This window comes from Nerophis lumbriciformis, linkage group LG06 (assembly GCF_033978685.3).
Source record: "Nerophis lumbriciformis linkage group LG06, RoL_Nlum_v2.1, whole genome shotgun sequence".
NCBI classification, from domain to species: Eukaryota; Metazoa; Chordata; class Actinopteri; order Syngnathiformes; family Syngnathidae; genus Nerophis; species Nerophis lumbriciformis.
The window spans coordinates 17,779,745-17,851,833 of NC_084553.2; the positions used below are offsets into that span (position 1 = coordinate 17,779,745).

The 72,089-nt window shown below is 40.7% G+C and overlaps 4 protein-coding genes across 7 annotated transcripts in view; 1 reads left to right on the forward strand and 3 right to left on the reverse strand.

Annotated features, from left to right (window-relative positions):
• Positions 1-2,968: 2,968 nt before the first annotated feature.
• On the reverse strand, positions 2,969-16,349 carry znf414 (zinc finger protein 414). The gene is made up of 4 exons (XM_061963501.2): positions 16,189-16,349; positions 15,955-16,062; positions 4,904-5,009; positions 2,969-3,436 (listed from the first exon to the last, which is right to left on the reverse strand). The coding sequence occupies exons 1-4, from the start codon at positions 16,226-16,228 to the stop codon at positions 3,109-3,111; spliced, it is 582 nt and encodes a 193-aa protein (XP_061819485.1). The 5' UTR covers positions 16,229-16,349; the 3' UTR covers positions 2,969-3,108.
• A 5,503-nt stretch (positions 16,350-21,852) lies between these two features.
• plekho2 (pleckstrin homology domain containing, family O member 2) lies at positions 21,853-53,362 on the reverse strand. 2 transcript variants are annotated; one of them, XM_061963828.2, is made up of 7 exons: positions 52,992-53,362; positions 36,139-36,279; positions 27,148-27,270; positions 25,481-25,585; positions 25,313-25,411; positions 23,257-23,409; positions 21,853-23,183 (listed from the first exon to the last, which is right to left on the reverse strand). In XM_061963828.2, exons 1-7 carry the CDS (start codon positions 52,998-53,000, stop codon positions 22,257-22,259), a joined length of 1,557 nt encoding a protein of 518 aa, XP_061819812.2. In that variant the 5' UTR covers positions 53,001-53,362; the 3' UTR covers positions 21,853-22,256. The 2 variants fall into 2 exon arrangements, with proteins under 2 accessions (XP_061819812.2, XP_061819813.2); XM_061963829.2 differs by having other exon boundaries at positions 23,263-23,409; positions 52,992-53,356.
• Positions 53,363-60,736: 7,374 nt separating this feature from the next.
• Positions 60,737-65,405, forward strand: LOC133610681 (uncharacterized). 2 transcript variants are annotated; one of them, XM_061968253.2, is made up of 8 exons: positions 60,737-60,796; positions 61,274-61,359; positions 61,453-61,673; positions 62,161-62,336; positions 62,725-62,799; positions 63,194-63,308; positions 64,058-64,248; positions 65,132-65,405. In XM_061968253.2, the coding sequence occupies exons 3-7, from the start codon at positions 61,502-61,504 to the stop codon at positions 64,168-64,170; spliced, it is 651 nt and encodes a 216-aa protein (XP_061824237.1). In that variant the 5' UTR covers positions 60,737-60,796; positions 61,274-61,359; positions 61,453-61,501; the 3' UTR covers positions 64,171-64,248; positions 65,132-65,405. The 2 variants fall into 2 exon arrangements, with proteins under 2 accessions (XP_061824237.1, XP_061823599.1); XM_061967615.2 differs by lacking the exon at positions 60,737-60,796 and having other exon boundaries at positions 60,951-61,359.
• A 6,006-nt stretch (positions 65,406-71,411) lies between these two features.
• pop4 (POP4 homolog, ribonuclease P/MRP subunit) overlaps positions 71,412-72,089 on the reverse strand; it is a 45,123-nt gene continuing 44,445 nt past the window's right edge. Inside the window, exons 7-8 of one of the 2 annotated variants that reach the window (XR_009815608.2) lie at positions 72,029-72,089; positions 71,413-71,958 (exon numbers count right to left, since the gene is read on the reverse strand). The exon at positions 72,029-72,089 is cut by the window's right edge and continues 225 nt beyond it. The gene's annotated coding sequence lies outside the window, so the exon portion shown is untranslated. The other variant, XM_061963833.2, reaches the window with a different exon arrangement.

Sequence of the window (72,089 nt, forward strand, 5' to 3'; positions counted from 1 at the left end):
TTTAGTAGCTATTTTTTTATCGGTACTTGCACTTCAACCGTTGTTGGTGGGTGTGTATACCACAACATATATAACACGACATATATAGTATATATGTTGTGTTATATATGTTGTGGTATATATTATATACCACAACATATATAACACGACATATATACCACAACATATATAACACAACATAGCGTGAATGTTGTCTTGTCTATCTGTGTTGGCCCTGCGATGAGGTGGCGACTTGTCCAGGGTGTACCCCGCCTTCCGCCCGTGTGCAACTGAGATAGGCTCCAGCACCCCCGCGACCCCGAACGGAACAAGCAGTAGAAAAAAATGGATGGATGGATGGTTGTATAACACAACTATATACCACAACATACAGGACTGTCTCAGAAAATTAGAATATTGTGATAAAGTTTTTTATTTTCAGTAATGCAATTAAAAAAATAAAAATGTCATACATTCTGGATTCATTACACATCAACTGAAATATTGCAAGCCAAGGATTCCCAACCAAGTATTGAGTGCATTAATTGACATTTTCAAATGTTTGATTTTGTTTTGCTGTTATAAATCTTTTTTTTTTACTTGGTCTGAGGAAATATTCTAATTTTTTGAGATAGGATTTTTGAGTTTTCTTAAGCTGTATGCCATAATCTGCAATATTAAAATAAAAGGCTTGCAATATTTCAGTTGATGTGTAATGAATCGAGAATGTATGACATTTTTGTTTTTTTAATTGCATTACAGAAAATAAAGAACTTTATCACAATATTCTAATTTTCTGAGACAGTCCTGTATATACCACACCATATATAACACAACATATATACCACAACATATATAACACAACATATATACCGCCTTCCGCCCGATTGTAGCTGAGATAGGCTCCAGCGCCCCCCGCGACCCCAAAGGGAATAAGCGGTAGAAAATGGATGGATGGATATATACCACAATATATATACCACCAAAGATGCATGTATGTCATAACAGGGCTAATGTTGTATGTGCAGCTAAAACATATACAATTTACCAGAGTGTTTTCTCTAGCTGTAAATCTTGTAGGCTGAAATGTGAACATGTCGGCGCATGACTGATGGAGGGTTTATTTTTTCGAGTTTGTAAGGTCAATATTGACATCGCCCGTCTGACATGTCACTTTTACAGTGTGTTTTGAATGCAGTCACGTGACTAGAACTGATGGGTGAAATAAAGTCAAGCATCACTAATTTTTATGTTGGCTTGGTAAAACTGAGTCACGTGACCGTGCTCGCTCCAAGTCTCTTTAACAAGCCAAGTAAAGACGTTTTGCAAGCAATACTAATGATGATATACAAATATAATCATGACATAAATAAATGTAGCGATCGGAATGAAACTCAATCTAACAAGTAAAAGTAGCGTTTCTGACAAGTACAATGTATCCAAAAAGTTAGTGATTAGTTTCCTAGTGAATGTAGCGGCACCTCTGCTTGAAGAGCAGTATTAATATTTCCAGTTGTAGTTCAACAATGCCAGCACTTGTCTGTTTGTTTACAACAGAGCTGTCCAGACTTTTTCCACCAAGGATCGCACCTGAAGATTTGATATTTATCTTTTTTAAAAGGATATAAAACTGGGAAGTTGGAGTTCTGTGTTGTTTGTGCCAATGTAGCTCCTGTAGGTGAGTTTTGACAGCATAGTAAGGGGGTAATGGTACGGGGGTTTCGGTTCGGTTCGGAGGTGTATAGAACGAGTTTCCACACGGACATATTAAGTAGCACACCGCACGTTGTGTAAACAATGCACACTGAGGCACAACACACGGCATGCTGGCAGCGACTGAGCTACGACAAAATATCAAAGCCAGAGCTGGAAGACCCTCTTGCCTCGTTAAGATCTCCCGTTTGGGAACACCTCGGCTTCGCGGTGCGATACAACAATGGAGGACGGAGGTTTGCCGACATTGTTCAGCAGCAGTAGAGTATGCTTCTGACAACACGTCAAACATGCTAACCCAGTTGAAGCATCACCACCCCCAAGTGAACATCGCTTCAACGAAGAAAAAGACGAGCGTGGTGCAAACACCGCATTCAAGCAGCCTCTCCTCTGAGTTAGGCAGGGTTAAAGCAATAACAAATGCAGTTGGTGTTTTCATAGCAGCAGATTTAAGACCATATTGCATTAAAAACTAGATTTTGACCCTCTTGTAACTGCAAGCAGGTCTGCTCTTTCTGTAGACAATGTGGATAAACTGATTTTTCTGGCAAAAAACATGAACATTTAGTGAAAGTCACCAGGGTTAAAGGCTGGGGGGGAAGAAAAGTTAATCTGAGGCTGAGTTGACTTGAAACTGTTTATTGTTGCACTTTTTATATGTAGAAGAAAAGTTTTGTCATTTTATTTAATCTGAGCAACAACTTGAAGCAGTTTAATGTTGCACTTTATATGTAGAAAGGTTTTGTTGAGAAACCAATTCTGAGCCTTATTTATTTAGTTTTTATTTTATATATGTTGACCACATTAACCCTGGCAATCGACCCTGTGTGTATATGTATGTTATTGTAATGCTTAGCATTCATAGTCATGAATGCTAAGCATGCTGTTGCACTGATCAGCCTAGTGGTGGCTCACATCCATCACACACAGAGCTATTTTAAAGCAATGTTAAAAGGATAAAGCCATTGTTTACACATTTTGAAAATGAACCGAACCGTGACCTCTAAACCGAGGTACGTACCGAACCGAAATTTTTGTGTACCGTTACACCCTATAGCATAGTATTGTCACGTGGTTTTTAAACTTACAGCACATGTTGATTGGAATATTTAGCTCTGTTCTTTTCTCATTATTTTTGTTAATTGGAACCACTTCATTAGCCTCTCCCCTTCTGCTCTTTCACTCGGACTTGTAAATGTTTTCAAGTACAGTAGACCGCAGAAAATTCCACTTTTACTCGGGTGAGCTTCCTGGAAAGTATGAACTTTTATTCAAGTGTGGCTTTTGTGTATTTTATTCAAAATACATTTAATGTTTTTGTTCACACAGTTTATAAATGGCCTCTCAAGAACAAATTATGTAAATAATAGAGTATTGTGTGGTCTGAGGTGGGTTTGCTTTGAGTGGACGAGAGGTTCACCTGGGTTCTTCTCCCAGACCACTAGAGACTCTGAAAGTGTCTTGGTTCAACGAGCATTGAGGAAGGAGGATAGGCGGAAGAGTGGTATCAGACAAAGAATTGTCAGGGATCTTAGAGGTGAGTTGGTGTGGCGTGGACATCGCCTCCAGCTGAGGTGGGTTTGGGTTAGTCGCTAAGGCGGTCGTGATTGGGTTTGTCGAAGCGACCGCTTGAAGGGATGTCGGCTCCATTGACTTGATTTTCCCCCGTGGAACTTTGGAGCAGGTGTTGAGGTGACTCAGGAGGCCACGGTAGGATTTTAGCTTTGTGCGGCAGTTCTCACACCTACACACATAGGGAGCCACAAGGTCAAAATAGGATTCACAGCTTCTTCTTTTTTTAAGTTTAGGTTCACAAAAACACTGCATGATATGTTCAAAAGAATACTGAATCTTTCCTACCAGACGTTTTCCCAAAAGCTCAGATTCGAACGGCAGTACACTAAAGGCCAAAACGTATCGAGGCATATTGTGATTACATTTTTTTGCCGGTGGAGTTGGTAAGGTTGGTAAGTGTTTTAAAGAATCTTAATTTCAGGACATTCAACTGGAAGTCTTAGTGTTGACTGTTCAGATGTCTAGGTTAGAAGACATCATCAGATTTATTGTAATATTGACATCATCATATTTGTTTCTTTTAAAACCCCTATGGCACTTATATCAATACACGCACACGCACACACACTACATCCACTTAACCACTTCAAAGCAAAAACATTTAAATATGTAAAAAAGGAAGCAAGCAGTCAGAGAAAAGCATATGTCGTGAATAATTTCATTAAACATTTATTAGTGTGGCACCATTTATCAACATTAAGTGAATTATATTTTATATAGCGTTTTTCTCTAGAGACTCAAAGCGCTTTACGTAGTAAAACCCAATATCTACATCTTTAAGCTACATTGTAAAATAAAAAGTGCGGGTGGCACTGGGAGCAGGTGGGTAAAATGTCTTGCCAACGATGGCGGGAGCAGAAATGGAAAACGGAACCCTCGAGTTGCTGGTACGGCCAATCTACCAACCGAGCCATGCTGCTCGTGGTTTTAATTACTGCAATAACCTAACCTACATAAATAAAGAATATCCCTGGGTGGATCAATAAAGTTTGTTTAAGTCTAAAAGGCTGAGGTTTTTATTTATATTTTTTTCTCTACTCCTTTGTGTGATAAACGTGTTGGACTATCAATACTGTCCAGCTGCTTGACCTTGACCTGCTGGCCAATCAAAAGTTAAAAAGGAATTAGCAAGTTTGTGTGTGCTGCAGCCGATGCAGTCAGTGTGCTAATAAACACCGTTCTACAGTATCTGCAAAATGTTTTCATGGTGACTGTGTAAATTGGCTGAATGTATAAAATTGCAAATTGAATTCTAATTGCAATTTTCTGCAAAAAAAATAAATCGCAATTAGGGTTCATGCTGCCCTAACACTAATTTAATGAATTTAGTAGTTATACACAAGTATCATTCTTCTGCCACTAAAACTCTTCTTACTCTCACCTTCTTGTAAATATACAGTATGTGCAGCTTGTACAGTACAATCATATTCTTTTTGTCTTTTTCAAAAGTCTTCAGGAGGTTAGCGTTGTATAAGTGTAGTGAATTGATTACCATGAATTGATTAACGTGGACCTTGACTTAAACAAGTTGAAAAACTTATTCGGGGGTTACCATTTACTGGTCAATTGTACGGAATATGTACTGTACTGTGCAAACTACTAATAAAAGTTTAAATCAATCAATCAAGTGACCTACTGGAAGAACAGGTTGGGTTTATGATGACGTCGGGTGTGTTCCATCAGTTTGTGCATGTTTGGGAAGGAGCAGCTGCATCCTGCAGTGCAGCAGTGGAACACTTTACCTGCAGAGAGATACATTTACATACATTTCAAAAACAAGATCTGGGAATTGTACACAACGTCAGGATTTTGAGGTTTATTGCCAATTGCTGATTAGTGAATTGAAATAAAGCAATAACTCTCCTATCATGCAAACATGTGTTTATTTACTGCATCTTTACCTTACATTAGAATGGCAAAAATGTTGGGGGGAAAATAATAAATATTTTTTGGATTCAACAATATTGTACACATTTAGAACAATGCATCCGTGAAGTGTTACACTTTTTTTTACATTTTCTAATGGATGAAAAAAATTGTTTTCCTCAACACATATAATGATCCATAATAAAATATCTCCTAATTTGATGTATAGAACATTACCTGGTAAAATTCTACCGCACTTGGGACACAACCTTGATAAAGACGGTGAGAAACAATATCGAATTCAAGAAAGAACTCAGGGGCAAGTATGAAGGTACCTCTTTGCTCATCGCTGTCTTCACCAAAAAGTCTTCAATAAGGTGATGTTAAAGGTTCATCTATTTTACAGTGTTCTTTTATCTTTATATTAGCCTGGTTTTATTGTGTATATATTCTCATTCTTTTAATGTGCAATCCGTACGTCTTACTGTGTGAGCTACGAGAAATACCTGAATTTACCCAAAGGGTTTATCAAAATATCTTGTACAGCAGGGGTCCCCAAACTTTTTGACTTAGGGGCCGCATTGGGTTAAAACAATCTGGCCGGGGGCTAAGCTGTATATATATATATATATATATATATATATATATATATATATATATATATATATGTATATATATATATATATATATATATTATATATATATAAATATCAGTGACGTGCGGTGAGGTTCATGGCTGGTGAGGCACTGACTTCATCAAAGTCAGATTTACAAACATATGAACCCTAAAGAGTATCTTATTCACCATTTGATTGGCAGCAGTTAACGGGTTATGTTTAAAAGCTCATACCAGCATTCTTCCCTGCTTGGCACTCAGCAACAAGGGTTGGAATTGGGGGTTAAATCACCAAAATTATTCCCGGGCACGGCGCTGCTGCTGCCCACTGCTCCCCTCACCTCCCAGGGGGTGATCAAGGGGATGGGTCAAATGCAGAGGACAAATTTCATTACACCTAGTGTGTGTGTGACAATCATTGGTACTTTAACTAAACTTTAACTTTACACATACAGACTGTAGCACACAAAAAAGCACATTTAATTAAAAAAAACGTAATTATGGTCTTAGGGACGGCGTGTCGCAGTGGAAGAGTGGCCGTGCGCGACCCGAGGCTCCCTGGTTCAATCCCCACCTAGTACCAACCTCGTCATGTCCGTTGTGTCCTGAGCAAGACACTTCACCCTTGCTCCTGATGGGTGCTGGTTAGCGCCTTGCATGGCAGCTCCCTCCATCAGTGTGTGAATGTGTGTGTGAATGGGTAAATGTGGAAGTAGTGTCAAAGCGCTTTGAGTACCTTGAAGGTAGAAAAGCGCTATACAAGTACAACCCATTTATCATTTATTTATTTACCTTTACTTATAAGTGCGGGAACAGTGGTGTTCGTGTTGGAGGAGTTGTGAATGAATGAAATATGAAATATGTGCTGCAGTCTGCAGGTATATCTAATGTTGTGTCCCTGTTGTTTTTGCACTTTTTGGCTTCTTGTTAAGTGACTTTTTTTGGGTGGATTCGGTCTTGCACGTGGAGGGTTTGGGTGTGGATTTTGGTTGTTGTGGCGCTCCCGTCGGGGGGTGCATTCTGCGGCGGGGGTACATTAACCGGCACCAGGAGGCGGGATTACTGCGAGCCTCACACAGTGCGTCTTCGCAGCAGTTTTATGATTGCTCAGCACAAGAAATACTTTACACACATACAGTTGTTGACAAAATACACTGTACATTATATACCTCAGCTAACTAAACTATGGAAATGTATAATATAGTTCATATAGCAATACGGTCTCACTGCACAGCAGGCCAGCAGTTAGCCGAGTCCGCAATCCATGTTGAGGCACAACTGAGTGACGTGCCTCAACTGGCTGCTGATCACCGCACAGTCTCTTCTCAGTATTTGAAGGGCAAATGTGAAAATTCAGCGATTTTGAATAAAAATAATCTAAAACTGGTGAAATTAAATGGAAAATAACTTTATAGTATAATCACTGAATACATATAACAATTTAATTATGTTTTTTTCTTTTTATATATTTTTTCTTTCCACCTCCTGCCTCACCTGGAGGCAGGTAAGGCGGGGCCTCACCTGCCTCCAGTGACCGCACGTCACTGATATATATATATATATATTTATATATATACACACACACACATATACCGTGTGTAATGTTCTATATTTTCAATGGAACATTTAAAATGTTGGTGTTTACTTGAGACCCATCATAGTGCACTTATCTCTTATGTTTGACTGCCATCTACTGGTCACACTTATCATTACACCATGTACCAAATAAAATAGCTTTGAGGTGGGGAGGCTCAACCAAACCTATTCCTTACATTAGGCGCACTGTCGAGTTTTGAGAAAAAAAAGGATTTTAGGTGCCAATATAGTCCGGAAAATACGAATATATATATCCATTTTCTAGCGCTTGTCCCTTTTGGGGTCGCGGGGGGTGCTGGAGCCGAACTTAGCTGCATTCGGGCGGAAGGCGGGGTACACCCTGGACAAGTCGCCACCTCATCACAGGGCCAACACAGATAGACAGACGTCATTCACACTCACATTCACACACTCGGGCCAATTTAGTGTTGCCAATCAACCCATCCCCACGTGCATGTCTTTGGAGGTGGGAGGAAGCCTATATCTATTCCTCGCGCACTAATTGACTGAAAGAGTGTGCACTTGCCGCTAATGATGTCATGTTATCACCGTGCGTGACTGCTCGCTGACTGCTCGCTGTTTCGAAAAAGCTAAGTATCGTTCTATTTGTGTGCTTTTAACTGTTCTGCAGCTTTCTTTATTACTTTCTTAACATATTAAGTAGTACTATTTAACTTCCAAATCACCCGATCTCTGTCTCACCACCCCTGCCGCAGCTAGCTAGCAGCTAGCTGCTAAGCTAACGAAGCTAGCGCGGAGAAAAGCGGCGCCGGTCGTCGGTTGGAAGGAAGCGGCTCCCCGCACACCGTGACCACGACTTCTCGGAAGACAGCAGAAACTTCACTCGGTGACAGAAAACGCCGTGAGTATGGCTTCCTGCGCGTCTTGCACCTTACTCACGGAGAGGCTGGCTCTGCTAGAGGGCCGTGTCCGCCAGTTAGAGCAGAGTAATCTCGTAACTTTAGATGTTGCGGACACATCTGCTAGCGTTAGCTGTAGCGAGCTAACAGACGTCATAGCAATACGGTCTCACTGATCACCGCACAGTCTCTTCTCAGTATTTGAAGGGCAAATGTGAAAATTCAGCGATTTTGAATAAAAATAATCTAAAACTGGTGAAATTAAATGGAAAATAACTTTATAGTATAATCACTGAATACATATAACAATTTAATTATGTTTTTTTCTTTTTATATTTTTTTGAAAATTCAGCGATTTTGAATAAAAATAATCTAAAACTGGTGAAATTAAATGGAAAATAACTTTATAGTATAATCAGTAGTCCTAAGCGGCCTACAAGCTACGGTGTACCGGTTGAGACGCATAATAGATTTAGCTCTTTAGCTAGTCCTACACCCCAGTCTACCGGGCACCACACCTTAGTCATAGGGGACTCCATCACCCGAAACATAAAGCTTAGCAAACCAGCCACAATTAAGTGTATCCCCGGTGCCAGAGCACCTGACATTGAAGCTAATCTTAGGGAGCTAACTCGCAACAGGCCTAGTAAACACGTACGACAGGCTAATCGCACCACTAGTTATGCGAATATAGTTGTACACGTTGGCTCTAAGACACTAGAATGAGACAGTCAGAGATTACAAAGAGAAACATAGCCAGGACTTGTGATCTCGCTAGAAAGATGTCCAGGCATCGAGTAATTGTCTCTGGCCCCCTGCCTGCGAGAGGCAATGATGAGAGATATAGCAGATTAGTCTCGCTTAACAAGTGGCTGGCTAGCTTCTGTAGACAACAGGGACTAACGTTTATTGATAATTGGCCCTCTTTCTGGGGCAAACCAGGCTTGCTGATGAGAGACGGCCTTCACCCTAACCAGGAAGGCGCCATCATCCTGGCTAAAAACATAGACTACTGTTTAAGTCACATTTGACTAACAACACGAGAGCAATTACAGAGCCTGCTAGTCAGGGTGAGGAGTCAGTTAAGCTAGAACTAGCCAGCGCCAGGCTGGATAATTCCTGTACGCATAGCAATTTTCTTAGAATAATACACAACTCACATAATGTGTTTTCTGTTGTGAATGTGTCAGAGGTAGATATGTATTCTAATGAGGTGGCAAATCATGATGCGTTAAGTCGATCGCAGCATCAAGCAAACAATCTGAAAATTCCCGTCGTATCAATTCCTAGATATGGTCGAAACTATTTAAAGTGCACTATGTATAATAAACGCAACATTATTAATATTGCTACTACGGATAATTTAAACAAAAACTCGTCAAAACAGCCCAATACTTATAATATGGGCTTTTTAAACATAAGATCATTGTCTACCAAAACATTATTAGTTAATGAGGTCATTAGAGACAACAATCTTAACGTCATTGGTCTTAGCGAAACCTGGTTCAAACCAGACGATTTTTTTGCGCTAAATGAGGCATCTCCTCCTAACTATACGAATGCGCATATTGCTCGTCCCCTCAAAAGGGGTGGGGGGGTCGCACTAATATACAATGAAAACTTTAACCTTACCCCTAACCTAAATAAAAAAATACAAATCGTTTGAGGTGCTTACTATGAGGTCTGTCGCACCGCTGCCTCTCGATATGGCTGTTATCTACCGCCCCCCAGGGCCCTACTCGGACTTTATCAATGAATTCTCAGAGTTCGTTGCTGATCTAGTGACGCATGCAGACAATATAATCATAATGGGGGACTTTAATATCCATATGAATACCCCATCGGACCCTCAGTGCGTGGCGCTCCAGACTATAATTGATAGCTGTGGTCTTACACAAATAATAAATGAACCTACGCATCGCAACGGTAATACGATAGATCTAGTGCTGGTCAGGGGTGTCACCACCTCCAAAGTTATGGTACTCCCGTATACTAAAGTAATGTCCGATCATTACCTTATAAAATTCGAAGTTCTGACTCATTGTCAACAAACTAATAATAATAATAACTGCTATAGCAGCCGCAACATTAATGCTGCCACAACGATGACTCTTGCTGACCTACTGCCTTCGGTAATGGCACCATTCCCAAATTATGTCGGCTCTATTGATAACCTAACTAACAACTTTGACAATGCCCTGCGCGAAACCATTGATAGTATAGCACCGCTAAAACAAAAAAGGGCCCCTAAAAGGCGCACCCCATGGTTTACAGAAGAAACCAGAGCCCATAAATTATCATGTAGAAAGTTGGAACGCAAATGGCGCGCGACCAAGCTTGAGGTTGGACCCTAAATTTTTGTTTAGTACAGTAGCATCGCTAACCCAACAAAGGACTCCTCCCAATAGCTCCACCCACTCGGCAGATGACTTTATGAATTTCTTTAATAAGAAAATTGAACTCATTAGAAAGGAGACTAAAGACAACGCATCCCAGCTACAACTGGGTTCTATTAACACAGATACAACTGTATCTACGACGGATACTGCAATACAAAATAGTCTCTCTCTTTTTGATGAAATAACATTAGAGGAACTATTACGGCGTGTAAGTGGGATAAAACAAACAACATGTTTACTTGACCCAATTCCTGGGAAACTTATCAAGGAGCTTTTTGTATTATTAGGTCCATCAGTGCTAAATATTATAAACTTATCACTTTCCTCTGGCACTGTTCCCCTAGCGTTCAAGAAAGCGGTTATTCATCCTCTGCTCAAAAGACCTAACCTTGATCCTGACCTCATGGTAAACTACCGACCGGTGTCCCACCTTCCCTTTATTTCAAAAATCCTCGAAAAAATTGTCGCACAGCAGCTAAATGAACACTTAGTGTCTAACAAACTCTGTGAACCTTTTCAATCCGGTTTCAGGGCAAATCACTCTACGGAGACAGCCCTCGCAAAAATGACTAATGATCTACTGCTAACGATGGATTCTGATGCGTCATCTATGTTGCTGCTTCTTGATCTTAGCGCTGCTTTCGATACCGTCGATCATAATATTTCATTAGAGCGTATCAAAACACGTATTGGTATGTCAGACTTAGCTTTATCGTGGTTTAACTCTTATCTTACTGACAGGATGCACTGCATCTCCCATAATAATGTGACCTCGGACTATGTTAAGGTAACGTGCGGAGTTCCTCAGGGTTCGATTCTTGGCCCTGCACTCTTCAGTATATACATGCTGCCGCTAGGCGACATCATACGCAAATACGGTGTTAGCTTTCATTGTTATGCTGATGACACCCAACTCTACATGCCCCTAAAGCTGACCAACACGCCGGATTGTAGTCAGCTGGAGGCGTGTCTTAATGAAATTAAACAATGGATGTCCGCTAACTTCTTGCAACTCAACGCCAAGAAAACGGAAATGCTGATTATCGGTCCTGCTAAACACCGACATTTATTTAATAATACCACCTTAACATTTGACAAACAAACAATTACACAAGGCGACTCAGTAAAGAATCTGGGTATTATCTTCGACCCAACTCTCTCGTTTGAATCACACATTAAGAGTGTTACTAAAACGGCCTTCTTTCATCTCCGTAATATCGCTAAAATTCGTTCTATTTTATCCACTAGCGACGCTGAGATCATTATTCATGCGTTCGTTACGTCTCGTCTCGACTACTGTAACGTATTATTTTCGGGTGTCCCTATGTCTAGCATTAAAAGATTACAGTTGGTACAAAATGCGGCTGCTAGACTTTTGACAAGAACAAGAAAGTTTGATCATATTACGCCTATACTGGCTCACCTGCACTGGCTTCCTGTGCACTTAAGATGTGACTTTAAGATTTTACTACTTACGTATAAAATACTACACGGTCTAGCTCCGTCCTATCTTGTCGATTGTATTGTACCATATGTCCCGGCAAGAAATCTGCGTTCAAAGAACTCTGGCTTACTAGTGATTCCGAGAGCCCAAAAAAAGTCTGCGGGCTATAGAGCGTTTTCTATTCGGGCTCCAGTACTATGGAATGCCCTCCCGGTAACAATTAGAGATGCTACCTCAGTAGAAGCATTTAAGTCCCATCTTAAAACTCATTTGTATACTCTAGCCTTTAAATAGACCCCCCTTTTAGACCAGTTGATCTGTCGTTTCTTTTCTTTTCTCCTCTGCTCCTCTCTTCCTTGTGGAGGGGGCGGGGGGGGCACAGGTCCAGTGGCCATGGATGAAGTGCTGGCTGTCCAGAGTCGGGACCCTGGGTGGACCGCTCGCCTGTGCATCGGCTGGGAACATCTCTGCGCTGCTGACCCGTCTCCGCTCGGGATGGTGTCCTACTGGCCCCACTATGGACTGGACTCTTACTCTTATGTTGGATCCACTATGGACTGGACTCTCACAATATTATGTCAGACCCACTCGACATCCATTGCATTCGGTCTCCCCTAGAGGGGGGGGGGGGGGGGGTTACCCACATATGCGGTCCTCTCCAAGGTTTCTCATAGTCATTCAAATCGACGTCCCACTGGAGTGAGTTTTTCCTTGCCCTTATGTGGGCTTTGTACCGAGGATGTCGTTGTGGCTTGTGCAGCCCTTTGAGACACTTGTGATTTAGGGCTATATAAATAAACATTGATTGATTGATGATCGATGGGAAAATGCATTTTTAGACAATATGATTTGCCTGAGAGTACCAAGCAGTAGAAAACGGATTAGAAAGGACAGATATTAAAATGATAATAAAACTTTTTTTTTTACTTGGGACTAGGGCTTTGGCGATATATCGAGTATTTTCGATATATCGTGGGTTTGTCTCTGTGCGATATAGAAAATGACTACATCGTGATATTCGAGTATACGTTCTCACGCAGTTGCTTTTAGCTGCGGGCATTACACTACATGCGTTTCCCACTCTTTCTTGTCTTTCCTTCTCACAGAGACATAAACAAGCGCACCTTCTTACATACGTCACATACTGTCGCGCGTGCAACGTCATACACTCTCGCGGAGAAGAGAGGTAGCAGCATGGATAAAGTTAGCTTTGGTGCTAACGGTGCGGTGCGAGTGGTAATAAGAGAGAAAGAAGGTGCCAATCTGGTAACGAATGAAGGAAGAATAATTAATTCCCAAGAAAAACAGCACAGATTCCTGTCTGGCGGTGGTTTGGCTTCAAGCGGGAATATGTTGAACAGACAACCGTAATATGTCAAATATGCGGCAAAAGCGTTGCTACAAAAAGTAGCATTACTGCTAATTTGTAGCATGACTTGAAAAGTCACCCGCTAGAGAATAAGGAGTGCTTGAAACTCCGCATGTCAACATCTCCGTTCGGTGCCACACCCACAAAATGCAGAAGCAACAATTTCCAGATCAACACCGGATAAAAAAAAATAGTCAACAACAGAAGGAGATAACATCCGCAGTAACCTACCACATAGCGAAGGACATACACTATTTGATTTCCTATTATGCAGCTAATTTTTATTTGACAATTATTGAAATATCTTGTGTGACATCGAGCACAAAATTGCACTTTATTGGTTTTAAAATATTGTAGTGGCGTTGTGTACAAAAAGTGCACTTTAATTTAGTGTTGTTTTGATTGGCAGCAGTTAACTATTAACTATTAATGAATTATTATTAACTATTAGCTATTAGTGCACAAAAGTGCACTAATAGCTTGTTTTAAATTGTCTCTGACAATCTTGCACTTTCTGTTTTGAAATGACATGAATGTTTGTGCCACTGCTTAACCTACTCAGTGGCCTAGTGGTTAGAGTGTCCGCCCTGAGATGGGTAGGTTGTGGGTTCAAACCCCGGCCGAGTCATACCAAAGACTATAAAAAATGGGACCCATTGCCTCCCTGCTTGGCACTCAGCATCAAGGGTTTGAATTGGGGGTTAAACCACCAAAAATGATTCCCGGGAACGGCACCGCTGCTGCCTACTGCTCCCCTCACCTCCCAGGGGGTGAACAAGGGGATGGGTCAAATGCAGAGGACAAATTTCACCACACCTACTGTGTGTGAGTGTGTGTGACAATCATTGGTACTTTAACTTTAACTTTAATAACTGTTTAATAAATACAGTTTTGGTAAATTGACTTAGTTGTGATTTCCCTCTCTGCATGAAAGTTTAAAATTAGCATTTATTAATGCAGTATGAATAAGAATGTTTTAATGTACACACATAGAATCATCATACTGCTGTGATTATATGCATCAAGTGTTCATTCAAGGCTAAGGCAAAATATCGAGATATATATCGTGTATCGTGACATGGCCTAAAAATATCGAAATATTAATAAAAGGCATATCGCCCAGCCCTACTTGGGACTTCCCAAGGGGCCGGACTTTCGACGCTGGCGAGCCGGATTATTGGGGACCTCTGATGTACATGTATTACACATTTTCTGCATGTAAAACAAATAATATTCTCTATAAAATGTGATTTGTCTTCATATGTTTGACTGTCTGCAACTGCATTTGGATATACTTTATTTCTTATGATAAAAAATTATTGGGTTTTTGTCTGACCTTTTGAATCCAACTACTTTTCATTGATTTATAGGGAAATTTCTACTTTTACTTTTAAAGTTACCAACAATTTGTAACTTTGATTACTGTTACCAATTCTGTATCGGTTCAAATGGGAAAGGTACCCATTCCTAGTAATGACTTCTAGAGTCTCTCGGTGTAACGCTGAAAGGCAAAAGAGTTAATGGAAGTTATGGAGGGCTTTGAGAGTTCACGAGAGACGTTGTATTGAATTGGTTGTTGGCCTGGAAACCAATGGACCTGAAAGAAGCTAAAAAAAAATCATGGTTATTGTTTCACTATTATTAATCATGATTATTCATTACGTTAGGTAAAACATAGTGTTTCCCACATGTCTGCAATCTACTTGATGTGGGGGGATCCTGGAGGTGGGGGGGTATGTGGAAAGCTTGTAGTTATATAGTCTAATAAATAGGTTAAGTAACAGTTGTTGTTTATTATTAGTATTAACATTACAGCTTTTTCCCATTTTATGATGCATTTTGCTCTATTTAGCAAATTTTGCTAGATTTTTTCGGGGGCATAAAAAAAACCCCAGCCACGTTTCAAGAGCGGCCTGCACGTCATCAATTGGAAAACCCTACTTGAACTAGTTTTCCAGGTTGGCGGGAATTGTTGGAACACAAAAGCAAAGTGTCACCAGACTCTATTCGACAAAAAAAGACTTAATAAAATGCCACAGCGTAAAATGAAGTGGCAGGAATTTTAAAAATAAATTTAACACCAAAATAATGCTCACATGTTCAATCATATTTGTGACCACAAACAGGTGTTTTTAGGAGCAAAGAACGGTGCAGAAACATCCAGTGTTTAACGTAACATGCAAGTATATAATTTTATTTTAAAAACAACTTCTGTACTACCTATGTAAACATCTAGTAAAATGTATTTATTTATTTATTATTAGAGCACTAATTATTATGTTTATTTATATATATATTTTTTTGTATTTGGAGGTCTTTGCCTACTGTTGTAACTACATATTGTTAAATGATTGTCAAATAGTATAGTTTACTTTTTTTGTTCTATTGCTGTCTGTAGTCTACAGATATATATATAAATATAAGGCAAATGTTTAAAATTATTCAATGATCTTAGAAGTGTCCCTTGATCAGACCGATACCAAAATACTAAGAAAATATTATTATTGTCAAATATACATCTTTATGGAATGTCTTACCATTTAGAGACTGCACTGGGATTTCATGGTCCCTGACATGACTTTCCAAAGCAGTGGCGTCTGTATACACGCGTGTACATCCGTACAATGAACACGCCAGCCTGTTTCCTAAGTGGGAACAAAACATCAATTTATACGAATGTTAGTTTTAGCTAGCTAGCCATATGCTAGTGACGAGTGCTCTCTTATAGCATAATTGTGAATAGTATCGAGCATTAAACACCTAAAGCCTACCTTTATGTCCATTTGGATCAGCAGTTTGTAAAGACGACATAGTTCCAAAAAACGTGTATTCTGTCGCGGTGACAACAAAATAAAACAAAAGCTTCCTTATCGTATTTTTCCTTTACTTTCTTCTTCTTTTGTTAGCAGTCTGCAAGCTACTTTCGTGTTTATTACCGCCCCCTCATGGCGGAGAGTGTGAACACCACCTTTTTTGTTGGTTAGAAATGTGTATCCGTTTTGTCCCAACTCATTGCAATAAAGAGGTAATAAAGACACGTTGACACATTTTGACGAACAATCATATCACTGGAAAAATTACTATAGGGGAAAAGGCTTTTAAAAAAGACAGGAAAGCATAAATGAGGATGAACGTTTGGTTGCACTGACAACTTGACAAATGTATTTGAACACAAACTGAGGAAGGAATAGGAACACTAATACTAATACCTACTGATATATGGCTGAATATTAAGTATGCACGACAACCAAAACGAGAGGGAGTCCTGGCTATTTGTATTACTATTTATTTATTATACTATTTGTAATATTTTATTACAGTTTGTATATACAATCTTATATACAAAAAAGGTAAAAGCAAATAAGATATGTAAACACCAATGTAATCGCACAAATGTGATATATATGAATCACACAAATACAAATGAATAAAATATGTATGAAAACACTATTTGACAAGTTTAAACATACAAAGTAGTTTGCAGCCAACTTTCTCACTACAAAACAAGGGACAGTGGTAACATGATGTAGACATACAATGTTGGGCTTTAATGACTTTCTGATTTAGCTGAAAATACTAAAAGTGCGTATGTTCCCTTTTTATCTTTACTGTATAAAACATGCACCTGGGGATAGGTTGATTGGCAACACTAAATTGGCCCTAGTGTAATGTTGTCTGTCTATCTGTGTTGGCCCTGTGATGAGATGGCGACTTGTCCGGGGTGTACCCCGCCTTCCGCCTGAATGCAGCTGAGATAGGCTCCAGCACGCTACCCCAAAAAGGGACAAGCGGTAGAAAATGGATGGATGGATGTATAAAACATGCACCTGGGAATAGGTGGATTGGCAACACTAAATTGGCCCTAGTGTGTGAATATGAGTGTGAATGTTGTCTGTCTATCTATGTTGGCCCTGTGATGAGGTGGTGACTTGTCCAGGGTGTACCCCGCCTTCCGCCCATGTTTAGCTGGGATAGGCTCCAGCAACCCCCGCCACCCCAAAAGGGACAAGTGGTAGAAAATGGATGGGATGGGACGTATGTTAGGTCATATGAATAAACCCCAAAGAAAACACAATATGGCCCCTCCACTGGGCCAAATAGGTTTTAAAAAAATGAGGCCAAAAAACGAAAACTCGCAAGCCTGAAGTCGCTTATGATAAACGGACTGGCAAGCCTGTGGACTAGGTACATATGCACCGGATACAACTGGATTATATATCCATAATGGATGGATGGATATGTCTGAGAACAAAACCAATGCATAACCCTTGATATCACTCGACAAATCTTTTTTTAATAAAGTATAAGGATCTATTCCATCGCATAGTTAGATTTTTTTCTCATATCTGCTTTTTGCAGGAAGATTTAAGCCTTTTTTGTTCTCAGATAGTTCGCAAGACGTTGCAGTCCCATATGGGTAAACCAATTTAGCCTAATATACTGGACGCCCTGGCTAACAGTGGATGGTTGCCAACCCTAGTGACACACGATCTCATGACACAATCTCCCGTGATAGTAGGGACACCTACCCACTCCACTAACTTGAAGAGAAGTGGAGAATACATGGATTGGGCCATGGGAGATCGCCCACATTGCCAAATGCAAAACACAAAATTGGTTTAACTCCAAGTGGAATTTCTTGCTTGCATCAGAGGGAAACTGCAGTTTTGGGGGAATTGTGCCTATCATTCACAATCACATATGTTTTTCTTTTTATATGCATTCATCCATCCATCCATTTTTCTACTGCTTGTCATTCAAATGTGACAAGTATGAGGCGGCTAACAATGAAGTTAGTGGGAGTCCTCTTTAAAAACCATTTAAAAACCGGCAACAATACTTTACATGTTTGTTTGTTTGTTTGTTTGTTTACATGTCGTGACCTACATATTAACCAAGTAATTGCGACCAATTGATATAAGAGGTAACGCAGAGGAACTACTTTCAGTTTAGCGTTGATCACAGTTTTTGTGGGTGTGCTGCTGCATCGCCTCTGAGTTGGTGAAAGTTTGTGCTAAATTATAAATCATGTCTCACACTTGTATAGTCGGTTTGTGGCCATAACCCAAGAACTTTGTCAACTTTGACATTTAACTCAGACTTGGAGATTGCGAGAAAGACACGAAAAGACATCCATACATTTCAAACATTGTTTTGTTAAAATCAAAATAAATACTTAAAATATCTGCTACACTTATGATTTTACAGCAAGTTATCCATCAAAATGTAAGTTGGAAGTTGATTTTACAGTACAAAACTGGCAGTTCAGTCCCCAGAATTGAATCGTGGTACCGTTTTTCATTTTAGTTATATACTGTAAAAATCACTGAAGATTTTAGGTTAAAATTCTGGCAATTGAGTTTTCATTTTTTTACTGCAAAATCTACACATTTTTTTAGTGTATGAAAAAATAAAACAATCTTAAAATCAAATGCATAGGCAATTGTGTATTGATATCATGAGGTGAGACCGTATACAATTGTATTCTTGTATTATTTACAGTGACAAGTGGCCCCCTGAGAGCAGCCATAACTGCGGTGTGGCCCCCAATGACAATTAGGTGATAACGGTTTTTAAGAGCGCTTCATCGGCAGACGAGATCAAATCCGCATTGTTAGCTAACACTTACTTACGAGTTAGAATGCATAAAAAAGAACAGCATGTGTGCTTGTCTCACATGAGGATTGTGAATGACATATAAAAATAAAAAAAAAGTGTAGTTTCCCTTTCAGGGAAACAACTATACAACTAGCTAATAACAACCAAAACATTAGCTTTTCAGGAACACTTTTTGAGAGTTACAACTGTTTTGTTATAAAGCCATTGCTTTATAACATCTACAATCGTACAATCGTTTACCCAATATAATAGCCTTGAGTGCGTTCTACTGTAGATTACAGCACTCACCTGTAGGCTGGAGGATCCTCCAAGCTTTATTGCTATGGCCATCACCCGACCCTTCCATCCATCCATTTTCTACCGCTTGTCCCGTTCGGGGTCGCGGGGGTTGCTGGAGCCTATCTCAGCTGCACATGAGCGGAAGGCGGGATACACCCTGGACAAGTCGTCACCTTATCGCAGGGCCAACACAGATAGACAGACAACATTCACACTCACATTCACACATTAGGGCCAATTTAGTGATGCCAATCAACCTATCCCCAGGTGCATGTCTTTGGAGGTGGGAGGAAGCCGGAGTACGCGAAGGGAACCCACGCAGTCACGGGGAGAACATGCAAACTCCACACAGAAAGATCCCGAGCCCGGGATTGAACTCAGAACCTTCGTATTGTGAGGCACATGCACTAACCCCTCGTCCACCGTGCTGCCCCCATCACCCGACCATACTGGGTAATTCTTCTAATCTCCACTGATTGCGTTTAGATTTAGATTTAACATTTAGATATAATATTTAGAGTCAATCATTAATATAAACTTAAATGTGATGAAAATTAAATATATGTAAGAAAAGTCAGCTCAATCTGAGAAAAGTTAGTTAAATTTGAAAAATATATCTGTTATAAAAGTGGGACTGAACTTTTACATTTGGCACCCCATACAAAGTCCTCGCCAATACACATTCAGTGCAATAATCCACAGACAATATAACAAGCAGTGTTAAATATCAGAGGCAAAGTTAGCTGCAGCTCGTTATACTAATTTTAAGTGCATGGCACAGGGACCACATAATTCTGTCTCCTACAACTACATATATTGTGTTTCATACAATATTTCTCATCTTGAAATGTGTTTTTGTATTAAAAGCATGTTAAATGTTAAAATTGTGCTGTTTTGAGGGGAGAGGGGGATAAAGCATGGATTACTTTGATTCTGTTACGAGTATTTTGGGTTACAAGCTCTGTCACAGAAACGTCACAGAAGATACCTTGTAAGCCGAAGTATCACTGTACATCAATAAAAACACTGCATGAGCTGAGCAACAACCCTTGTCTGAAAAAAGTGGACGCATAACTAAGGAGCTCAAATCAGTCATATAAACATTTTTTGGAAGGTTATGTGCAAGTACTGCCAAGTCACTCATTTCTAGTTCAATACTTTTGTGATTCAAGTATTTCTACATTTTTCCCCCACATTTCTACAAATTAATGCAAATAATCCATGACATTCAAGACAGAATAAACCATATAAACATTAATAGGTTAATACTGTACAGTTTGTTCAGGTTGGAACACAGCTGCTTGATTAAATATAATTTATTATGATGAACAAAAAAGACACAAATAAAATCAAGCGTGAGCATGAAAGAGTATTTTGTGAAAATTATACAATTGTGAGCAATGAAAAAACAGATTTGAGTATCAGGCAACACAGCGGTCATGTGTTAATACGTTTCTGGCTTCAAATATCAATTTCCCACTTCCACTGTCCAAAAATATGCATGTTAGGCAGTTCTTTAGTGATATAGTGACTTTCATTAACTTTATGTTTGTGTTTATGTCTACAGCAGGATGCCTGGCTAAAGTGCGGTTTACTGGTCCGTGGCACATTCTGAAATTACAATTAAACAAGAAAAAAAAAGAAGAGCAGAAATGTTGATACTAATGACACTAATAATACTTTGCCTTGTCAGCAATAACCCTCCATCCATCCATCCATTTTCTACTGCTTATTCCCTTCGGGGTCGCGGGGGGGGCGCTGGAGCCTATCTCAGCTACAATCGGGCGGAAGGCGTTGTACACCCTGGACAAGTCGCCACCTCATCGCAGGGCCAACACAGATAGACAGACAACATTCACACTCACATTCACTCACTAGGGCCAATTTAGTGTTGCCAATCAACCTATCCCCAGGTGCATGTCTTTGGAGGTGGGAGGAAGCCGGAGTACCCGGAGGGAACCCACGCAGTCACGGGGAGAACATGCAAACTCCACACAGAAAGATCCCGAGGCCGGGATTGAACTCACGACTACTCAGGACCTTCGTATTGTGAGACAGACGCACTAACCCCTCTGCCACCGTGCTGCCCAGCAATAACCCATCCATCCATTTTCTACCGCTTGTCTCTCTCAAGGTTGCAGGGGGTGCTTGGAGCCTATCCCAGCTGCACTCGGGCGGAAGGCACGGTACACCCTGGACAAGTCACTACTATTCACACACTAGGGCCAATTTAGTGTTGCCAATCAACCTATCCCCAGGTGCATGTCTTTGGAGGTGGGAGGAAGCCGCAGTACCTGGGGGAACCCACACAGTCACTGGGAGAACATGCAAACTCCACACAGAAAGACCCCGAGCCTGGAGAACAAACCCAGGACCTTCTTATTGTGAGGCACATGCTCTAACCTCTAAGCTTAAATGCAGGATATAAGAAGTTAAATAAATTCATATTTGAAACAGTGCTGCTCACATTTTAGACTTTAGGGGTCATTCTAGAAAAGGAATGTCCGAACAGAAATAAAAAAAGCCAAATGACAAGAAAAAATGTAAAAATATTTATAATAATATTATCAGGGCATTAAATCAATGGCAGCTGGACTGTTCAGGTTGTGTTAGAAGACGTTCTCTTTCGAGCAGGACTCCTCTATCCATGCTCAAAGACAACATAGACAGCTTTAGTAGAGCAAAACAACTTTTTTTGTCCGTGATATAATTTTTTTCTTCTGAAAGGTTTTTGGGGATCCCAGTCTGAACACAAAGGAAATGCGGAGTTGTTGTTTACGTGAATCCTGCATCAACCAGTCAATCAAAAATGTTTAAAATCATATTGAAGATATTATTTGTTCATATTCCAACGGAATAAGATGCTGCTTTTGAATGTAATTTCTTGAAAACATACATTTTGTGTCCAGCCTTTAACCAAAAAAATTGTTGTTTTTTTCATTCACCAGCTATTTCTTTTGTTCAAAGTCTTTGTAAATTGCAGTTTCTTGACCTCTGTGAGGACTTGATCAGCCTTCTTTAACTTCTCCATAGCCTTACTTAGCAGCTCCGCCGGCGTGGAACCATCATCATCATCATCATCCCCGACCACTCTGCTCATGAGCCTGTTTGTCTTTTCCACTTCCAGCATCAGCTCATTTTCAACTTTGGCCAAATGATTGCTGAAAGCTTGCTTGGGAAGGACCGCACTTCTCCCATGAATACCGACAGATGAGTCAGACAGCAGATCTCCAAAGGAGGCTGCTTGGAACTGTGTTGAGACCTCTGATCTGGCATCAGCTGTAACCCTTACACGGCTGTCAAACACACCTAAGCCGATATTTCTCGCTGTCAAGGTGGTGCTAGAAGCTTCACACTTGACATTTAAAACACATTCCTCCACTGCATTTGCTTTAACCTGTGATATTTGAGCAAGAATTGGACCGACATCATCTTTCAGCAAGTCATTACACGGGATCTCTTCTGCATGCCAACAAGGAACCGATCCTTTTTCAAGACACAATGAAGGCTCATCCCCCTCTGGAGTTGTGTTGTCGTCTATGATTAAGTTGGTTTCTTTGTCTAAAACAAACCCTTCATCATTGCAGACGTTCTCTGTAATTCTTTCCGTAACCTCTGGTCTGTCTGCAGCCTCTTGGTTTAGTTCTGAAGTTTGCAATGGCTTCTTGTCTTTGGTTGGTGGGGTTGGAGGTTGGATTTGCCGCCTAAATTGGGAATCTCCAGGAAGCTCACTTGAGTAGTTGCTTGCGAGATTTGGAGTTGTTGGGGGTGGACCTTTCTTACACGTACTTACAGGGTATGAACCCTCTGTGGCTTCTTCAGCAGGTACATCACTGTCTTCAGGCAGGACCATGGGCAACATCAGGGCCTTGAAGTCAGCAAAACAATTGCATTATACACACATGTTGTTACTTTGGTGGGCGTCATTTTTAGGAACCAACCTTTACCTGAGTCCGGCTCTCCTCAACTTCTGGTTCTTTTGGTTCCCCAAGGGATTTGTGGCATTCTACAAGGGTGTCTACATCATCATATGTGCTATTCGGCATGGTGGCAAGACCCAAGCGCAGCATTCCTTCGGATGACAACTCTGCAAGCTTAAAAGGAAAATATTCCACAGATAAAACTTTAAATTCAACTTGAAATGCATGATCCCAGAAGAAATTACAAATTAAATTGAGATCCCAAATACAAAGTCAATTCGATGAATATATTTGAACTGGAATCCTTGAATTACAGCAAATGATTTTTCATGGACATTTAAAAATGAAAGCATATTCTACTAAACAGATAAATCCATTTGATGTACTATAACTTATAAAAATATAAACACAATCAAACATGTCAATAGCGATCACTCAGAAGAAAACAGCAAAAGTGGCCAATATATGGGCATTATACGCAGGTAGGCAGCCATTGTGAATTTGCACCTGTTATGATTTTTTTCGCCAGTACATTAACAAGTGTTTTAACTCGCGTGGGTGATTGGGTAATAGAAATACCAATGTCATTAGAGAGTGTTAAATGCAGTGGTGTGCCGTCAGGGCCAGCAAGGCCTTCTCTGCTGTCCTAACATAACCAGAAATCATGATAATAATTAAAGATAAAAGTAATTTTTTTTTAACTTTCCCTAAATATCTTAAAGTAGTCATATTATGCTCCTTCCAGCGCTGTTCTTTTTAGGTTATAGAGTTTTTATCCAATCAGAATTCAGCTAGCTTATGTTGCCAATGCTGTACCAAATCTGCTCGAAGCCTTCAGAATTAACAATGCTGGCGTCCGTGCACTGTAAGTGAACATGGACATACAGTTGACAGACAGTTGCGATAGCCAATCAGATCACGAGTTGTTGTCAGTAAGGCCTTCTAGATGGCCTAAGGCAGATATATAGTGATGTTATGAGCTAGGTAACACAAGAACTCCATTACCCAGCATGGCACAGTAGCCTCGTTTAGCCATGCCACTCCGGGATGTTTTGATGAGCACCATGTGGAGTAAACTTTAAAAAGTCAACCAAGACGCCTCGTCTGCATGTTTTATGGTTAGACAAAACAACACTTTCATTTGCAAGGCCATTTTCAAGAAGGATATTTAAAGATAAACTACATCTTGTGAGACGATGTCAGCCAACCCCAGAAGCTCGAATGGTTTCTCCAGTTTGTGAATTCAGATATTTTATTTCTTTATTTTTTCACGTTTAATATGTTTTTTGCAATTTAAATTTTGACAGTACCACATAAGATATGTTTTAATTGCTGATACGGGTTTATTGATTTTTAAATGCGTCAGAAAATAACTTGTTTTGTACACTGTTGTAGTGCGTAAATGTGTTCCTGTATAGTATTTCTCCAGCAATGGTCATGTGGTGACATAAATGATGGTATTTTGAGAGGTAATCATTGAAGTCGGACAATATAATTTTCCTGAGGGAACTCTCCTGAAGGAATCAATAAAGTACTATCCATCTATCTATCTATCCATCTATCTATCTATCTATTACTGAAGGCCTAGGTGGGAAACGCACGGCCCGTCACTTAAATGACTTTAAGATGTTGTTTAGGCGGACTTGCTGAGACACCTCATCTACACAAACACTCAATCAAAGATTGAATAACTTTTTAATAAGATTCTTCTGTCAGATCTTTACATTTTCTGTCTGTCTGTTATTTAGCATCTGTCTGAAAGTTTGATATCTGTCTGGTATCTGAAATAAACGACAAAGAAATAATAATGTGTGCTAGCTTAAAGAGGGACTGCACTTTAAAAAGAAAATTGCCTATCGTTCACATTCATTATGAGAGCTACAAACACAGATCAAAATTGGCAATCAATTATCATGAAGCATTTAATACAATGTCAATAAAAGTTTCTAATGTATTCTAACCTAAATCTAGATTATGACAGGCTATATGTAAAATGTAAAATCACACACACACACACACACACACACACACACACACACACACACACACACACACACACACACACAATCACATAAACCTCTTTCATGTGGATCCTGGTTGGTGGGCGGCGGTTACGAACTCCCTGGGGTCTTGCTCGGGTAAAATGCTGTAAATTACTGCTTTCATTCAACTTAACCTGTAGAAAAATTGTACAGTCAATAGATTTCCCCATGCAGGATTGTGGATGAAATGAGCTTCATACTACCTCATCCAAAACTTTGTTCTTTGCACGACTGATTCCCTCACTTAGGGCTTTAATCCAAGCTTCCTTCTCCACTGCAGTCTGTGCTTGGAATATCATATCAGGAACCTGTCAGTCACATTAAAAAGTTTTAATAAACCAAAATGATCCCATTCTTGAGAATGATCCCATTCTTGATTTTATTTATATATATGTATATTTTATTATATTATATATATATAATATATATTTTATTTATATATATATATATATATATATATATATATATATATATATATATATATATATATATATATTACTGTATATACATACATATACATACATATACACACATATATATACATACATATACATTCATACATACATACACATATATATAAATACATATATATATATATATATATATATATATATATATATATATATATATATATATATATATATATATATATATATATATATATATATATAAATACATTTATTTATTTATCATTTATATATATATATATATATATATATATATATATATATATATATATATATATATATATATATATATATATATATATATATATATATATATCGGTAGTGTCTTTATCATCTATATATATCTATATATATATTGGGGCTGGGAATCTTTGGGCACCACACGATTCAATGGGGGTAACGATTCTTGATTCAAAGTCAATACTTTTTTATTAACATTGGGTGCCAGTTCCATGTTTATCTACATTCCTCCATCAAATAGATAAAAAAGCTGTAATACAATTCCTAAAAAAAAAACTTTATATCATACATTAATTATACCCAAATATTTTACAAAGTCAAATACAAATAGGGTCACAAGAGAAGTATTCCACACTTCTCTTTTCTAAAGTAAATCTGTACAGCAAATATGTGCATCTACATCAACAATATAATTTGCCTGAGTGGCTGGACAGGACAGATTAAATATATGTATGTATATATAATCTTTTTTTTTTTCAAACGATTTAGAATCGTTACAAATAAGAACCGAGATTCATTCTTTTTTGACACACCTAATATTATATGTGTAAAATTAGATCAACTATGCTTCTTTTTACTCCTTTTTGGACATGTTGAATTGTACAGTTGTAACGACGTAATGTAAATTGTTAAACATGTCTGAATAAAAAATAAAGAAACATACCATAATGTATAGTCAGACTCAGACCTAACACACAATATAAATGCGCCCTTTTAGCTACAACTCTTTATCATGTTGTATTTCATATTGAGACTACTTCTTTCAAACAATGTACTAATATGATCCACTTCAAGAAACTCTTCAAACTTAAAGTGTTTACAAAGTACAACATTCTGAATTTATTTCATCCATCCGTTCACTTTCAAAATAATCTTACTCATCTCACCATATGAAATGTAACTTACTTCACAGAGTATTATTTATTTATTTATTTTTATTGTGATTACTTATGGAGTATATTGTGAATAAATTGAGAACAGGAAGTGAACAAAAGTTTTAGCAACTGTTATGCAAAAGAAAAGGGGTAGGATTAAATAAGCTCAGCTTCTTCCTACTCCTTTTCGAACATGTTGAAAAGAGAAACTGGAAATTGTGATGTATCATGTTGTATGTTGCATGTTCCAAATAAACTCAAACTCAAACTCAAACTCTGTCAGCTTACCTTATTTCCAGACTTGGGCGATCGGATAAGAATGAGTCTTTGTTTCCTCCTAAATGGACTCTTTAATTCATGACATTTATCATAGTTATCGAGGTCCAGCCTTTCAATGCAGCTCTTGAGGTCCTGCAACAAAATATATAATATATCTTCTGACAAGTAGCTAAATAATGTCCGCCTGTGACCAGCCTGCTTGATAAAACATTTATTGTGAAGGGGCGTTCACACATAGCCCAGTTTAGATGGAGGTGATCGAACATAAACCCTGACAACGACTGGGAACCGCCAAAAAATATAATATTCGCACAGCGACTACCTTGTGCAAGAAAGTCACCCTGCGTTTATAGGCTTTCCGCCATCATTTGGACACAGTGGCTTGAAACGCGCCATTGAAGGCTTTGAAAGGACAAGACAGTGGACAATTCATTGTTGGTGTACTGCAGTCAGCTCACTACCTTTACATCTATTTTTGCTTAAAGATCAGCATGGCTTGTTGCAGGGTGTATCCCATCATAGTGACGCTTTTTTGTTAGTACTCCATTCCAAAATGTCAGACAAAGACGGAATTGTACAGAAACAAAAACAATTTTTTTTTGTAAGAAATAATGTATCCATCCATCCATCCATCCATCTTCTTCCGCTTATCCGAGGTCGGGTCGCGGGGGCAGCAGCCTAAGCAGGGAAGCCCAGACTTCCCTCTCCCCAGCTACTTCGTCCAGCTCTTCCCGGGGGATCCCGAGTCTTCCCAACGTGTCCTGGGTCTTCCCCGTGGCTTCCTACCGGTCGGACGTGCCCTAAACACCTCCCGAGGGAGGCGATCGGGTGGCATCCTGACCAGATGCCTGAACCACCTCATCTGGCTCCTCTCGATGTGGAGGAGCAGCGGCTTTACTTTGAGCTCCCCCCGGATGACAGAGCTTCTCACCCTATCTCTAAGGGAGAGCCCCGCCACCCGGCGGAGGAAACTCATTTCGGCCGCTTGTACCCGTGATCTTGTCCTTTCGGTCATAACCCAAAGCTCATGACCATAGGTGAGGATGGGAACGTAGATCGACTGGTAAATTGAGAGCTTTGCCTTCCGGCTCAGCTCCTTCTTCACCACAACGGATCGATACAGCGTCCGCATTACTGAAGAAGCCGCACCGATCTGCCTGTCGATCTCACGATCCACTCTTCCCTCACACGTGAACAAGACTCCGAGGTACTTGAACTCCTCCACTTGGGGCAGGGTCTCCTCCCCAACCCGGAGATGGCACTCCACCCTTTTCCGGGCGAGAACCATGGACTCGGACTTGGAGGTGCTGATTCCCATCCCAGTCGCTTCACACTCGGCTGCGAACCGATCCAGCGAGAGCTGAAGATCCTGGCCAAATGAAGCCATCAGGACCACATCATCTGCAAAAAGCAGAGACCTAATCCTGCAGCCACCAAACCGGATGCCCTCAACGCCTTGACTGCGCCTAGAAATTCTGTCCATAAAAGTTATGAACAGAATCGGTGACAAAGGGCAGCCTTGGCGGAGTCCAACCCTCACTGGAAACGTGTCCGACTTACTGCCGGCAATGCGGACCAAGCTCTGACACTGATCATACAGGAAGCGGACCGCCAAAATCAGACAGTCCGATACTCCATACTCTCTGAGCACTCCCCACAGGACTTCCCGAGGGACACGGTTGAATGCCTTCTCCAAGTCCACAAAGCACATGTCGACTGGTTGGGCAAACTCCCATGCACCCTCAAGGACCCTGCCGAGAGAATAGAGCTGGTCCACAGTTCCACGACCAGGACGAAAACCACACTGTTCCTCCTGAATCCAAGGTTCAACTATCCGGCATGAAGGGAAGGCTGAGGAGTGTGATCCCACGATAGTTAGAACACACCCTCCGGTTCCCCTTCTTAAAGAGAGGAACCACCACCCCGGTCTGCCAATCCAGAGGTACCGCCCCCGATGTCCACGCGATGCTGCAGAGTCTTGTCAACCAAGACAGCCCCACAGCATCCAGAGCCTTAAGGAACTCCGGGCGGATCTCATCCACCCCCGGGGCCTTGCCACCGAGGAGCTTTTTAACTACCTCAGCAACCTCAGCCCCAGAAATAGAAGAGCCCACCACAGATTCCCCAGGCACTGCTTCCTCATAGGAAGACGTGTTGGTGGGATTGAGGAGGTCTTCGAAGTATTCTCTCCACCGATCCACAACATCCGCAGTCGAGGTCAGCAGAACACCATCCTCACCATACACGGTGTTGATAGTGCACTGCTTCCCCTTCCTGAGGCGGCGGATGGTGGTCCAGAATCGCTTCGAAGCCGTCCGGAAGTCGTTTTCCATGGCTTCCCCGAACTCCTCCCATGTCCGAGTTTTTGCCTCCGCAACCGCTGAAGCCGCACACCGCTTGGCCTGTCGGTACCTGTCCGCTGCCTCAGGAGTCCTATGAGCCAAAAGAACCCGATAGGACTCCTTCTTCAGCTTGACGGCATCCCTCACCGCCGGTGTCCACCAACGGGTTCTAGGATTACCGCCACGACAGGCACCATCTACCTTGCGGCCACAGCTCCAATCAGCTGCCTCGACAATAGAGGCACGGAACATGGTCCACTCGGACTCAATGTCCAGCACCTCCCTCGTGACATGTTCAAAAATGTTCCGGAGGTGGGAATTGAAACTCTCTCTGACAGGAGACTCTGCCAGACGTTCCCAACAAACCCTCACAATGCGTTTGGGCCTGCCAGGTCTGTCCGGCATCCTCCCCCACCATCGCAGCCAACTCACCACCAGGTGGTGATCGGTTGAAAGCTCCGCCCCTCTCTTCACCCGAGTGTCCAAAACATGAGGCCGCAAATCCGATGACACAACTACAAAGTCGATCATGGAACTGCGGCCTAGGGTGTCCTGGTGCCAAGTGCACATATGGACACCCTTATGTTTGAACATGGTGTTCATTATGGACAATCTGTGACGGGCACAAAAGTCCAATAACAAAACACCACTCGGGTTCAGATCCGGGCGGCCATTCTTCCCAATCACGCCTCTCCAGGTTTCACTGTCGCTGCCAACATGAGCATTGAAGTCCCCCAGTAGAACGAGGGAATCACCCGGGGGAGCACTCTCAAGTACTCCCTCGAGCGAATCCAAAAAGGGTGGGTACTCTGAGCTGCCGCTTGGCGCGTAAGCGCAAACCACAGTCAGGACCCGTTCCCCCACCCGAAGGCGGAGGGAAGCTACCCTCTCGTATACCGGGTTGAACTCCAACGTGCAGGCTCTGAGCCGGGGAGCAACAAAAATTGCCACCCCAGCCCGTCGCCTCTCATTGCCGGCAACGCCAGAGTGGAAGAGAGTCCAGCCCCTCTCGAGAGAACTGGTTCCAGAGCCCTTGCTGTGCGTCGAAGTGAGTCCGACTATATCTCGCCGGAACTTCTCGACCTCGCGCACTAGCTCAGGCTCCTTCACCCCCAGCGAGGTGACGTTCCACGTCCCAAGAGCTAGCTTCTGTAGCCGAGGATCGGACCGCCAAGTGCCCTGCTCACACTGCACCTGACCTCTATGGCCCCTGCTATGGGTGGTGAGCCCATTGGAGGGTGAAGAAATAATGTAATTCCAAATAATTTTTACAGCCCAAAATTTTAAAACTAAATACATTTTATAAATAATTACAATAGTTTTACATGCAGAAAACCATGAAAAATTATGAATAAAATGTATAAATGAAAATTTAACATCACTTTTACCTTTAATGAAGTCTCTTATTAGTGAAAACAGCGATGAGTCAAGAGGAAGGAGGAGAGGGCAAAGCCACATAAACATCACTTTTGTACTTTGCTATGAGTTCTTCTTTCTTAAATTGAATATGTTTCTCACCTTCTTTATCATATTGCTTTCGGTATTCTTAGGTTCTGTTGTACTTTTGTCTCTGTCCCCCACACCTGATTGTAATTAAGGGGTCGCACTTAACCGTGCTGGTGCAGCATGTGGGTGCCGTAGATTTGGACCACAGCCACGTTTTCCATGATCTCGCAGGAGCGAGTTATTGTCTTTTTACATGGGACGGGGACAATCCCTATCCCAGGTCTGCCCAGTACTCCCTAGCCTTGCCTAGCGTCTTATTTCTGTGCTTTGGTTTTCTTTGTTTATCTCATGGCCTGCTAGTTTTTGCCGCCATCGCCTTTTGTTCGCTGCCTTTTGTGTTTACCTCACAATAAAGAGGAAGACTTTTTGCTAAATGCTACCATTTTTGGGATTCACAACACCCGATCGTAACAGAAAAAGTTCCGGCCAGGCTATGGAACCTGCAGAGACGGAGCCTATGAAGCAAGCCAGGTGCAAAGGATAAACCAGCAAGTCGACCAGCTAAACGTCCTGAGCTGAGGTCTACAGGGATAGAACGCCTCAACACACTCCTGCCCACGGCCGTGCCCATTCCCAGTGCCGTGCCTGACATCCGCCCAACCAATACAAGCCGCTCAAGCTGGCAACATGCAGCTATCACGGCCTGAACGGTTCACCGGTGAGAGAGACGACGTAAGACAGTTTTTGACATAGTGTGAGCCCCAATTCGAGCGACACGTCCCCGCTTTCATCTCAGAGCGGGCTATGTGTCTTTTGTTATCTCTCACCTGTTTGGCCGTGCCTCAAGCACCTCATATGCCACCTTTTCCAAGGCTCTAAGGCAGATCTTCCAGGTCCCTTTTCAGGCTCCAACTAGGTACACGACGGGTCGCCAACTACACTATTGCGTTCCGCACCTTGGCCACCGACTGAGATTGGGAACCATCGGCACTGTTGGACGCTTTTTTACTCGAACTTGCTGACGAGATTCGCCACTTGATGATCCATCTTACACTCCCGACGGACCTTGACGACCTCATCGAGCTCGCAGTGCAGATCGACATCCGCCTATTGGAGGAAAGGAGGGGTCGACAACGGGGACAATCCCTATCAAGCAACCCATCTGCACCAGCCGACATGACGGGGCCACTTGTTCCCGGTGACACCTCTCCAACTTGGCACACTGAGGAGCCAATGCAGCTGGGAGGTGGTCGGCTCACCATCGCCAAGAGGGAACGCCGTCTTCGCCTCCTACTCTGCTTGTACTGCGGCGCCACTGATCACTTCATTTCTGAAAGTCGCAGCCGCTTCCTGCCTCACAACCACGCATGCGCCCTCACTCTCCAGTTGATTTATCCACCAGAGGTTCTTTGGGCGCAAGCAGAATGCAGCTTCAAGGTACACTCTCCTGGCCTAGCCATCACATAGATATTAGCGCACTCATACTCCGGGGCAGATGATAATTTTTTGGACTCATCAGACCCACTCTCCCAACCTGCGCTTGTCTGGGAATCATTGTGAGACACTAACCTTTTTCGTTATGCCCTCATTCTGGGGTTAACCTGGCTGCACAAGCACAACCCACACATCGATTGGCCACGTTCTGCTTTTGTTAATTAGAGTGATACCTGCCACACACATTGTCTTCGTTCAGCCGCTGGGCCACACATACCGCCACACACGTCCCTTTTTGAGGTCATAGACTAGTCCAACGTGCCATCCAACTATCATGATCTCAAAGCGATTTTTAGCAAGGACCGTGCCCTATGTTCCTTACACAGTTAAACTTTGTAATCACTTTCCGTCCTGGATCTCAAAATGTGAAGCCTGATCCCTTGTCCCGCCTCTACTCCCCTCCCTTGGAGAAGACTTCACCGGAACCGATTTTTCCCCGAGCCCACATCATCGGGATACTTCAGTGGGACATTGAGAGGCAAGTCTTGGAGGCTCTCAAGTCTGACCCATCTCCTCGGGGCTGTCCGCCAGGTCGGCTGTTCGTGGTTCCTGGGCTTTGTTCCAGCGTTCTGGAGTGGGCACATAGGTCCAAGATTGCCTGTTACTCAGGCACGGATCGCACCAGTTTCCTCCTCCCCCAGTGTTTTTGGTAGCCCTCTCTTCGAGCAGATACTCAGGCTTTTGTGGCAGCCTGTCGGGTCTGTGCTTGGAACAAAGCATCCCATCAGGCCCCAGCAGGACTTTTACATGTTTTGCCCATTCCCTCCCACCCGTGGTCACATAGCCTTTGATTTTGTCACGGGGCTGCCCCCCTCCGAGAGCACCGGTTTTTGAAGATGGCTCATTTTGTAGCCATCCCCAAGCTGCCCTCGGCACTAGAGACGGCACAACTATTAGTGCTCCACGTCTTCCAGCTCCACGGCATTTTCCACAGACGTGCTATCCGACAGAGGTCCACAATTTTCCTCGGCCGTATGGAGGGCATTTTGCAAGACCCTGGGTGCCTCTCCAAGCCTGTCTTCTGGTTACCATCCACAGAGCAAATGGGCTCCCTTAGCCTGGTTGATCATCAAGATCATCAACCGATTCCGCCTCCCGGAGTCTCTCATTTGCTTTCCACGTGCCTTCCACGTGTCCCGCAACAAACCTGTTTTTTCTAGTTTGCTAAGTCCCCCAGAAGTACCGCCACCTCCACCCAGGCTGGTCAAAGGTCATCCGGCACTTACTGTCAACACAATCCTGAATGTGAGAAGAAGGGGCATAGGTTTCCAATATCTGGTAGACTGGGAGGGGTACGGTCCGGAGAAGCGTTCATGGATTTTTATAGTTGTTTCTCAGACATACCAGGTAGGCCGCCAGGAGGCATCCGTTGAAGGAGGGGGTACTGTTGTATTCTTAGGTTCTGTGTACTTTACCTACAGTGTGGCATGCAGCTGGCTGGAGACAGCAGGGCACCCCTGATTGTAATTAAGGGTCGCACTACTTAACCATGCTGGTGCAGCATGTGGGTGCCGGAGCTTTGTACCACAGCCACGTTTCCGTGATCTCGCAGGAGAGAGTTTTTGTCTTTTTACTACCGTACCTGGCCTTGCCGAGCATCCTTATTTTTGTGCTTTGGTTTTCTTTGTGTTTATCTCATGGCGTGCTAGTTTTTGCCGCCATCGCCCTTTGTTCGTTGCCTTATTGTGTTTACCTCACAATAAAGAGGAAGACTTCTTGCTAAACGTTAACCGTCTCTGCATTTTTGGGATCCACAACACCCGATCGTAACATTGCTGCCACTTACAGTTTTCTTAATAACAATGGTGGATTATTTTGCAGTTGTATTCAATAAAAAAAAGTACAGAGTCACCAACGCGAGGATTCTTTGTTAGGATAATCAATTCCGCGGAATGATGTATCATGTATTTGGCCGTGCGATAACTGAGAAGATATACAAAGAAACAGTGCACATTTTTGGCATCTTAAAATTTCAAAAACAGTTTTTAAAATTAAATCATGCAAAAAGAGGGGCATATGAAAACCAACATATCGCTGTTGTAACACAAGTATTTTGTTTACCCTCGACCACGACCTGCATCACAGCACGGTGGCGCAGTTTTTAGTGCTTGTGCCTTACAATAAGAAGGTCCTGGGTTCGATTCCCAGGCTCGGGGTCTTTCTGTGTGGAGTTTGCATGTTTTCCCCGTGACTGCATGAGTTCCCTCCAGGTACTGCGGCTTCCTCCCACCTCCTAGACATGCACCTGGGGATAGGTTGATTGACAACACTAAATTGGCCCTAGTGTGTGAATGTTGTCGGTCTGTGTTGGCCCTGCGAAGATGGTGGTTGTCCAGGGTGTCCCGAGTGCAGCTGGGATAGGCTCCAGCCACTCCTGCCACCCCGAAAGGGAGAAGCGGTAGAAAATGGGTGGATGGACGTGCAACACAAACAAACTGCCATTGTACAATGCTGCTCTGTTGTTAGCATGATGGTCTAAACCACCCTCTTGCTCTCCTTTCCTCCAGTGAGCCTATCCGGCCAGGGAGTTACTACCACTGCCCTGGGTCTTGGCCCTGACAGCCAATAGTGGCACAAATTGTATTTTTTTTTCAATCGGATTTTTTTCAGCTGACTGTTTACACTGCAAGTCAAATGTGATTTTTATCAGACTCCAGTGTAAACGCGCACAGGCCCTAATGTGGCCCCAATGTGGCCTCGACGTCACTTGCACTCGCACTTCGATAAACTGAAAACAAAGGAAGTTGACCGGGAGGAAGTGGCAACTACTACAAAATAAAATAAAAGTCGCAACACCTTAAAATGAGTGTTTTTTACGTGAAAGTAAATGAAAGTAATATAAAGTAGGAGTGGATATATATATTGTGTAATATATTTTGGAGGGTTCTAATCTTTTTTTGGCTGTTAAGTAGGGGAGACACGGACATCAGCGTGGATCTACGAGAGCTTATTTATCAACTAACATGTAAGCAAATGCGCCACAGTGTCAATTCCAGTCTTTCAACAATTGTTATTTCTTCGCAATTAAAATACATATTCATGTATTACATATAGCCTATTATTTGCACTCTATTAACTAGTGATGCACCGAAAATCTGGTCGTCTTAAATAGAAATCGAAACCGGATGTTGTGATGAAATATCAATTTCCGCTGGCGACTTTCGAATTACATAGCTTGCCCAAAGCTGAAGAAAAAATCCAATTTAGGTCGCATTGTGTTTAGACTGAAGTCACATTTGAAAAGATCAGATTTCAATTCGGATTCAGGATAATGTGGCCTGAATCTGATGCCAAAAGATTCGATCTGTGTCACTGGGCAAAAAAATCAGATTTTGTGTGCAGGTAAAGGGGGCATAAGTGACATTTCGTTTGACTTGTCTTACTTACGTGCATAAATGAATTGTCTGACTTGACGGGGTATTTTCAGTATTTTTTTTAATATGAAAAACATCTGAATTAAATTAAATTTACAGCCAGTAGAGCATTGGACCTTTGGGTGTTGGATGTTCATTTCTGCTCTGTGATTGGTCCGTTTATGTTGATTGGATGTCACTTGGCAAAAGGCCCATTCCATATTGAGGAACATCACAAAAGATTGTAACCTGCGCAAATACTGATGAGCCTGCAGTGCCTTCTCGGGTGTAGCAAACTCTTCATGAACAGACACATGAAACAAAAACAAAACGTAGGAATGGATATTGTTAAATGACTAACTTACCTCATTTTCATATACTGCAACATCAGTCCTCTCTACTTCGATGTAGCGCTCTTTATATTTGGCTAGCAGTCTGCAAGGAGCCTTTTTAACCCAACCAGCCTTACCAAGGAATTTGGGGTAGACTGGTTCCTCCACGGTGTCCTTTAATTAGGAGAAGTACAAATATTACATTCAGAATACATAACTGTGCACAAAGGAAAATGTATCTAAATCTTTCTCTGGATAGCTCGATATCAAAAGTGGGCACCGAGACGTTACAAGCCAGCTACGAGACATCATCCTATCATTACAGCATTTTCTAGGTACACCCCAGGGTCTTCTCATGGTTATATGCCCAGAACACCTCACTGGGAAGACCTCTAGGAGGATCTGAACTAGATGCCTGAAAAACTTCAACTGTTTCTTCTCAATGTGACGGAGCAGCAGTTCTACCCTGAGCCCCTTTCACACTATTTTGAAAGGGAATTTTGCCTATCATTTACAATTCCTATGTGAGACAAGAACACATTTGTATTTCTCTTTATTATGCATTCTAAATAAATGTTCTGGATTACTATTTGACCCAAGGTAGTCGTCGCTGTCTTTCATAAGGTCTGCCATGATTAGCAGTTGTTGTTGATGGAAATAGTGAACGCATACTTGCCAACCTTGAGACCTCCAAATTCGGGAGATTTTGGAAGTGCAATGCTTTGCAGCCAGTAGCACAGCCTTTGAAGGAGCGTAGGTATGGGCAGTGTAATATTCTGGGTGATGAAATTACGTCTCTTTACTTCATACTTCAGAACCGACTCCCACACTTGCCATCAGGGTGCACAATACAACGTAAACTGTTGGCCAACCAAAAAGTAACCACAGAACACTATATAGTGTTCTGTGGTTACTTTTTGGTTGGCCAAGCGAACGTGACGAAAGGCTGTCCTCTCTCAGGTCCGCACGGACCTGGAGGGGGCGTGCCTTAAGTCCGGCTGGAAATCGGGAGAAATTCGGGAGAATGGTTGTCCCGGGAGATTTTCGGGAGAGGCACTGAAATTCGTGAGTCTCCCGGAAAATTCGGGAGGGTTGAGTGAACGTTGTGATGCGCTCTGTGAAAATAACTGATAATATAACCTGGTCCCTACACACCGGAGCTCTTGTAAAAAGAGCTCAGCAGCACATGCACTTTTTGCGTCGGATGAAAAGAGCACAGCTCCCTCCCCCCATTCTCACCACATTCTACAGAGGCACTATAGAGAGCCTACTGACCAACAGCATCTCTGTCTGGACTGGAGCCTGCAGTGCCTCAGACTGGAAGTCTCTCCAGAGTGGTGAGGACGGCGTAAAAGATCATCAGGACTCCTCCTCCTCCTATCCAGGAGATCGCAAAAAGCCGCTGCCTGACCAGGGCTCAGAAAATCTGCAAAGACTCCTCCCACCCCCACCAAGGACTGTTTTCACTGCTGGACTCTCGAAAGAGGGTCCGCAGCCTCCAAAGCAGGGAGGTTCTGTAACAGCTTCTTCCCTCAGGTCGTAAGACTCTTGAACGCATCATAATTATCCCCTCAACTCCCCCCAAAATGGATTAACTCGCTGGAATAAAAAAGACAATATAATACACATCCATAAACGTGGATGCATATGAAAAAGAGCAATATATTTATCTGTGCAGTAACCTATTTATTTATTTATATATGCACCCTATTGCTTTTTTATCCTACACTACCATGAGCTAATGCAACAAAATGTTGTTCTTATCTGTACTGTAAAGTTCAAATGCTAGACCTAAATTTTAAATTTAAATCTAAATCCATCCATCCATCCATCCATCCATCCATCCATTTTCTACCGCTTGTCCTGTTCGGGGTTTTGGGGGGTGCTGGAGCCTATCTCAGCTGCATTCGGGCGGAAGGCGGTGTACACCCTGGACAAGCTAAATCTAAATGTGAGTGCTAAATCGCCAAAGTGAAAAGATGAATATTGATAGAATGCCAATTTTTCACCAATCCGAAACCTCTCGCCCACATCTCTGCCTCTCAGTGCACGACACGCCTACATCTTTCTTACTGTGGAAGAAGGAAAGATGATTGATGACAAACAATGACAATAAAGTTGCATATTGTTAGAAATTTTAACTCCAAATGTGTGAGTGTGCATGGTGTCTTGCATAAAGACATAACTGAAAACAAGAATCTCAAAGTGATGATAGCTGTACTTCCGCGTTTGACAATGCTTTACTCTGTTCTTAAGAATATGTATTTGTAGTAAAAACTAAATCATGGTGAGTGATGTGAATTAAACTCATCTTTCCTTCATCTAAGTTCATTTTCTTCTCAGTGTGCCACACGTCCACCACTCGGGCGGTGGTGCTGTCTGCTGTGTCGTGCTGCGAAGAGCAGGAAGGAAAATTGAAAAGTAACATATGCTCCGAAGTTCAGTCGAATTTGGCCGCCTCCTTCAAAAAAATTACCAGTAGCTTTCTCATACTGTAATTGTCCACATGCTCACTGTCCGTTATTATACAATGTGAACTTTGTCACGCTGTAATTGTCTATATGTTTGCTGGTCAAAAGATACAATAAATGAAACAATTTAAAATGACTACCCAAGAGGCAGGTGCTTTTTGTTCGAGGCAAATATTTGAAGTATTTGCGTTGTTTGCATGCTCAGTAGCATTGGGCAGCAGACATCCACAGAACACTGGATCTGAACCTCTGACCAAATAATGACTTCACATGCACTATGATCTTGTTTTTTACCGTTTAGCTCACAATTAAGAAATATTCTTAAAACATACTTGCCAACCTTGGGACCTCCGATTTCGGGAGGTGGGGGGTGGGGGGCAGGGGGCGTGGTTGGGGGAGTGGTTAAGATATATTTATATATATATATATGATGATGTGGTCCTGATGGCTTCCTCCGGCCAAGATCTTCAGCTCTCACTGGATCGGTTCGCAGCCGAGTGTGAAGCGACTGGGATGGGAATCAGCACCTCCAAGTCCGAGTCCATGGTTCTCTCCCGGAAAAGGGTGGAGTGCCATCTCCGGGTTGGGGAGGAGATCTTGCCCCAAGTGGAGGAGTTCAAGTACCTCGGAGTCTTGTTCACGAGTGGGGGAAGAGTGGATCGTGAGATCGACAGGCGGATCGGTGCGGCGTCTTCAGTAATGCAGACGCTGTATCGATCCGTTGTGGTGAAGAAGGAGCTGAGCCGGAAGGCAAAGCTCTCGATTTACCGGTCGATCTACGTTCCCATCCTCACCTATGGTCATGAGCTTTGGGTCATGACCGAAAGGACAAGATCACGGGTACAAGCGGCCGAAATGAGTTTCCTCCGCCGAGTGGCGGGGCTCTCCCTTAGAGATAGGGTGAGAAGCTCTGTCATTCGGGGGGAGCTCAAAGTAAAACCGCTGCTCCTCCACATCGAGAGGAGCCAGATGAGGTGGTTCGGGCATCTGGTCAGGATGCCACCCGAACGCCTCCCGAGGAAGGTGTTTCGGGCACGTCCGACCGGTAGGAGGCCACGGGGAAGACCCAGGACACGCTGGGAAGACTATCTCTCCCGGCTGGCCTGGGAACGCCTCGGGATCCCCCGGGAGGAGCTGGACGAAGTGGCTGGGGAGAAGGAAGTCTGGGCTTCCCTGCTTAAGCTGCTGCCCCCGCGACCCGACCTCGGATAAGCGGAAGAAGATGGATGGATATATATATAAATATATATAAGAAATACTTGACTTTCAGTGAATTCTAGCTATATATATATATATATATATATATATATATATATATATATATATATATATATATACACACACATATATATATATATATATATATATATATATATATATATATATATATATATACACACATATATATATATATATATATATATATATATATATATATATATATATATATATATATATATATATATATATATATATATAAATAAAAGAAATACTTGAATTTCAGTGTTCATTTATTTACACATATACACACACATAACACTCCTCTACTCATTGTTGAGTTAAGGGTTGAATTGTCCATCCTTGTTCTATTCTCTGTCACTATTTCAGAACACACACATTAAACAAATATACATTATAAAATCAATAAGAAAACGGGAGCTCTAATTTGGGAGTCTGAATTAGGATCAGAAGTTCCTATATAAACATTGCGTACTCACGTCGCCATTTTGTATTGATTACTACAGCTGTACACTGGATTCATTCACAAATACAAACTACAACTCACAAACACTTTAGAGTTAGGCTCCACCATCAGAATGTGTACTTAAGACTAACTAACTAAAGATCACATGGATATTATTCAGTGAGTTGATTCACCAAAACTAACCTGTTATACAGGAGGAAAAAGCACACAGGACGTTTCAATTGTTCACAGACTGGTCGCTCTCATCAGAATGACAAGACACTTCGGGTCTGCAGGTGATAGCATTCAATTGGGAAAAAACGCCCTACTGCTCCCTACTGACCAATGTGAATACTGATAAATGCAATAAAACAGCTCCAAAAACGAATTCAAACCACAAAATAAACTAAATAAATCAACACAAAAATGTGACACATTATGGGTGGGTCACATGTGCATGTACAACAGGCTGTCAACACGTCACTCAGGTCCGCATGGAGCTGGAGGGGGCGTGGCCTCCAGCTCCGCCTGAATTTCGGGAGATTTTTGGGAGAAAATTTGTCCCGGGAGGTTTTCGGGAGAGGCGCTGAATTTCGGGAGTCTCCCGGAAAATCCGGGAGGGTTGGCAAGTATGCAACTTTGAGACCTCCAATTTCGGGAGGTGGGGGGAGGGGATGGGGTGGGCGTGGTCGGGGGTGGGGTGGGGGGCGTGGTTGGGGAGGGGCGTGGTTAGGAGCGTGGTTAAGAGGGGAGGAGTATATTTACAGCTACAATTCACCAAGTCAAGTATTTCATGTGTATATATATATATATATATATACATATATATATATATATATATATATATATATATATAAATATATATACTGTATATATATATAAATATATATACTGTATGTATATATATATATATATATATATATATATATATATATATATATATATACATACATATCTAAGAAATACTTGACTTTCAGTGAATTCTAGCTATATATATATATATATATATATATATATATATATATATATATATATATATATATATATATATATGTATTTATTTTATTATATATATTTTATTATATATTATATATATATATTTTATTATATATATATGTATATATATATATATGTATATATAAATAAAAGAAATACTTGAATTTCAGTGTTCATTTATTTACACATATGTTTTTTACCGTTTAGCTCACAGTTAAGAAATATTCTTAACACTAAACATAACACTCATCTACTCATTGTTGAGTTAAGGGTTGAATTGTCCATCCTTGTTCTATTCTCTGTCACTATTTTTCTAACCATGCTGAACAACCTCTCTGATGATGCATTGATGTGTGGCACGCACAAAAGTGCTTTCATCAAATGCATTAGAGTCTGGAATCTTCCATCTCTCCCTAGCATGGCCCAAAACCGGTCAATCTTTGCTTCCTGAGGAAGATCTTCAGTGCCAAGCACTTGGTAGTCCACAACTTCTTCCCGGAGGCTATCCAGGTCCAATCGCAGCTGCGGCTTGGAACTTACAAGCTGTTATGAGAGTAGCGTATGTGTGTGTGTGGCCCTTTAATAGGTGAGCATGTGAGGTGTGTGACGTCAGTGAGTGTGTGGGCGAGAGAAGAGAGGGAGCGGTAGCGTGAGTGTGGGCGGGGACTAGTTTATTTTGTGTTGGATTGGCTGTGTGCAAGCAATCAATAAAGCAAGATTTGCCTATTGCCGGACTCAGGCAGGAAAGGTGCAACAAAGCGTATTTCTTCATCTTACTCGTCGTCGGCGTCGCCATGGCTGTATCTTCCCCGTTCTTCTGCTTCGTCTCCTTGTTGTGTGCGCAGTTGTGCACTGCACTCTCTAAAAGCCGTATATGTTATTGATGTTATAGATGGCAGTATTGTCCTGTTTAAGAGTGTCACAACATTGCTGTTTACGGCGGACAAACTGCTTTACGGTAGACAAAAACATGACTGCTGTTGTGTGTTGTTACCGCGCTGGGAGGACGTTAATGAAACTGCCTAACAATAAACCCACATAAGAAACCAAGAACTCGCCCTCGATACAGTTATAATGTGTTTGGGCAGGCACACTGTTTATATGGTGGGAAAGCGGACTCAGGTCCGCGTGGAGCTGGAGGGGGCGTGGCCTCCAGCTCCGCCTGAATTTCGGGAGATTTTCAGGAGAAAATTTGTCCCGGGAGAATTTCGGGAGAGGCGCTGAATTTCGGGAGTCTCCCGGAAAATCCGGGAGGGTTGGCAAGTATGTCTTAAAAACAGATCTAAAGCATTGTCTGACATGAGGTAAAGCGATCAGCTGTTTAAGCGTCTTGTTTTCAACTATGTCCTTATGCTACAGACAATGCACACTCACACATTTGGAGCTAACATTTTCAACAATATGCAACTTTATTGCCATTATTTGTCATTAATAATCTGTCATGTTTACTTCTTAAGGAGTTGAAAAGATATAAGCAATTTGTGCACTGAACGGCAAAGTAGTGGGTGCGGCTTTGCAGATGAGAGGCCTCGGATTGTTGGAAGATTGGCATTCGATGAATATTAATCTTAACACTTAGCGAGAGAGTTAGTGCTCAGATTTAGATTTAGATTTAAGATTTAGAGTTAACATTTATATTTAGATTCAACATTTAGGTGTAGATATAGCATGTTCTCCCCGTGACTGCGTGGGTTCTTTCCGGGTACTCCGGCTTCAGCTGAAAATACTGAAAGTGTGTATGTTCCCTTTTTATCTTTACTGTATAAAACATGCACCTGGAGATAGGTTGATTGGCAACACTAAATTGGCCCGAGTGTGTGAATGTGAGTGTGAATGTTGTCTGTCTATCTGTGTTGGACCTGCGATGATGTGGCGACTTGTCCAGGGTGTATCCCGCCTTCTGCTCGAATGCAGCTGAGATAGGCACCAGCACCGCCCGCGGCCCCAAAAAGGACAAGCGGTAGAAAATGGATGGATGGATAACATTGGTAACACTTTAGTATGGGGAACATATTCACCATTAATTAGTTGCTTATTAAAGTAACAAATACTTAATTTAGAGTTATTTGGACACTATGGGAACATATAAGGGTTAGGGTTAGGGTTTTTGATTGATTGATTGAGACTTTTATTAGTAGGTTGCACAGTGAAGTACATATTCCGTACAATTGACCACTAAATGGTAACACCCGAATAAGTTTTTGAACTTATGATACAGATATATACTATCAGATATATACTATCATCATAATACAGTCAGTATATACATTGAATTATTTACATTATTTACAATCCGGGGTCTGGGGGGGGGGGGGGGATTAGGTTTGGTTGTTATCATCAGTCATCAACAATTGAGAACAGAGAAATGGATATTGAAACAGTGTAGGTCTGACTTGGTAGGATATGTACAGCAAGTAGTGGACATAGAGAGAGAGAGATAGAGAGAGAGAGAGAGAGAGAGAGAGAGAGAGAGAGAGAGAGAGAGAGAGAGAGAGAGAGAGAGAGAGAGAGATCAGAAGGCATAAGAAAAAGTATCTACATTTGATTGTTTACATTTGATTATTAACAATCCGGGGAGGGTGTTAATTTAGGGTTGAAGTTGCCTGGAGGTGTACTTTTATTGCGGTTTTGAAGAAGGATAGAGATGCCCTTTCTTTTATACCTGTTGGGAGCGCATTCCACATTGATGTGGCATAGAAAGAGAATGAGTTAAGACCTTTGTTAGATCGGAATCTGGGTTTAACGTGGTTAGTGGTGCTCCCCCTGGTGTTGTAGTTATGGCGGTCATTTACGTTAAGGAAATAGTTTGACATGTACTTCGGTATCAGGGTGGTGTAGCGGATTTTATAGACTAGGCTCAGTGCAAGTTGTTTTACTCTGTCCTCCACCCTGAGCCAGCCCACTTTGGAGAAGTGGGTAGGAGCATACTTGCCAACCCTCCCGGATTGTCCGGGAGACTCCCGAAATTCAGCGCCTCTCCCGAAAACCTCCCGGGACAAATGTTCTCCCGAAAATCTCCCGAAATTGAGGCGGGGCTGGAGGCCACGCCCCCTCCAGCTCCATGCGGACCTGAGTGACGTGTTGACAGCCTGTTCTCACGTCCGCTTTCCCACCATATAAACAGCTAATGATCGAGGGCGAATTCTTGGTTTCTTAGTGGGTTTATTGTTAGGCAGTTTCATTAACGTCCTCCCAGCGCGGTAACAACACACAACAACAGCAGTCAAGTTTTCGTCCCCCGTAAAGCAGTTCGTCTGCCGTAAACAGCAATGTTGTGACACTTTTAAACAGGACAACACTGCCATCTACTGTACATGCATATGTGACCCACCCGTAATGTGTCACATTTTTGTGTTGATTTATTTAGTTTATTTTGTGGTTTGAATTCGTTTTTGGAGCTGTCATTACACATTTATCAGTATTCACATTGGTCAATAGGGGGCAGTAGGGCGTTTCTTCCCAATTGAATGCTATCACCTGCAGACCGGAAGTGTCTTGTCATTCTGATGAGCGCGACCAGTCTGTGAACAATTGAAATGTCCTGTGTGCTTTTTCCTCCTGTATAACAGGTTAGTTTTGGTGAATCAACTCACTGAATAATATCCATGTGATCTTTCTAAGTTTAAGTACACATTCTGATGGTGGAGCCTAACTCTAAAGTGTTTGTGAGTTGTAGTTTGTATTTGTGAATGAATCCAGTGCACAGCTGCAGTAATCAATACAAAAAGGTGACGTGAGTGCGCAATGTTTATATAGGAACTTCTGATCCTAATTCAGACTCCCAAATTAGAGCTCCCGTTTTCTTATTGATTTTATAATGTATATTTGTATAATGTGTGTGTTCTGAAATAGCGACAGAGAATAGAACTAGGATGGACAATTCAACCCTTAACTCAACAATGAGTAGATGAGTGTTATGTGTGTGTAAATGTGTAAATAAATTAACACTGAAATTCAAGTATTTCTTTTATTTATATATATATATATATATATATATATATATATATATATATTTTTATTTTTTTATTTTTATTACATATATATATATATATATATATATATGTATGTATACATACATACATATATATATATATATATATATATATATATATATATATATATATATATATATATATATATATATATATATATATATAATAAAAAAAATATATATATAGCTAGAATTCACTGAAAGTCAAGTATTTCTTATATATATATATATATATATATATATATATATATATATATATATATATATATATATATATATATATATGTATATATATATATATATATATATATATATATCTTAACCACGCCCCCGCCACCCCCCCCACCCCCCCCACCCACCCCCTCCACCTCCCCCCCCACCCACCCCCTCCACCTCCCGAAATCGGAGGTCTCAAGGTTGGCAAGTATGGGTAGGAGTGAGGTGGGATCTGGGGTGGAGGTCTAGAAGTAATCTGACTAGCTTGTTTTGGGATGTTTGGAGTTTAGATTTGAGGTGCTAGGGTACCAGGAGGTGCATGCGTAATCAAAAAAGGGTTGAACCAGAGTTCCCGCTAGAACTTTCATGGTGCTTTTGTTGACCAGAGAGGAGATTCTATAGAGAAATCTCGTTCGTTGGTTGACCTTTTTGATTATCTTGGTTGCCATTTTATCACAGGAAAGATTAGCCTCTAGAATGGAACCTAGGTAGGTGACCTCATCTTTCCTGATGATAACAATGTCACCCACTTTTATAGTGAAGTCATTGACTTTCTTAAGGTTGATGTGGGACCCAAACAGGATGGATTCCGTTTTACCCAAGTGTATGGATAGCTTGTTGTCAGCGAGCCAGGTGCAAGTTCTACAGACAGGCACTGAGGATTTTCTCCACCTGTGACTTGTCCTTGTCTGATACCAGCAGGGTTAGGGTTAGGGTTACTAATAAGCAATAATTCTGAGGTTATTGAGGCAAGACTCTTAGTTAATGGCTTACTGGTTGTATAATAAGGCCATGCAGAATAAGGCATTAATAAGTACTGAATCATGACTAATTAAGAGCCAATATGTTACTAATTTGCATGTTAATAAGCAACTAATTAATAGTGAATATGTGTTCCCCATACTAAAGTGTTACCATAACATTTAGCACTCACATTTAGATTTAAGATATACATTTAAGATGAGGTGATTCGGGCATCTGGTCAGGATGCCACCCGAACGCCTCCCTAGGGAGGTGTTTAGGGCACGTCCGACCGGTAGGAGGCCGCGGGGAAGACCCAGGACACGTTGGGAAGACTATGTCTCCCGGCTGGCCTGGGAACGCCTCGGGGTCCCACAGGAAGAGCTGGACGAAGTGGCTGGGGAGAGGGAAGTCTGGGCTTCCCTGCTTAGGCTGCTGCCCCCGCGACCCGACCTCGGATAAGCGGAAGAAGATGGATGGATGGATGGATGGATTTAAGATTTAGATATAAGGGTTTATATTTAGAGTTAACATTGAGATTTAGATTTAACATTTAAATTATATTCGAGAGTTAGATTTAGAATTAACAATTAGGTTTAGATTTAACAATCTGATTTAGATTTAAGATTTACATTTAGGATTTAGATTTAACATTTAGATTCTGATTTAAGGTTTAGATTTCAGATTTAGATTTATATTAGACATTTAGATATAACTTTTAGAGCCAACATTTAATTCAATGTGATGAAAATGAGTTACATGTGAGAAAAAGTAGCTAAATGTGAGAAGTATATCCGTTAGAAAAGTGTGACAGAATGTCTACATTGGGCACCCCGTAGCTATTAAAGCGGTGCAGGCTGTGGCCTGTTAGCTGAACAGCTATGTCAGGGTGTCGCCACCATTCTGTGATGATAATCGCACAGCTGTCCCGAAGCCTGTTGTTTCTTGCCAACCATAGTTCCAGTTTGTCTGTTTTGTGGACCCCGGATCTGGTGTTGATAGACTTAGACTTAGACTTCCTTTTTATTGTCATTCAAATTTGAACTTTACAGTACAGATAAGAACGAAAGTTTGTTGCATTAGCTCATGGTAGTGCAGGATACAAAATCAATAAGGTGTAGATATAAATAAATAGATTACTGTACAGATAAATATATTGCACTTTTGCATTTGCATCCACGTTTATGGATGTATGTTATATTGTCTTTATATTCCAGCGAGTTAATCCATTTTTGGGGGGAGTTGAGGGGATTATTATGATGCGTTCAAGAGTCTTACGGCCTGAGGGAAGAAGCTGTTACAGAACCTGGAGGTTCTGCTTCGGAGGCTGCGGAACTTCTTTCTAGAGTTCAGCAGTGAAAACAGTCCTTGGTGGGGGTGGGGAGGAGTCTGATTTTCTGAGCCCTGGACAGGCAGCAGCTTTTTGCGATAGGATGAGGAAGATGCTCGGAATCGGTGGCCTGTGTGGTTTTCGTGCTAGCCTTGCTAGCAGGCCCGCTCTGCAACTCCTCTTCTATGGCTTCTCCCCTGCTTTTTGATGCTTTTTGGTGGACTTTTGGATCTGCCTCAAAGGAACCTTTTGGCCATGGCAACGTTTGCACTGGAGGCCAGCTGCTGAGTCCGTAGAGAGTCAGCATGGAGAGTCGGAGAAGAAGATGGACGGGGCTGCGAAGCTGTTATTGAGCATCGAATTGGACGAGCTTCACAGAGCTATGGCTGGATGAGAACGTATCGGCTTGGGTCTCCCTAGACGGAGCTCGTGGCCAACCTAAGATGGAGTCTTGGTTGCTTCATTGTGGGATGAATAAAGTCTATCCTATCCTACTGAGATCATTTACACAATCACATTCATAGAGCAGCACACATACAAGACAGACTAAAATCGACCAATACATAGAGCTAGTAGCCACAGCGTCCGTACGGCAAAAATTATGAAAAACATTAAATATTAAGAGTATGTGAAAGTTGGACTCCTACATTGTTTACAAACCCCGTTTCCATATGAGTTGGGAAATTGTGTTAGATGTAAATATAAACGGAATACGATGATTTGCAAATAATTTTCAACCCATATTCAGTTGAATATGCTACAAAGACAACATATTTGATGTTCAAACTGATCAACTTTTTTTGTGTGCAAATAATCATTAACTTTAGAATTGGATGCCAGCAACACGTGACAAAGAAGTTGGGAAAGGTGGCAATAAATACTGATAAAGTTGAGGAATGCTCATCAAACACTTGTTTGGAACATCCCACAGGTGAACAGGCAAATTGGGAACAAGTGGGTGCCATGATTGGGTATAAAAGTATATTCCATGAAATGCTCAGTCATTCACAAACAAGGATGGGGCGAGGGTCACCACTTTGTCAACAAATGCATGAGCAAATTGTTGAACAGTTTAAGAAAAACCTTTCTCAACCAGCTATTGCAAGGAATTTAGGGATTTCACCATCTACGGTCCGTAATATCATCAAAGGGTTCAGAGAATTGGGAGAAATCACTGCACGTAAGCAGCTAAGCCCGTACTGCATCAACAAGCGACATCAGTGTGTAAAGGATATCACCACATGGGCTCAGGAATACTTCAGAAACCCACTGTCAGTAACTACAGTTGGTCGCTACATCTTTAAGTGCAAGTTAAAACTCTCCTATGCAAGGCAAAAAACGTTTATCAACAACACCCAGAAACGCCGTCGGCTTTGCTGGGTCTGAGCTCATCTAAGATGGACTGATGCAAAGTGGAAAAGTATTCTGTGGTCTGACGAGTCCACATTTCAAATTGTTTTTGGAAACTGTGGACGTCGTGTCCTCCGGACCAAAGAGGAAAAATACCATCCGGATTGTTATAGGCGCAAAGTTGAAAAGCCAGCATCTGTGATGGTATGGGGGTGTATTAGTGCCCAAGGCATGGGTAACTTACACATCTGTGAAGGCGCCATTAATGCTGAAAGGTACATACAGGTATTGGAGCAACATATGTTGCCATCCAAGCAACGTTACCATGGACGCCCCTGCTTATTTCAGCAAGACAATGCCAAGCCACGTGTTACATCAACGTGGCTTCATAGTAAAAGAGTGCGGGTACTAGACTGGCCTGCCTGTAGTCCAGACCTGTCTCCCATTGAAAATGTGTGGCGCATTATGAAGCCTAAAATACCACAACAGAGACCCCCGGACTGTTGAACAACTTAAGCTGTACATCAAGCAAGAATGGGAAATAATTCCACCTGAGAAGCTTAAAAAATGTGTCTCCTCAGTTCCCAAATGTTTACTGAGTGTTGTTAAAAGGAAAGGCCATGTAACACAGTGGTGAACATGCCCTTTCCCAACTACTTTGGCACGTGTTGCAGCCATGAAATTCTATGTTACCGGTAATTATTATTTGCAAAAAAAAAATAAAGTTTATGAGTTTGAACATCAAATGTCTTGTCTTTGTAGTGCATTCAATTGAATATGGGTTGAAAAAGATTTGCAAATCATTGTATTCCGTTTATATTTACATCTAACACAATTTCCCAACTCATATGGAAACGGGGTTTGTACTTCCTTGACAACCTCCTTAACCTTTTACAATCAAACAAAAACATCAAAAAGCTAAAATGCACCAAACATGAGAAAGTGTGGAGTGTTTTGTAATGGAATAAGACACCATACCAACTTTGGTGTAATTTTTGATTGTTAACTGTGTTTTCTTTTTATAATGTCTACATAGTTCAGTGAGCAGGTTACACTGTGTGGCACGTGTGTTTTGACTTGATGTGTTGACTTTTAGTTACTTGGGGTGGGAAAGGTTGTTTGGAAGGTTAGGTATACATTCATGCTTCACTCTATTTTTGTACAGTGTATACAGTTTAAACACAAAATAATTATTATTGAGATGATAACATATTACACTAATTTACTTTGTCAGCAAAGCTAAGATATTTAGAGGGACAAGCGGTAGAAAATGGATGGATGGGTTTAGCATATATTTACTTAAATGGGATTGCTTTTAGTATCTTTACTGTACACATTGTATCAGAGTAGGCCCACATCCTGCAGCTCTCACTGGATAAAGTTTGGATTATTGTTTTTAATTTGTATAGTTGTTGTTTTCAATTCTAGAATGTAATTTATTGCAGAATAACTCCAGCAGTTTGTAGTTGTTTCAGTTTCATCTAAAAAAAATCTTCAAAAGGTACTTGCATAATTTGCTTACTTGCTCTACCCAGAATGCACCAAATCTATGGTGGACTATTACACCCCGTGGTGCTACAAAAAATACACTACTTGACTTTGCATATGTACGGTACTCCAAAATGCTTGTAAATGTGTGTGCGAAAACAGTTTTAAGTTGAACAAAAAAAACAACAAAGTTAGTCTGAGTGGGCCTGCTAACCTTTACTGTAGGTGGCTAACACACAGTAAAAATGAAAACGTGTTCAATCATGATTTCTGATGTCAAACAATTTCACAGGAAGACACAGCAAACATTGTGAAGCCATGGTCTAATCATCTTGTCATCCACAAAACGATGAGACGGCGCTAACGTTTTCTGCGTCATACAATGGTGGCATTGTAGCACGTGACATATGCGGTCAGCAGGATGTGGTGAAAAGTTGAGGACATGAGATGACACCATTTTCAGAAAAGGGCCATGGGTTTTGAAAAAAAGTGCTTGGTAAGTGGCAAGTTTTATTGTCGGTGAGTTTGACTGATTCACGCTTGACAGTCTCCTTTTTTTTAAAGTTAGGTTTACAAAAAGTATTATGTGTTTTAACAGTCCAGTGTATGGTATTTTTGTACTTCCCTTTTCTAATAAACTGGCTTCCTCAATGCACATGAGGGGTGGGCGGATACATCCAAAAATCGATGGCATCGATATCAATGGTAGAATCAGTACTGGATCGTATTAGCGTCATGAAATCACTTCTCTTCTGTTTCTTTTTAACACATTCAAGGATTCAAGGAACTTTATTGCCAAACCAGCACAAATATCGGTGTTGTTGATATTGGATGATCAATATACTTACTGCACCTTATTCATTTATGTCATGCGTTATTTTGCAGAAAATTCAGTTCTGGGGAAAGGAATGTTCCAGAGGAACTGATTCAAACTGGGTTTACAATGTTGTTGTAATGTTCTTTTTACAATGACAATAAATCTATCTGCCATTGACTTGATTTTGCTCAAACAATTGTATTAAATAAAATATAACCATTGTATTATTCTATTGATATTGTTGTATTGTTGCCTTCTTAATAGTAAAAGTCTTTATAATAAAATAAACATATATGTCTGGGCCCTTGCTCATAAAAACATTATTATAACCTGATTTGCCAGACAATAAGATGGAGGAGAGATTGGTGTTGCCAACTTAGTGACAATGTTATCTTGCTAAAATCTTATCTTTTTTTTAAAAGCAACTAACAACAAACCTAGTGGAGACTTCTGGGTACTCTGAAATAAAAGTACGTATTGCTCTAATCAACAAGCACCGGATAGCTGCTTGCGAATGCAAGCAGCTGTGTCTTGTTTGTGATGTAAAAAAAAAAAAAAAAAATACTTTTTTTATAGTTATAAACATTTTTGTTATGCTTCTCATTTGGTTTTATTAACTTTTTATATTTGTATTGGCCAAATTGATGATTACGTCATTACATGCCCCACCTCACGGAGATTGCAGACGGGTGAAACACAGTTGTTGATAATAAAATATTTTGTGTTTTATTATGATTACAATCATGATCAACAAATTAAAGGAAAAAAATACAAAAGCATTGAAGAACATTGAAAAGTTTCAAGGCCAAAAAATATTGGCCCTGTATGTATTTTGTTTCGGATCGATAACATTTGCAGTATCACTAACCCCTATTTATTGCACATTCACAGAAGCAGACCTAAAAAAAATCTGAATGTTGTCTAGACCATAGGCGCCGATCTACATTTCTGCCAGTGGGTGCTCGGTGTGCGTGTATAAATAAATAAAAATAAGACGTTCAGCGAAGTTAATATCCATATGATTTGTGGCATTATTATTTTGTAAAACGGACCAAACTCGCCACAAAATTAACTACAAGGAGATTGATTTTTCAAAAATGATTTTAAAGATTGAAAGTTGCCATCAATCCCACGTGGGTGCTCGTCATTGTCCGTGGATTTTTGGGCCCCGAAGCACCCACGGGATCGGCGCCTATGGTCCAGACCATTACAATAATCGCATGTTTGGAGATGGGATTAAAAATATATCAAATTATCATTCCAAAATGAAGCATTAAAACCTAAATAAATATCTTCTTGATTCGTTTAATCGGGGAATATGAAATCATGAATAACGAAAATAGATACAAATTAAATGAATATTAAAAAACACAGATATTCGTCAAACTAAAGTACTATAAACGGAAGAAAACTATCGATCCCATACTGCTACTCAACTTGGCATCGAAACTGTCGATATTTGGATCGACCCGTGCTTCCTCAACCAAGTGTCTACATAACAGACGGAAGCCCGTGGCTCCAATCTGGAACATTTACATGAATAAATGTTTTTGTTGTTGTGTGCAATACATTCCCCTTATTTTAAATAAATAGGGAGAAGCAGTATGAACATGGATGAACATTGAATTACAATTAACGTAATTATTTAAAATGAATTTAATCATCCTGAGAATTGCCTCACTGTCGCCAAACTTTGGTACTTTCGTCACATCTCATTTTAGTTTTATATACACGCTGACAGCAAAATGTGGGGAAAAAATGAGATTATAGATGATGAAGATCGGAATCAAGTGCCAACTTACATGTTCCATGATAAGAGCCTGAGGAGAGATCCGTTATACGAGCTGCAACTGCTGCGAACTCCCTCGACGTTGTTTTGATGCTTGTAAGACTTTTGATGTCGTCTGTGATGTTCAGCTGCTGATGTATTTATCCAACACTTCCCGTGATTACATTTAAGTTTAATGTCGTCTGTGATATTCAGCTGCTGATGTATTTCCAACACTTCCCGTGAGTAAAAGTCTGCTTTTGATGACAGCACTAACTTGACTTGTTCTTCTCTCACTGCAACCAATGTTACTTCCGGCTTTCTGCACTTGACAACCTTCACTTTCTGTCGAGGAGGAGCTAATTGTTTGATTCATCCTCTTTTCAATCAAGTATTTTCAAACACTTTTAGCAACTTGTCCCACTGAGCCATCAATATAAACACCATTTCTAGACCTGCTCTAAAACAAGGTTTCCAAAGTATGGCCCACGGGCCATTTGTTGCCCGTTGATATTAAATGTATTGGCCCTTGACACATAAAAAAAAATCATTCTCAATAATACACTAATTTTCTTTGTCACAAACGTTCAGGTAGCGGAGATTACACTACTTATTAGCGGTGGAGCTCGGTTGGTAGAGTGGCCGCACTTGAGGGTTCCAGGTTCGATACCCGCTTCTGCCATCCTGGTCCCTGCCGTTGTGTCCTTGGGCAAGACCCTTTACCCACCTGCTCCCAGTGCCACCCACACTGGTTTAAATGTAACTTAGATATTGGGTTTTACTATGTAAAAGCGCTTTGAGTCACTAGAGAAAAGCGCTATATAAATATAATTCACTTCACTTCACTATTAATGTGATGTTAAAGGTTCTGAATTTTGCTGGTCAGTTCTTTTATTAGAGAACAGCTGGTTGTGCACACATAGTGAACATTCAACAGTGGGATATGTATTAAAAATTCACAGAATAATACATTAAATTCACCTACAGAGTAAATAATGCATTTTAGCTTCATCCTGAATAAACACCAAATCAGTGCTATTTGCATCCCCAGGAAATAAAATTGATAAATACAGGATGAATTAACAATAACATATTTTTACCTAAGCTGATCCAATTGCACATTTATTACAATTTCAAAGCCTTGTCATTCGGGAGTAGCTCAGAGTCAAGCCACTGCTCCTCCACGTTGAGAGGAGCCAGCTGAGGTGGTTCGAACGCTTCATTGGGGAATTGTTTAGGGCATGTCCGACCGGTAGGAGGCGACGGGGAAGACCCAGGACACGTTGGGGAGACTATGTCTCCCAGCTGGCCTGAGAAAGACTCTGGATCCACCGGGAGGAGCTGGAGGAAGTAGCTGGGAAGAGGGAAGTCTGGGCTTCTCTGCTTTGGCTGCTGGCCCCGTAACCCAACCTCGGATAAGCGGATGGATGGCAATTTCAAAGATTAATCGCAAAGATTAATTTTACCTTCCTTCTACACTGTCTCCACTTCTCAAAATATGTTTTTTACCATGAACTATAATCATGTAAATACTTTTTACATACGCATTACTTGTTTTACAATTATACTTTATTTTTACAAAACTAAACACTATTTAATTAAAATTTACAATCGATTGGTGTCTCTGGATTTTCACTCAGTCTCGTTATCCTAACATTCCTAAAATTCCACAATATGAATTAAAATAAATTCAATGGCTACAGAGGTAAGAGTCAAAAAAAAAGTTTGAAAAGGAGGAACTCTAAATAAGAAATTCCTTAAGGTAAATACATAAAAATACACCTACTGTACAAGTCACATGGTCCACAGGAAGTTGCATCATTCACATCCTCTGCAGGTTGTGTTAAGAATCTATGTTTTTCTGTATATTCCATCATACTTCAACTATGACTTGGGGGTTAAAATCCCAGCAGCGGTTACCGCCATTATTTTTGGGATTTTATTTATGAACACATTTTGCTGAATCACTATAATGTGCTTAGTGTCAAGTTGCTATTTGCATAAATGTCATGTAGCTTTACTTTATGCTTAAAACTCACACCAGTTACTTTCGGTCCTGACTGTTACTCAAAAGAGTCATCTGCAGCTTAGGAACCTTGTTAAAAATCAAAAATGGGCCAACACATTTGGAGTTGTTCAAAATGTATATGATCAGATTTAGATTTGGAAAAAAGGACATGCTTGTTAAGAGAGAGTTACTACAAGCACGTGGCACCAATTTGATGGTATGATCCCCTAACTTTTTGTTACTACTGTACAGTCTATTAATCTAAATTTGATAGATTGTAGCATGTTTGATATACCAAATGTGTCAAAAAATGTCCTAACACAGAGGTGGAACACCAATTGTGCTCTACTGTGGCTATGTAGAAGATTTTTGGGAATTGTCCCATGAAACTGGCTTCTTTTGGTTTCACTTCCTTAATTTTAGCAGCACAAGAGAATGGAGCTTCTGGCGGGAAGCTCATAGTATCAGAACTCTCGGCCAGTACGGTATTTGTTTTTTTTTGCGATAAAAGCAAGACTGTTTGAGTAAAATAAAGGATTACATCAATATTAATGTAATGTTCCACATGACATTGGTTGAAAAAAGTAGGCCAATATTTATTAGGAAGAAGTAGTGTTGTATTTAATATTAAATGTTTATCTTTCGTGAAGTATAGTAAATAGTGAAGGTGAAACGACAACAGTAAAATAGTTAATGATCTTTTCTACTTAGTGGTTTAAGATTATTTCCTCCTTTCTTCAACCAGCTGTATTGTTTACCTCCTTAACACCATCCACCCATCCATCCATTTTCTACCGCTTGTCCCTTATGGGGTTGAGGGGGTGCTGGAGCCTATCCCAGCTGCACACGGGCGGAAGGCCTTAACACCAATCAAACAAAAAAACAAAAATGCAGCAACAAGGCGAAACACAAAAATATGGTAAGAAATACCAAAATGTCATATAAATCTAGCTTTTCTGTCCGTTTAGTCACACAGGTATCCTGTAACGCAGTGTTTCTCAACCTTTTTTGAGCCAAGGCACATTTTTTGGGTTGAAAAAATCCAGAGGCACACCACCAGCAGAAATCATTAAAAAACGAAACTCAGTTGACAATAAAGAGTCGTCGTCGCAATTGTTGGATATGACTTTAAACCATAACCAACCATGCATCACTATGCTCTTGTCTCAAAGTAGGTGTCCTGTCACCACCTGTCACATCACGCCTTGACTTATTTTGAGTTGTTTGCTGTTTTTCCTGTGTGCGGTGTTTTAGTTCTTGTCTTGGGTTCCTATTTTGGTGGCTTTTTCTCTTTTTTTGGTATTTTCCTGTAGCAGTTTCATGTCTTCTTTTGAGCGATATTTCCCGCATCTACTCTGTTTTAGCAATCAAGAATATTTCAGTTGGTTTTATCCTTCTTTGTGGGGACATTGTTGATTGTTATGTCATGTTCGGATGTACATTGTGGACGCTGTCTTTGCTGTCATCCAGCATTCTGTTTTTGTTTACTTTGTAGCCAGTTTAGTTTTAATTTTGCTATGCATAGCCTTCCCTAAGCCAATGCCTTTTCTTAGGGGCACTCACCTTTTGTATATTTTTGGTTTAAGCATTAGACACCTTTTTACCTGCACACTGCCTCCCGCTGTTTCCGAAATCTACAAATGAAATAGCTACCGGCTGCCACCTACTGAAATGGAAGAGAATTACACAGTTACTCTGCCGAGCTCTAGACAGCACCGACACTCAACAACACATAATTTGCAGACTATAATTACTGATTAGCAAAAAATATTTTTAACCCAAATAGGTGAAATTACATTATCTACGGCACACCAGACTGTATCTCACGGCACACTAGTGTGTCGCGGCACAGTGGTTGAAAAACACTGCTGTAACGTGTAAACAAACTCCCACACCGTTTATATCAAAGCCTTGTCTTCTGGGAAACGCTGTGACATTAGTCGACTCCCTACTAAATTACAGGTTTCGGAAACGGCAAATGGTTTAAAACTTAAGATAGGTAAAAATGGCATTGAAATAAACTTTTGCTGGGGATAGCTTTAGTCTTTAATGAAAACTAATTTAAGAATTGTTGAGTGGTTCAGATTGAAAAGTTAACTGGTCATAGTTTGAAGTGAAGTGAATTATATTTATATAGCGCTTTTCTCTAGTGACTCAAAGCGCTTTACATAGTGAAACCCAATATCTAAGTTACATTTAAACCAGTGTGGGTGGCACTGGGAGCAGATGGGTAAAGTGTCTTGCCCAAGGACACAACGGCAGTGACTACGATGGCGGAAGCGGGAATCGAACCTGGAACCCTCAAGTTGCTGACACGGCCACTCTACCAACCGAGCTATGCCGCCCCATGTTTGCCCACGCCTGATTTAGTGGGCCAGTGTTGGGCAGTAGCAGCATTACGGGTTTACATTCCTCAGTAGCGCATTCGTAATGTTGCCGTTTACATTTCAGTCGTGGAGCTTCTTTCATGGCCAAATAGTGCGGTAGAGTCTATAGTGGCTATATTGCCCCAAGCATTTCCAAACATCAAACTCCTCTCTTCTGCATAGAATTAATTACCTTTTTTAACGCCAATCAGCATACTGCTGATACATTGCAGAAGTCTTTACCTTGTAATCACCATGGCCATACCTCACCAAGTTCCTGTCAATTAGCAAGACCTGACAGAACACTTCTGCATGTTAGTTACTGTGCAAAACAAATTTGCATACACATTCAGGTATTTCCCGAAATTAACAAAATAATCTGCTAACAAGTCAAAAGTCTCAGACAGCAAACATAGCATTAACACTATAATAAAGTTGTATTTGTATTGCATTTTACATTTCTGGAAACTCAAAGTGCTAGATGTCAGGATTGCTGTAATGCAGCGTGACCCAAACTGCAGCAGACGGGAGACAGAAGGTGAGTACAAGAATATTATTCCATAAACCAAATAAACACACTCACAAGGGAGTGATAACACTGAGCAACAGGAAAGTGCTAAACGAAGTGCACAGGCCGCAGAACTTCTTTTGCAGACAAATTAGGCGTAGCAGTACGCAGAAACAATGAACAATGTCAGACAGACACCGCCGGACTAAATCAGAGCCTGATTGGCAACCGGGCTCAGGTGTGCCTCGGTTACCAATCAGGTAGCAGGTGTAGATGCCTTCGCATGGAAAGAGGAAGTGAATATAGCAAAATAAGAGCACATGACAGGAACTAAAAAACCACACAGAGAAAAAGCCAACATAAGTCCAGGGCGATAAACAAGAAACAATTTAAATGCAGAGCCGGCCCAAGGCATAAGCGTACTAAGCGCTTGCTTAGGGCCCCGCGGCCACCAGGGGGCCCCCAAAAGCAATTAACAAAAAATTATTATTTTTTATTTTTTGCATGTACGAGTCTGACTGATGATTTCCAAATGATCAAAGATATATTATTGTACAAAAACACAATTTAAGGTCAACATTTTTGCACATTGCTGTTTCAGGTTTTTGTTACCAAAAATAATAAAGTGAATCAGAATCAGCTTTATTGTCCAGTTATGTTTAACACACATGGAATTTAACTTCAGTAGACTGCGCTCTCTTTGTACAAAGTAAACATTAAATATGAACAATTAACTAAAAATATAAACTAGTAATTAAAGACTAATATGTACAAGACTGATGAGACAAGATGACACTTTTACTGTAAATACAAAGCTTTATCACTTGGACTGTTCAACCCCAGGCCACTCTTGTAGCTGAATGTTTTCTACATTTTAAGATTAGGAACCATATGTGGCACTCTGGACATCATTCGTTCATTCATTGGTATTATTTATGTTCTTAACTGGGCCACCCCCATATCTTTATAAATGACATGTCATTTGTAAAGACATGCCAGGCTGACAATAGGATAATGTAAACAACACTGCCAGAGCCGCAATGAGTTTATATATTATTTATATATTATTGGCAGAAATAGAGGGCCCCAAAATCAAATTTTGCTTAGGGCCCCATGGAGGCTTGGGCCGGCACTGTTTAAATGTGATCAAAAACTAATAATAAAGTAATACGTAGCAACAAATAAGTTAAAAAGATTACCTAGACAAGACTTTTAAAGGGAAACTGAACTTTTTGGGGGAAGTTTGCCTATCGTTCACGATCATTATGAAAGACATGACGGATGGATTTTTAATCAATCAAAGTCAATCAAAGTTTACTTATCTAAATCCCTAAATCACGAGTGTCTCAAAGGCTGCACAAGCCACAACGACGTCCTCGGCTCAGATCCCACATCAGGACAAGAAAAAACTCAACCCAATGGGATGACAATGAGAAACCTTAGAGGATCCCCCCCCCCCCCCCCCCCCCCCCCCCCCCGTGTGGACCGGTGCAATGGACTTCCAGTGGATCTAGCATAATATTGTGAGAGTCCAGTCCATAGTGGATCTAACACAGACCTGGGCATTCTGCGGCCGCGGGCCACTTTGTGCGTCCCTGTCCGGCCCGCGTGAGGCCAATCATAAATTACAAAATAAATTTTAAAAAGTATCTATGTCGAGTGTGCAATACAACGGTGCTGCTTTTGTTTTGAAAATCGTTATTTGTATTACTTCCGTGTGGACGTATGCGCGTGAGTGAATGTGAACAGCGGCAATCACAAATTACAAAATAAAGTTTAAAAAACATCTATGTCGTGCGCGCAATACAACTGTGCTGCTTTTATTTTGAAAAGTGTTATTTATGGGCGTATGTCCGGGTGTAACCTGTGAGTGAAGGTGCACAGCGACAAGTGATGAGACGCTAAAAAGAGAAAAGTTGATGACGAATGGCGTGTTTCCAACAAGACATGGACTGCCAAGTATTTCTTTATAGAAATTAAAGGTAAAGCCGTGTGCTTAATGTGTGGTACACAGCTTGCTGTGTTTAAAGAACATAATTTGAATCGCCACTACCCCTGCAAAAAATGTTCTATAGAATCTCTATAGAAATATATAGAACGCTATAGAATTTCGTCGGAATTTCTTTAGAACTGAAGATTCTATAGAATATGTATTCAAAATTCTATAGAAATTCTATAGACATCAGCTTCATGTGCTGGAAGGTCTTTTCACTGTTCTATAGAGCTGGGAATTCTATAGAATATCCTATAGAAATTCTATAGACATTACATTATCTGATGAAAAGTCCATAGATTGTTCTATAGAACTGGGCATTCTATAGAATGTCTAACAGAAATTCTATAGACATTACTTTATCTGCTGAAAGGTCTATAGATTGTTCTATAGAACTGGGCATTCTATAGAATGTCTAACAGAAATTCTATAGACATTATCCTTTATCTGCTGAAAGTTCTATAGATTGTTCCATGGAATAAAATTCTATAAAATGGCAGCAGCGCTATCACCATAGCATTGATTAATCTCATTACGGTAAGTTGATTCACCAGACTTCAGCTTGTTTTTTGAACAATGCAGGATGTCTCTCTCAATTATGAAAATGTTAATTTTGTATCATTCAAAATTGTGAGGTGTCATTTCAAGGCGGACACCCAGAACTTCGGCAGACTTTATTTTTAAAAGTATATTTATTCCAATAAATCAATTTATTTTTATTTTTAGAGTTTTTGAGTTATCTATAAGTAAAAAGTGTGAATATTTTCGTAACTTACTTTTTTATGTGATAAAATTAATTTTATTGGACTTCCAACATAAATTGATTTAGCAAAACTCAGTTCAAATGTTTAAGTCAGACCTAAAACGTCAGGACCCGCCCACGTACCTGCATGCAGCTGTGGACGAACAAGCCCAGACACGTTTCTTCACGGAGCCCAATAGGAAAACACTTTACCGAACTCATGTAAGTAACAATTTATATTGTTAAAAGTCAGTATTTGCCAGGATTTAAATTTATACATTTTCAAAAGCATGGTTCAATGTTATATTTAGTTTACTACTTTTCCCGCCGTAACATTACAACCCCCCCCCCCCCAAACACGATAGATAGAACTGCTCTCGTTTTGTTATAAAATAACAAAACTGTTTTAAGGCTGCAATCACAACCAAATTCATGTATAGTTGGTAATAATCGCGTTGTATCAATGTTTCTCATATCCGACACTAATAAGTGCGAATATGTTTCAAATCAACTTTTTTTTTTAAATTATTTATTTTTCCCCTTCGCGTTTGCCGTAGTTGCAAAGCAGATTTCGCGGGCAGTTTGAGTTGGTGATGGCGGCCACAACGTCCATGTTGACTTCACTCGCTCTTTCTAAACTGCTCAAGTCACGTCGGAGTTCATTGACGGTAACTTTGTTGGCTTAAACATCACATTTAGGTTTAGGGTCTTCTAGGCGCGATGCGAGACGTCACAAGCGGGCTAACGTTGAGCCAAACAGCAGCTTCGAGGCACGGGCGGAAATGGTGAGCTAGCAAAACTAGCTTCATTTATTATTATTATTAGTATTATTATCATCCCTCCATTGTTTGTAACGTCAGGCTTGTGTGATCACACAGAGAAGGAGTTTGGCCCCCAGTCAGGTCGCCAAACGGAAGCAAGGGGAGGATGATCATCGAGACGAAATATATTATATTAACCACGAGCGGTTCTCGAGAGAAGATGAATGGAGAAAATTGGGACAGTGATGAAGAAGTCCAAGTTCCATGGCCACTCAACAAAGCAGGAGGAAGGAAGCAGTCACAAACCAAATACGTGGCAAGAATTCTGAGATTTGGTGGTAATTAATAAACAGTTGAAAACTTTTCAATTCAATTCAGTAAAAATTATACGTTTTACCAGAAGTACATTAAATATCTATATATCTATATTTTAATATAGATATATTTAATGTACTTCTGGTTTTACACCTTGAACTTTCGACTTTGTTTATGTAAAGTTAAATTTAATTAATATAATTTTTTTTCTTCCATGATTGATAGTAATTTCTCATCAGTGCAGCCCTGGTATACTGAATGTTTCAATCTGCAATGCTGAGGTGATTGTCATGATAGTACAGACTTAACCTTGACAATTTTTTAATATGGCTGTAAGCCTGTAAATAAGGGAAAGTAAGGTGAAATTTGTTTCTCGCTGAGGTGAATTTCTGAATCATCAGAACTGTAGGTATACCAAAGTAATTTAGTGATAACAATCTGCTGCTGAAATGTATGACTAACTGTACAGTTTAATTTAGCTTAATGTGGCACATATTTGTTTTTACACAGAAGACACATGTGAACTGACGCCATATTTGAAAGCCGCTCAGGATGGCAAGGATGTACCCCTTACTGGTGATTTGGAATATGGCAGAGGCACGAGAAACAAACAGCCAAAGTCTTGGTCATCAGACAGTGAGAGCAAGGATGAAAGTGACGAGGAGACTCTATCTGACAGACAGCAGGTACTTTTATTTCAGTGGTGCATGTTGTCGCGATATGACCGAAATAGTGTTGAAAGCGACGTTAAACGTTAATTCACTCACTCACTATTTCAGTGGTGTTTCAACTGTGTGAGGTTTTGTAGGATTCAATCCCATACTTTTGAAGTACCTTGTCAGTTTTTCTTTATCATAAAAGTTAATCACATCATGTTTCATTGTAGGCTTTAAAGTTATTGAATATTTTGATTCAATTCGACCAACTCAGACAGAATAATATTCAAGACAAATTGAGGTGTTGACAGACTTTCTGCATGTACTCGAAAATCTATCATTTCTGCAAACATATTTCTTCACTTCAATGGCATATAAAAGAACTGAACACGTTTTCTTGTTAATCTTGATTTTTCAGAAGAAAAAGAGGAAAGTAAGCCGTACAGCTGTGGGATATGATGCTCGGGCACAATTGAAGGCCCAACTTGCTGCTGTGAGTACATGAATAGAATAGAATAGGATTTTATTGGTTAATCAAAGCACCCTCTCGAGGCAAACAATCACAAGTGCCTAGCATTCATTTGAAATCGAGGACGTAAAAATTGCATCCCTGGCAACTGGTTTAAAACACAAGTTTATACTTTTACTTATATGAAAATAACACTACAAATACCTGATGAACAGTGCCTCCTGTGTGAATGGCTTACTGCTACATGTACATGTAGCATATTCAAATGAATGTGCCTACAAGGTTGCTTATACATGTAAAACTTATATGGTGCTGTCAGGGCCGTATCCAGGACAAATTGCTTCCGGAAAACATATGAGCGCCCAAATTAATCATAATACAAATTATTTCATTTGATTTACTATTTTGACATTTTCAGCTGGGAAGAACTTCACCGAAAGATACATGTACAGAAATGGAATCCCTGAAGAAGGAAGTCCTCCAGTTGAGAGAGGAAAACAAATCCCTTCGAGATGCATTGAGGGTTGTTGAAGGTAGGTTTTCTTATTCTAGAAGTATGTTATTGTAATTATCATAGGTTGATGGAAAATATGCTTACATGTCGATGTATGAAATAACTTTCTTATTACTGTATTTTCATCTAACTTTGGCCTACGGGTATTGTCGTCATGTACGGCTGTCCATCCGTCACCGCAATATTTACAGAATCGTTTCATGTACGGAAACCAAACTTGTTACATCTATTTATCTTAGTGTAACAAGAAGCCTATCGAAAATGAGTCGTCTCGGACAATATTTTCCAGAGTTATGCCCCTTTTTTCCAATAAAAATCCATTTATGATTTGGGATAATTTCAGAACTGTTGCATATACAACATCCTAAGTTGTGATGTCCTCCCCTCTAAATAAGGGGAGGCCATATGGTACTTGTTTGTTTGTCTGTCTGTCCGTCCGTTTTTGTGTGTTTCTCTTATATTAGCAAGAGTTACGTCCCTTCCTTCTTGATATTTTGTCTCAGCTGGATATCTGATTAATACTTGACCGACAAATATTAAATCTTCGCGTGGTCAGGATGAATTAATATATATGGTTATATATATTTTTCATCTTTGATTGCTTCCTTACCATGTTTCCCTTGACTTGAACAAGATTCCTATCAAAATACCCTTACATTATGATAGCTGGGGTTAGAGCCGAGCGGTTTGGATATCGCCAGCTTCATGTTATTAATGTATTTTTTTTTTTATTGTGTCTGCATCACAATGTACTTTTTTCTATTAAAGGACTTCCTGGCCTGCTAATGAAGATGGACGACTTATCACGTCAGGCAACAATACTATCAGCTCGACGTCCTGCTGTCGCTCTGCCAGAGAGGAGCTGGCCAACAGCAGCTTGACAGGAAAAAAATCCAATGCTTTTAAGGATAAGCATGAGAAACCAAAACTGGATGACAAGAAAGTGTCTGCTATTATTGGTGAGTATAAGTTAAATCAATCTGATTAAAACCATATCCACATCAGGGAAGTGGATCTGACCCTTTTCCTATCTCCAAGTCGTTCCGTGATCGTTTGGCATGAAGTATAGATATCCATAGCTTCCAGTCTGCTTGGTCCATGAATTGACTGCGAGATGTTCGTTTTGACAGATTTATAGGCATGGGTGGTCACATTAGCTTTGATCTCGTCGGAAACCAACATCAAGTGACAAAGCAAAAACCGCAGCGCACGGATATCTACACCTTTTTCTCGTTTGATATCTTATATCGGCATTCTCCGCCTTACTATTTAACAACTAGCGTCGGGAATTTCCGTGAGTTCTGCTGCAAGTTGAGAAGTGAACGACTTTTAGATAGGGAATGTGTCAGATCCCCTTCCCGATGTGGATATGGTTTCAATCAGATTGAAGTTAAATATTTTTATTAGAATTCTATTAATGCACTTTCGTGATTGTTCGAACGCCATTGGGGACACCCATCAAGTACACAACAAGATTCACAAGAAAGTGAAATCCTGAAAATAATTTGAAAAATATTTCACACACTGAATGGATTTTCTATATAGCTAATGAATAGTGTACATGCACTGTCAGAATTTGATACAGATTTGTTGCAGTTCGTAAAGCCTGGCATGATTGCACCACATATGATTTTGTGTGCGTCAAGCAGTGCAAGTGCCTTACAGCATAGAAACGCGTGATATGCAATGTATGCAGTGTGTTGACTATCCATTGCATTGATTAAATGATAGACATCACTCTCTTTATCGAGCTGAAAAATGCCATAATGTAACTCATTGCATGACAGCTAGTGTCTTGGTGTCTGCAGACACTAATTCTGGTATATTTTATTGATCTTTCAGATTTTGTGAAGAAGCTCCATCCCTCAAGTGAAGCAAATGTGATAAAGAAAATCATTGGAGTGAAACTGAACATTGCGCAGAAAATGGGAAAAAAAGAAGGCCTCAGAAACAAATTCTGCTGGACGTCTAGCCGTCTCTAACAGTCGGGGAAGCGCGGTGATCATGTTGATTTATGCTGCTGACATTTATTTATTACGTCAAGATTTGAGTTACATGTATATAATAAATACAAGTCAACATTCATTCAACTGCAATATTTGTCTTTCTCCATTGCCAGTGTTAGACCACAGATTTTGTAGAATGCCTGCCCAATCATTTCTACATCATTCTGAACCGTATTCCACAGAAAGCCATTCCATAGGAGCCTGTTCTATAGAACTACTCTTTAGAACTTTCTTCTATAGCACTATTCTTTAGAGGAGATCTATAGAACCATTCTTTAGAACCCTGTTCTATAGAACCATTCTTTAGAACCCTGTTCTATAGAACCATTCTTTAGAACCCTGTTCTATAGAACCATTCTTTAGAACCATGTTCTATAGAACCATTCTTTAGAATCCTGTTCTATAGAACTTCGGTCCTAAAGTTCATTAGAAATTCTATAGAGATATTCTTTAGAAATTCTATAGAACTTCGGTCCTAAAGTTCATTAGAAATTCTATAGAGATATTCTTTAGAAATTCTATAGAACATTTTTTGCAGGGACATGACGAAGCACGAGGAAAAATACCGGAATCTGTCCGATGAAGAGCGTGCAAGGGAGGCTGATGCGTTTATGGTAAAACTGCAAACCCAACAAGGACTTTTTGCCATATTTCACACCCCCAGAGATGCAGCCGTCAGGACAAGTTTCGTCATTTCTCACAAAATCGCCAGAAAAAGTAAAGCGTTTTCTGACGGAGAGTTTATTAAGGAGTGCTTATTGGACTCTGTTGCACTGATATAACAGGTGTGAACAAGTCATTACCTGTGGTTGTCCCTTTTAATTGACTGCATGGCTGCCAGCTCCTTTGTGATTTGAAAGTCAGCAGTTATCCCACGTAAGAAGATGAGCAGCTGGGCGGTGTTACTACATCTCTCATCCAAAGCCAGCGAAAAACAGTCAAAGTCGGCTGTTCTGTTCTTCAGCTGAAGCTCCAAGTTTCAGGTGTTGTGCCGGATAATGCACCCCCGGCGTAGACTGCACCCCCTGACGGGAGTGTTATATCAACTAAAGCCCACACTTAAAGTTTCCACGTGCAAGATTGAATCTATTTAAAAAAGTTATTTAATAAGAAGCCAAAAGTGCAAAAACAATAATGTTCGTGTTGGAGGAGTTGTGAATGATTCATTCAGAAGAATTCATTCTGCAGCACGGATTTCATATTTCATTCATTCAGAATGAATGAATGAAATATGAAATCCGTGCTGCAGTCGCTGCTTGGCCACAACATTAGGTACACCTGCAGACTGCAGCACGGATTTCATATTTCATTCATTCACAACTCCTCCAACACGAACATTGTTTTTGCACTTTTGGCTTCTAATTAAATAACTTTTTTAAATAGATTCAATCGTGGAAACTTTAAGTGTGGGCTTTAGTAGATATAACACTCCCGTCAGGGGGTGCATTCTACGCCGGGGGTGCTTTATCCGGCACAACACCTGAAACTTGGAGCTTCAGCTGAAGAACAGAACGGCCGACTTTGACTGTTTTTCGCTGGCTTTGGATGAGAGATGTAGTAACACCGCCCAGCTGCTCATCTTCTTACATGGGATAACTGCTGACTTTCAAATCACAAAGGAGCTGGCAGCCATGCAGTCAATTAAAAGGGACAACCACAGGAAATGACTTGTTCACATAGGTAAATGCGGACATGTTAGGACTGAAATGGGACAAGCTGGCAGGTGTGACAACAGATGGTTGTCCAAATCTGACGGGGAAAATGTTGGACTTTTAAAAAGGATGCAGGATAAACTTTAAATTAACCCTGTGCAGAAATGGACATTTTTGCATTGTATTGTACATCAGAGAGTGTAGTGTAAGACAGTGTTAAAAATAAATCTGCTTTTGTATAAAGTTAGGTTAAATGAAAGTATTATTATTATTAATTATTATTATTATTGTTATTTATCTTACGGTTTATCAAAAATAATAGTGAGCAAAATGTAATTGAAATATTGTCGATGTGGCCCTCCAGCAGTGCTCAGGTTGCTCATGCGGCCCCCCGTAAAAATTAATTGCCCACCCCTGATCTAACATAATAGTGTGAGAGTCCAGTCCATAGTGGATCTAACATAATAGTGTGAGAGTCCAGTCCATAGTGGATCTAACATAATAGTGTGAGAGTCCAGTCCATAGTGGATCTAACATAATAGTGTGAGAGTCCATAGTGAGGCCAGCAGGAGATCATCTTGAGTCGAGACAGGTCAGCAGCGCAGAGACGTCCCCAACTGATGCAGATGAGTGGTCCACCCTGGGTCCCGACTTTGGACAGCTAGCGCGTCATCTGTGGTCACCGAATCTGTGCCCCCCCCCCCTCTCCACAAAGGAGAGGGGGGGCAGAGCAGAAAAGAAACGGCAGATCAACTGATCTAAAAGGGGGGTCTATTTAAAGGCTAGAGTATACAAATGAGTTTTAAGATGGGACTTAAATGCTTCTACTGAGGTAGCATCTCCAACTGTTACCGGGAGGGCATTCCAGAGTACTGGAGCTCGAATAGAAAACGCACTATAGCCCGCAGACTTTTTTGGGGCTCTGGGAATCACTAATAAGCCGGAGTTCTTTAAACGCAGATTATGGTACAATACAATCAGCAAGATAGGATGGAGCTAGACCGTATAGTAATTTATATGTAAGTAGTAAAACCTTAAAGTCACATCTTAAGTGCACAGGAAGCCAGTGCAGGTGAGCCAGTATAGGTGTAATATGATCAAACTTTCTTGTTCTTGTCAAAAGTCTAGCAGCCGCATTTTGTACCAACTGTAATCTTTTAATGCTAGACATAGGGAGACCCGAAAATAATACGTTACAGTAATCGAGACGAGACGTAACGAACGCATGAATGATGATCTCATCGTCCCTAGTGGACAAAATGAAACGAATTTTAGCGATATTACGGATATGAAAGAAGGCCGTTTTAGTCACACTCTTAATGTGTGACTCAAACGAGAGAGTTGGGTCGAAGATAATACCCAGATTGTTTACAGAGTCGCCTTGTGTAATTGTTTGGTTGTCAAATATTAAGGTGGTATTATTAAATAGGTGTCAGTGTTTAGCAGGACCGATAATCAGCATTTCCGTTTTCTTAGCGTTGAGTTTCAAAAAGTTAGCGGACATCCATTGTTTAATTTCATTAAGAAATGCCTCCAGCTGGTCTGGCGTGTTGGTCATGTAGAGTTGGGTGTCATCAGCATAACAGTGAAAGCTAACACCGTATTTGTGTATGATGTCAGCTAGCGGCAGCATGTAGATGCTGAAGAGTGCAGGGCCAAGAACCGAACCCTGTGGAACTCTGCACGTTACCTTAACATACTCTGAGGTCACATTGTTATGGGACTGCATCCTGTCAGTAAGATAGGAGTTAGGCTGGCCATATTGTGAAATCCCAAAAAGAGGACACATATATGCGTGCCAAGACGGGCAGCACGCCAAGGCCGAGACTAGGTGAAAATTTGCCAATGATACTCGAACTTGCTTTATAAATAATATATTTATTTAAATAAAGCATTTTTTCTTCTCTGTTGACAGCAGTGTTGGCGCTAGGAATTTTCAAAATGGGGTCCCAAGGACCCCATCAAGTCATAAAAATGGGGTCCCACAGTACATTTTTGGAGTCCCACTTTTTTGTAAGCGTTTTTAAAACAAATGATAAACGTATGCATTGTCCTGTTATATCTCACATTCTATGTTGTGTTTTGGAAAAAGGTTGTCATAAACGTTACTTAATTCATTTTTTAAAAAAAATACAAAAGAAAACAAATGTGTATGCATATGTAAATGTATTCCGTTATAAACATTCATTCACTTTTTTCTTTCCTTCATGGATCTAAACTTTACCGCTGCTGGTAGTTTTTTCTATGTTTTTATTTATTAAGTTGTAGGTGTATTTATTTCAGTATAAAAGTGTAAAAAGTGTTTTGCTTCGGTCATGAAATGATGATATTGGTGTGCCAGGGCATACATACATTTTATATTTAACGCTTAAATCAACTTCAGATCTATTCCTCATTTCAAAATGTTTTAGTTTTTTTATGTTGTTTTTTTGTTTTCCGCCCTTTTTTGTCAAACAAAACTGTTTTTTATGGCAAACACACAAAATATGCAAAATCTTCCACCAAAAATATTTTTCAAAGTGGAATATTTGATGTGAAGTAATCGGAACCTTTGATAGGTCAATAATTCATAATAATATTGATTTTGATTCAATATTATGTTTTTAGCAATGACCATTTGAAAGAAAAAAACCAGCTTTGTTTTATTAGTCAACATTGCAACTGTTTCTAAATTATATTTCACCTGTAAGCTTTTTTATTTCACTTTTGTTATGTTTTTGTTTATTTTAATAGTATTTTTAGAAAGTGCCGTGGGCCTTTAAAACATTAGCTGTGGGCCGCAAATGGTAAAAAATTAAAAAAAAAAAATCTGCGTCCTTTCTGATTTCAATGTGTTAAAAAGGCACTGGTTGACAGTATAATAAAATAAGTCACACTTATATTCTGTAACATTCACAGTTTTGGAAAAAAGTGCAGAGGTAGAAATATTAAAAATAACCTCTTGTATATAATCTAAACATAAATGATGCCTCAAAACAAGTTAATTAATTTTAAACAAAAAACGGCAGACGAGCTCTCGCCCTGCACAGCTGTATTGTGCTTTGTAGTGTCGATGTGGGCTTGTAGATTGTTGGCCCCTTTATTTGCCACAGATATATACGTTCCTGCTTTGCACACAGTGCATTGTGCTTTCCATGTGTCATGGCCAGGACGAAAACACAAATACTTTTCCCGCAAATCATCCGTGAAGTTGCATTTACGTTTCCGCTTCTCTCTTGTGTTCTGTCTGTCTCTCGACTGTCTCACTCTGCTCCTCCCTCACGAATGTTGCTGCGTGTGCACACCTTTACACTTTGTTTTGTTTTTAACCCCTTCTTAACCCTGGACGTACATTGAAAATACACGCAACCCTGATTCAAAATAGCGGACATTTGAGGCATTTAAGAAACCCTGCCCGGACAGCCCCGTAAAAGAGGACATGTCCGGGGAAAAGAGGACGCATGGTCAGTCTATAGGCGTTAAACCAAGACAAGGCTAAGTCTGACATACCAATACGAGTTTTGATACGCTCTAATAAAATATTATGATTGACGGTATCGAAAGCAGCGCTAAGATCAAGAAGCAGTAACATTTAACATTTTTCAATACATATCGCGTAAAGTCCATTTACAGTGGAGCCAAAGGGAGGTCCTCTATTCCGCCCATAAAACCCAATTATTTAATCATCCAAAAACCGCCCAAAGTACTCCATTTAGTTTTCGTGACTTGAATATCAACCAAGTAATAGTGATATCGTTATTATTAGCCTTAACGCAGACAAACTATTTGTAGCGGCGCTGCAATAACAAGTTTGCGTGCCAATGTTGACATGATCGACTGATGAGCGGTTACTCGTTTCCTTGCTCGTCAAACTTTATTGGAGATCATAAATCATGCCTCTCACCTGGAAAGTAGAAGAAAAAACAATGCCCTTTGTGTACTCAGTGTGCTAGCTGCTTGCTGTACAACAGCCATCTTAGCTTGGTTGACCACCTCTGGTTTTCACTTTCCGGGAAGATATCGCTTGACGGAATACAATTATCGTAATATGGCTCCGTTGTAAGTGGACTTTTATTAACGTTTATTTCTGAGTTAGAATCCAGTTTGAAAAAATCACATAATTCTTCATGCCTTTCATAACGATTGTGAACGACAGGCAAGATTCCAAAAACAGTGCAGTTTTTGGATTTAGTTTGTCAACATTTTCGTCTTGTTTTCATTCGTCGACACTAGTTTACTGAGGGTTGAGGGGAGGAATGCGTCCGTGTGTGCGCAGACTCACAGACCCTGACAGCCGAGGCACAGAGATGAAAGATAGTGTATCGTGTCCTCTTTTTCAGTGGATTCCACCGTAGAATATATAACTTGTAATATATTATTTTGTGAGTATTTTAAAATGTACTTTCTCCACTTTGAAAATGTTGATATAAGGGGGCAAAACATTTATTTGAGGAGGGCCGTCTTTTTTCTGTATAACATGTAATGTATAGAAATATCAGAAGCATTTATTAAGGTAGAAATATCACAGATTACACTACCAGACATCTTTGACAATCAAAGCATGATCGTAACAATTCACATTTTGCGTTAATGCGTGAAACTGGTATCTAAACACGATGTAGCTCCTTCTCTGAATGCAAGTGCTTCTACAGCAGGAATACAAATTCTGCTCCTGTTGGCGTGTGGTTGTCGGTCGCGGTTTTTCTGTCGCTCTGATTTGATCGAGTGGTGCTGGTTGTCAGGGGTATTGCAGTCGTTGTTTCTGCTGCGGTTTGTTTGTGGTGTGGGGCGCCTGTGGCTGCTGGGTCCGGTGCGGGGGGTGGCCGATGTTGTGGTTTGTGGCAACACATGCGCATGGTGGTTGTCGGGGCTGGTGAACTTGCTGGCTTTTTTCTCGTTTGTCGTCGTTTTGTTTGGCTTGTCGGGTGTCGGCCCGGGCCTGCCCTCACGCTCTGCCGCACCATACTTAATGCCCAGTGTCGTGGCGCCGTCTGGGTGCTAACTTGTCCCTGAGATGGAGGGGCATGGGGACCTGTGGGATAATAGGGGTGGTTCTCAGTGACATATACACAGGCTGCGTGTCTGGGGCCCGCTATCCACACCTTCCAGATGCCCGTCTTGGTCTGGGCCTGCTGGGTCGAGTCCGCGCGCCTATCGTGGCAG

Bases quoted from the DNA above. Each gene is read 5' to 3' on its own strand.
- LOC133610681 (XM_061968253.2), top strand. From the start codon at position 61,502: ATGATCATCGAGACGAAATATATTATATTAACCACGAGCGGTTCTCGA. The intron at 61,674-62,160 runs GTAATTAATAAA...GTTTTTACACAG, and splicing joins AAGAATTCTGAGATTTGGTG to AAGACACATGTGAACTGACG. The intron at 62,800-63,193 runs GTGAGTACATGA...TGACATTTTCAG, and splicing joins TGAAGGCCCAACTTGCTGCT to CTGGGAAGAACTTCACCGAA.
- plekho2 (XM_061963828.2), bottom strand. The intron at 27,271-36,138 runs GTAAGTTAGTCA...ATTTTGTTGCAG, and splicing joins TTGCAGTATATGAAAATGAG to GACCTCAAGAGCTGCATTGA. The intron at 23,184-23,256 runs GTTGGTTCCTAA...GCTGACTTCAAG, and splicing joins AGAGCCGGACTCAGGTAAAG to GCCCTGATGTTGCCCATGGT.
- znf414 (XM_061963501.2), bottom strand. From the start codon at position 16,228: ATGTCGTCTTTACAAACTGCTGATCCAAATGGACATAAAG. The intron at 16,063-16,188 runs GTAGGCTTTAGG...GTTCCCACTTAG, and splicing joins TGATCCAAATGGACATAAAG to GAAACAGGCTGGCGTGTTCA. The intron at 3,437-4,903 runs GTAGGTCACTTG...CTATGTGTGTAG, and splicing joins AAACCCAACCTGTTCTTCCA to GTGTGAGAACTGCCGCACAA.